Genomic DNA, 72089 nt, shown 5'->3' with positions numbered 1-72089 from the left:
CAACTTTATTTGACAGTAGATAGTAAAAATTTGTGGGTGAAAGTTGAAATAGTCATAGAGTTTCAGAAATAAATTGTAAGATTTTTTTATATATATGTGTAAGTTAGATTTTTTTATATATATGTGTAAGTTAAATATATTCAAAGTATTGAAGTTATTCTTTTAAATGAATGTTGTGACGAATCTTTTTATTTTTTACATCCCGTTTAGACCTAAGATATTGCCTAATCAGTTGAACCCGAGTCCGAGTGACTGCCTAACTAGGAGATTAAAAAAATGATCTTTTGTATTAAATTAGTTCCAATAAATTATGTCATTAAATAAAAAATGAGAATGTTATTATAAAATACTTTCCAGAAAGATTAATATATCCTTTTTTTAAGCTGTTTTAAAATAATAATGTCACATGAAATAAGACATAGGAATAATACATCATGCAAGACCGGCTCCTAAAAGAATATAGTTTGGTGCACAAATTACTCCGTATTTATGCAGGGTCGAAAAAGGTTTGTATCGTAAGAGATGTTATGTAGGCAGTCTAACCTAATGCAAGCATTAGCGGCTACTTCTACGGCTCGAACTCATGACCTGTAGATTATATAGAGACAATTTTACCGTTACTTCACGGTTCGGACCCGTAACTTATAGATCACACGAAAATAATTTTAGTATTTCTACAACTTCAAGACTGGCCCTAATGGGGGAAAATAATAATGAAGAGGTGACTTGCTGTGTTGTAATAAAGCTGAAGAAAGATCAGAAATTGGGATTCATTTTTGAAAATATGTTGCCTTCAAACAGTTTAGTGGGCCCTGAACATATGCACCTTTTCTTTTTGTCTTTTTGAAAGTTAGGATTAGGATAATATCTTTGTTACCCTTGTTTAAATACAATTATAATGTATTGCAATGGAATATATAACTCTGATTAATGTCAAAAATTAGTACAGATTTTGAGCTGAATGACACAGAGCAGATATCCATACTCTTAACTATGTTTATATTAGTTTTTATAAGAAATTTTGGATTTTCATGTACACTTTTGAAATAATAATTAATATGGTAAAAGAAATGTCATCAATAAAAAATGTGAATATTTCAGTTTAGTTGCAAGGTTTGGGATTTTCTTCATTTAGCTTACTAGTATATTCGAAATAGGTTTTCACACAAATAGTCGGACATATTCATTGTTTATTTTTTCGGGTCATATACATAGATTATACATTAATTATACACAATTATATATATATAATACATAAATTATGCATATATTAAATCTTCGCCGGCTATTTTTAGTTTAAGTAGTTGAGTGGACGGCTAATTGGATCAATTCTTCTTAGAAAATTTTAGGTTGTCTAAATTGAAATTAATTCTGAATTTATAGTATGACCGGCTATTATTATGGCCTAGATCCAAGTACTCACTTTATAAGGCCACCACTTTTAACCTTATTTTGAGGACGTTGGGATCTTCTTTAATACTATAATTTCTGAACTATTTAGTTGTTTTGTTTCTCCACTTTGGTAATCAATTTAAGGTTGGTTTTGGTGTTTTTGTAAAAATTCATTTTTCAACAACAATAACAACATATTCTGTGCGGTCCCACAAGTGAGATCTGAAAAGGGTAGCGTATTCGTAGATCTTACCCCTACCTTGTGAATGTAGAGATGTTGTTTTGGATAGACCTAAGAGCGGAGCCAGCCCTTTGATATGGGTTTGGCTGAACCCAGTAACTTTTGTCCGAACTCTATTTCTGTCTAAAAGAATAATTGAATTATGTACAAATTGTTAATTTAGAACTCAGTAACTTAAAAGACTTAGAATACTAAATCCATAAGTTTTAAATTCCGACTTCGCCTCTGAATAGACTCTCAGCTCAAGAAAAGTATGTAATTAATACATTATAGTGTTTGATTCTGAATTTATAGTAATACACATTTTTAAAGTCCAAAAATGTCATTGCAGTCCAATTAATACACTATAGTGTTTATTTTTATTTTTAAAATACAAGTGAAAAAGGGTACTGTTATAATGTCAGTGGTGAATAATATATTTCTCAATGTGGCTACTCCCAAAAGTTCTTTTTATGGGGAGGGGGGTAGAGGGGGGGGTGGAATTTTTGTCTTCATTGGTATCACATGTTTGCCTTTGAAAATGAAGTGAGACCCCCAAGATTTTGATTGAATAGTTTCACTATTATATATACTATTTTCTTTAGTTTTTCTTTTGTAGAAAATTTTCCACTTTCTGTCTTTAGTAATTTTCCAAATATATTTGGGGAATAGGGTTAAATTTGCTCCTCTAGTATTAAAAATTAAATAATTTTGTCCTTCGTTAGATATTTACTCTATATCACTCTCCTCATTAGGAAAGTTATATTTTTGCCCTTGACTCCTAACAAAGTTCAACCCAAGGATATTAAATTATGTAGTAAAAACTTGAGGGATATATTTGGACATTTTTCTCAAAAACAATTATCACGTCGAGTCCTATTATTTCATAAGGATATTAAATTATAGTAAAAAAATTTAGGGATACATTTGGACATTTTTCTCAAAAATAATTATCACATCGAGTCCTATTATTTCATTATAAACCCTCAATAGTGGTAAGGTAAAATACGAGACGATATGCTAAGTGCTAACGGCAATGATGTGAGTGAATCAAAAGTCGTATATAAGATGGAAAACTTAAGCAACTTTAACTTTTTCCCAACATGAAATGAGACCCGGGGATTTTGATTAAACGATTTCATTCTTATATATTTCCCTCCTTCACAAGGCAGTGGTACGATCTGCGTACATACTATTTTCTCTAAATTTCACTTGTGAAATTACACTAGATTTATTGTTGCTGATTTCATTCTTATATACTTACCTTTAGTTCTTTTGTTTAAAATTTTCACCGTTTCTATTTTGGTAATTTTCCAATTTTTCTTTTTGGTTTAAAAATAAGATAAAGTGTACATTGGGTATATGTCATTCTCACCCCAGTTGGCTATTTTGACAACTTATAATAAATTTGATGTGATGTAACATTTTCACCTGAACCAGTCCTATTAACACTATTATATATATAGTGACATTTCCATAAAGTTATCTGCAGCATTGCTGATTTTGTGTATAACATTTGTCTTGGAACATATAGTTGATAAGCTTATACACAACAAGTAGTATAAAATCTGACAGAAATGTCCTTGTTTTAATTCAAACTTTAGACAATTTCTTTTATTGCTTTTGTTTTCTTTTATTTTCCTTCAAAAATTGTTATTTTCTTAGCTTAACTAGGTTAGAAACCAAATGTCTTGTTGATGATTTTGTATAATTGGTTGAATTGGCATAGTGGAATTCGAATTCGTTGACTCAGATGAGTGACTCTTGACTTTGTAAACATACTTGAGTTGTTGGTTTTTCACCGTCATATTAAGCAAAATTTAAGATTAAGAGATAGTAGAATTTAAGCTAACTATATCGCATGCACCATAATTTATGACTATATTACTTGATTTGGTGTAAACACTTAATGCAAAAACAACTGTTTAACCAAATTTAGTGCAAGTCTCAAAAAAACCTCCTATGCAAGTTACCTATGCAAACAAATAAAAAAGTATTATGTACCAAAATAATTATAGGGGAGAAATTTCTGATAATTCTGTCTTTATTATTAATTTTTTTTCTATAGCGTGCAATGAGCTAAAAAGGACAATATACTTTCCGTCAAACAAAAGCAAGTAGCCTGGCTTTTGACCTCTAATAATATTCCCGTTTTTTATGTTCAAATATTACTTTTTGGACTGCAATCTGCCAGAAATTATGCCTCTGGATTTGCATAACTATTTATCTGGGGCAAAAAAAGTCTTTTACTTAAAGAGAAAAAAATGGATTGTTAAAAACTTTTTCTATGAAAAGTAGTATCTGTAATTTTTCTTCTTTTTGGGTGGATTTTGAAGTAGACGGACAACTTAAAACTTGGGTTTCAGTCTTTTTTAAAGCCCATACTCAACAGAAGCCCACTTAAAGGGGATGGTCTTAATTTGTTTTTGAGGAATTTTTAGAAACCACTATTGTTTAGTGGCTATTAATTTTCTATAATTATCATATACATAATTACTTCCTATAATAACTATTTAGTTATTGCGCAACTGTATTCGTTGTATTCGCGCTACTTTATTCATGAATACAGTAGCAAAATTCGCTTAAAAAATAGGGGAGTCCAGTTGTGCGGCTGTATTCGCGCTACTGTATTCATGAATACAGTAACGGAATTCATCTAAAAAAAGGGGGGTCCACATGTTTAATAACGGAAAGAGAATCAATTAGCGTGTATCACTTCTAATTTAACTCAACAAAATCAATTCTACATAAATTCCGCTGCTACACGACTGTATTCGCTATATTCTCGCTACTGTATTCATGAATACATTAGCGAAATTCGCCTGAAAAATAGGTGAGTCCAACCTTTTAATAACGAAAAGAGGATCAATTAGCGTGTATCACTCCTAATTTAACTCAACAAAATTAATTTTACATAAATTTTCGTTGCTACTGTGTTGTATTACATGTATTCGCGCGACTGTATTTATAAATACAGTGAGGTAATCAAGAAATAGGGTGTATACCGTTCTATTCAATTCGACTGTATACATTATGTTCAATTCACAAATATTCATTATTCACTATTATACATTGTATTCAATTCACCGTATTCAATTCGACCATATTCAAACAACAAAAAATCACAAAATACGGTGGTATTCGGTTGTATTAAAAAAATACAGGCCTTCGGAATACATAAATACAAGTATAAAAATAATGTAGTTATGCAAAAATATAATGTATTTGAATGTATTTGTATCATTGTATGTGACAAAAATAGCAGAGAAGAGAAGAAAGCTCGCCGAAGATTGCTTTTTCGGCCAAGCAAAATACTGTATACATTGTATTAAAACTAAAAATGGAGACGAACAAAAATTCGACCCTCAAATCTTCTCTGGCGTAGCCATGGCCAGATCTGTTTGCCTAAGAGGATGAGCCAATAGTGGATTCTGACGATGACGATCAAAATTTAGTGCTTTAGTGGGTATACCTCGTGTAACCCTCTTCGGAGTTGTTGAATCAGCCATCGAAGACGAAATTTGAAGTTTCTTCCTCAAAACCTAACAATGGTGGGGGAAAAAAGCGAAGAGAAGAAGAAGAATGACAGAGTAATTTGGCGTGACCCGGCCAAAAGCTTTACTAATTACCACGAACTTTCGGAGCAAAAATGTTGAGAATCAATTCTGAGAAATTTGTTCCTACAATCTTGTTGTGAGAGAGAGATCGTGGAGAGAGAAAGAAGAATAATCTTGACGTGTGTTAACTGAAAGAAAGAGAGAGAAAAAACACAAATAACGTATTTCACGTCTCAACGATAATGTATACAATAAATACCTATCTTGCTATAAAATATAAAAGGTAGCTATAGATAATAATATTTTAAAATAGTTTTGGTTTATAATAAATAGGGTGTAATAGTTTGCTATAGGGGGTAAAATTTCCTTTTTCATAAACCACTATAGTTTAGAGCCTAATAATGACAATTTGCTTAATTACCATTCGTAGCGACTATTTAATTATTACTAACTTGTATCACTTGTATTCAAACGCACAACGAATACAACATGTGTCAATTGTATTCATCCGCACAACAAATACAACCTGTATAAACTGCATTCGTTCGCGCAATTGTATTCATTCGTGCAACGAATACAATATGTATCAATTGTAACCAAGGCGAAATACAAGGGTGTATACAAAGGATAAAACGTGTATCAACTGTATACAAGGGTATATACAAAGGATACAAACTGTATCGACTGTATTTGTTAGCGCAACGAATACAACTAAGGCGAAATACAGGAAAATAAAATGTTCTTGTTGAAATTCGAACTCAAGACCTTCGCTAGGTAGGTAGGCGCTCTAACCAACTGAGCTATGAGAGCTTGTTGCTCTCTTGTTTCACTTCAAAACAATTAATTTCGTATTTCGTGATTTTGCTATAAAATTCAAATATAGCTACGAATGGTAATTGGTGAAAGTGTAGCTACGAATGATAAATACAGTGTAAATATTTGATGTGTCGCGTAATTTTTCTAAAATTATTTTTTCGGTTGCCACATGGGCAAAAGTTTAAGTTTAACAAGTGTTGCTCCTCACTTGTTCATGAGTTACACTTTTAACTTTTGACCTTAAAATTCTACACACGGGCAAGTGGAGGTCAATCATTAAAGATCACCCCAAAAAAGTCTCATATTTGTGCATTTTTTTACTTTTTTGGGTGGTCTTTAACTTTTAACCACCGTTTGCATATGGAAGAATTTCAAGGTCAAAAGTTAAGTGTTGCCCATGGGGAAAGCAAGGGGCAACACTTGTTAAACTTAAAGCTTTGCCTATAGGGCAAGCAATGAATAAACACTTTAAGGGGTTGTTGGGTACAATGGTGGGATATCCCACAGCCCCGTGGGATAACTAATCCTATCATTTTAGTGTAAAAATTATTCCGGAACTATCTAATACCCCAAACAAAATATGGGATAAAGTTAATTCAAAACTTTTTTTCAGAATTATTATTTTTGTCCCATGTACCAAACGACCCCTAAGGGCTATTTAGGTACTTTACCTCCCTCTCCCAAAATAAGGATTAAATTCAAAAAACTGAATTTTTTAAAAGATAGTATAGATGGGGAATTAATTACATAATTGATGACTATGAGATCTTGGATCCTCACATTAGGGAAAATCTGATTTCTTGTTCACCATATTCTCTCACGAAAACTCAAAGCCTTTTTCTTTTTGCTTCACTAATATATTGCTCTTTCCGTTTTTATATTGTTCTTTGTACTAAAAAATTGGGCACATGTGCCGATCACATGATCACGATTTGCATTTAAAGAAATTAATATACACAGAACAATTCTACTCGGAAAAGTTAATAAATTGAGATCAATAAAATATCCAATATTCTCCTAAAATTTTGAGTGATATGAGAATGTACCAAAAAGTTCCTTGTTGTTTGAGCTTTACTCCATTGCCCGAAGTGATTGCTCGTATCAAAGTTTTAACCCCACGTGTTTTTTTTTTCTCCCTCTTTTATTGTTTATATTTTAATTTCTTTTTTGTGCATTTTATGTTAAAATTTTGTGAGGCAACAACATTATTGGAGAAACAAATTAAGTATAGCATTAACAAATTATTGTTAGTTCCAACGATATGTTGTACTATTGTCACGGCCGAAACTCATAGCATGTATTGTCCCTTGGTCTAATAGATCTTACGGGTTTATATCTTGGCTTACGTTGTTATCGAGTCCAAAAACGTGACCATGTTAACTTGTGATATGCCTTATAAAACTATTCTCTTTCTTTTCTTTATTTGGATGCGGAATTCACCAAAAGGGTCACGTGTGCGCCCCTTTTTAGGAAACTTGTCAACCTAGAAACTTGTCTGTCCTTTTCTTTAACTCACCCTTGTTAGGCCTCCCTGCTAGGGCTGTTTATTTGGATCGGATATCCGAAATCCGAACCGATCCTTTCAATTTCGGATTTCGGATTGTGTTTATTAAAATTTTAGATTTCGGATCGGATTCAGATTGGTATAATTTTAATACGATCCGAAATCCGAAATTATTAGGGCATGTATAAATTCTAAACTTTAATTCGGATAATTAGTACTTCCTTTACATTTTTCTCCAAGTTATTATCTTTATAATTGATGGATTTAGCTCTATTGGCGCCCTAGTACTCTCATAATTGTATAAACATTAATTTTTCTTACTGTACTGCCTCTTTTACAAAGAAAATATACATATGAGTTTGCAACTTTGAGGCATAATAATCCGATCCGAAAATCCGATCCGATCCAAACTTTAAAATCCGATCCAATCCGATATTGATTCGGATCGATTTCGGATTGCATTTTCTAGAATCCGAAAATCCGATCCGAAATGTGCTAAATCCGATCCGATCCATACACAGCCCTAGGAGCCTGCGTCAAGGGCGACACAACTATTTACAGTTGACATTGCACAATGTATAATAGAAATATGATTTTTAATGAAAATATATAGAAAACTTTAACCATATTGTATCTAATTAATATGACAAGTTTCTACTATTTTTTTAAAAATGTAAAAATTTACTTCGAACAAACAATATGGATAATCATAGATATTTGGTTGCTATAATGTTCAAACCAAAATTTGATTGATCAAAGTTGTGGAGGGTGGGTAGGGGACCAACAACAAAAGCATAGCTAGTGCAAGTTCTAGGCCAAAAACTCTTGGGACCAAATAATTCTATGATTTCTTATTTGGTCCATTTACTTACTCATGAATTGACCTAATAAGTTGGACCGTACATTATCATTATCGAAAAATAACATAACATTTAATAGGTCAAGCTTGTCTTGGCAATTGTCTACTTATGCCTTATTTCATACAAAAAGCATAAGAGAACACCACGTATTTTAGATATTTTTGAGATTTTCTATATTCCATCGCAACGAAAAAGAATATCGAACGATCAATTCATCTTAAGGAACATTTATATCAAATCGCAAAATTCTCCATTGTGATGTTCTAAGGCAATAAGAACTTGATGAGCGAAAATTGCTTACAAAAAAAAAAGAGAAAAAGAGAATTATGCATGCCAATTATATTAAATCACGAGGTTCACATTGCTTCAACTACATTTGTTCTAAAGGAAGAAAAAGAACGTATTTATCCCATTATTCAATTGCCCGTCCAAGAGCATTTGGCTTCAGAATATACTCTTTTTATCTTTCCGTGAATGGCGTAAATCTTATCTTTCAGGAAATAATTGAGGTATCATAAGTTGGATCGAACATCATTATTATAAAAAAAAAAATCTAGAAAATTTATAAAAATATAAAAAGGTGAAAACATTAATTATACCTATAAGTAGAGCTAGTAACAAGGTCAAATTCAAAGTAAGAAACAATTAATTGTCGTGAACAATTGTCATGACAGCCATCGTCACATGCATTTCGTTGTTTGGTTATATGTTGTCTAGAATGAGTATTCATTTTTTTTTGTTGCTTTATTATATTATATATATTTAATTAGACAACTTGCCTAACTCTTTGTTTTCATTTATGTAGACAAAAATCAAAATAACGATGCTATACAATTGAAGATATCGAGAAAAAAATTATATATACACAATATACATTGGCCTACACCAATGAAATATCATGTGATTTGCCTTTTTTTTTTTTTTTTTTTGCCTAATTAATATAGAAGAAAATAATAGCTCAATCGGAAAACTGATAAAAATTAAAGTTCACTGAATTCAAACTATTTATCGTAATAATTTATTTTTAAAATTTTGAATACTTTTATTTCTATTTCCTTTTCTTTTTTTAAAGTTACCTACTTACCCCAATAGTTAGGTAGCCGAAAATGACAAAACCCATAGAACAAATAGAAAAGTAAAAAGTATATAGACGAAAAGTTTTAAAACTTTGTAGTCATTTCATTGTCATTTTTTGTACTTTAAAATAGTAATATTCCCTCTCCTCTGGACTAGGAACGAACAACATCAGAATAGTACAGCAGTGAAAAAGGGACAACGATTAATTACCGAGACAAGAAATTAGAAAAAACAAAATAGAATAAGTGAAGCCAACTCTAAAAAACTATCAGTGGTGGAATTGATATGATTCTTTACCTCAAATTAAAAGTTTTAAGTTCGAGTTTTTACAATGAAAAAAAATGTATTAGGGATCACTTTCACCTTTAATGAGCTTTAATAATAACAGAGCCGAAATTGTCACTAAGGGAGTCAACCCACGAAGAAGTCAACAAGTGTTAATATATATATCATTGTTTTAAAATGTATTTTTGGGACTCGCCAGGGGCTCGTCCCTGGGCGAGACACTTGCAAAACGTCTTGGGGCTCATGTATGAAGCTTAGTTCTGTGAGTGTTACGCCCCCAAGTACCCCAAGTTCAGTATAATTCACTAGTGGGGTATGAGGAGGGTAGTGTGCACGCAGACCTTACTCTTACCCCGAGTAGAGATGTTGTTTCCGATAGACACTCGACTCCCTCCCTCCAAGAACTACTCACCTTACTCTTGGAGTGACTCGAACTCACAACCCGTTGATTGGAAGTGAAGGATGCTAACCAGTCCATCAACTCACTTTTGTCTTATTTTTGACCTACCAACCAAATATATAACTTGCTCAAGAAAAAAAAAGAAAAAAAAAAGCAATAGCTGACTCCTATAAAAGTAGCCCCCTACCCATGCTTTTCTCCTTAAGCCTTCCATTCTATTAAACAGTCCAAAAAAAAATTCTATCTTCAAAAAATCAACCAGAAGAAAAAAGCAAGTAAGCTCTGGAGGCTTCAATCTTCATAATAATTTCAGTAAGCTCTCTTTTTTCTTCCATATTTCCATATTTTGTCATTTTTCTGCTAAAAATATACCAAGAAAACAGAGAGTTTTGCTCTGTTTTTTAGTTCTATATATATATCTGAATTTTCATCAATTTTTTTTTAAAAATGTTTTCTTGAAGGAGAAATGCAGAGGATAAAAATGGGATTTTTTATGAGAATTCTAGTGCTCTTTTGTTGGATGATATTAGCAAAAGCAGAGTATATGACATACAAAGATCCAAACAAGCCATTAGGCAGAAGAATCAAGGATTTAATGAGCAGAATGACTTTAGAAGAAAAAATTGGCCAAATGATACAAATTGATCGTACAGTTGCAACTCCTGACGCCATGAAGAAGTATTACATAGGTAAATGCGACTGGTTCAGTTGAATCCACTAACTTTAAATTCTGAATATGACAGTGTATGTGCCCATATTTCAAACTTTTTGTCTAGTAAGTTCACTTGTATACACAGTATATGTCAATGTGGTTTCGTTAGTGACTATATAAAGAACATATCACTGCTTATTCCGGGCTGCTTTTTTTTTTTTTTTTTTGAAGAGGAGCCTGGGAGCAACGGTAAAGTTGCTTTCGAGTGATCTATAGATCACTGGTTCGACTCGTGGAATCAGCTGCGAACACTAACATTAGGGTAGGCTGCCTACATGACACTCCCTTGGGGTACGGTCTTTCCCCGAACCCTGCGTGAATGCCGGATATTTCGTGCACCAAGCTGCCTTTATTTTAAAATTCAGTGCGGATTATAAATCCTGAATCCGCCGCAATGCACATAAGTGTTAAATTTTTCTAACATTTTGTTGTGTGAGTTGTTGTATATGTGTGAACTTAATTTGATTTGTTGGTAATTTTTTATGAGCAGGGAGTGTATTGAGTGGAGGAGGAAGTGTGCCTAAAAAAGAAGCATCAGCAGAAAATTGGATTGATATGATAAATGGTTTTCAAAAGGGCTCATTATCAACTCGTCTTGGGATACCTATGATTTATGGGATTGATGCTGTTCATGGCAACAATAATGTTTATAAAGCTACCATTTTTCCTCACAATGTTGGTCTTGGAGTAACCAGGTAACTTGAGATAATATACTTCATGTCACTTTTTTTTAACCATCTCGTGTTTGGTATTCGTTAGTCCGACTAATTCAAATTATGCGCTGTGTAGGGCCCATTAAAGGGAGAGCGTGCGCTCCCTACCAAGAACTTCTCTTTTTTACGGCTCTGTCCCGAAACCTTTAGGTGAGGACAAGGTGGGTTGCTCTGATGGTAAGCACCCTCCACTTTCAACCAAGAGGTTGTGAGTTCGAGTCACCCCAAGAGCAAGGTGGGGAGTTCTTGGAGGGAAGGATGCCGAGGGTCATTTGGAAACAGCCTCTCTACCCCAGGGTAGAGGTAAGGTCTGCGTACACACTACCCTCCCCAGACACCACTAGTGGGATTATACTGGGTTGTTGTTGTTATTGTTGTTGTTGTCCCGAAATCTTTAGAAGGGGAGTTTTGGAGTAATAGTAAAGTTGTCTCCGTGTGACCTTTATGTCGCAGGTTCAAGCCGTGGAAGCAATCATTAATATTTATATTAGGTTAGATTGTCTACATCATATCCCTTGGGGTGGAGTCCTTCCCCGAATCCTATGTGAACGTGGGATACATTATGCACCGAAATACTTTTTTATCCGGACACCTCTAAGTAGGGGTGGAGAAATTCCATAATGACAATATACTTTATGTCAGTTTTTTTTATGTTTGTAATTAAGCTACCTTTGGAGTTTGGATTAACCTTTCTTGGGAAAGTTCATCACTTTTTTGATTGCTTTTGTTGAGTTTTTCAATCTTGGATATACTTTTTTTTGGTTAATAGGGATCCTCAATTGATCAAGAAGATTGGAGCTGCAACTGCACTAGAAGCTAGAGCAACTGGAATTCCTTATGTTTTTGCACCTTGTCTCGCGGTAATATTTACACTCACTTATAAAATATTGTAAGTAGATTTTTAATAATCAGTATAAAAGGCAGCCCAATGCACGAATCATTCTGCTTTCACGCAAGGTTCGGGAAAGGACCGCACTCCAAGGGGGTGTACTGTTGGCAACCTATACTGATTTAAATATCAATGGCCGATTCCACGGCTTGAACTCGTGACCTATAAGTCACACAGAGACTTCAAGTATTATATTATCAGTGTATATAACGTAAATCTTTTTATATATTAATTTAAATTTTTATCAGATTTGCAGAGATCCAAGATGGGGTAGATGTTATGAGAGCTATAGTGAAGATCCAAACATTGTTAGGGCAATGAGTGAGATGGTTCCTGGTTTACAAGGAGATGTTCCTTCTAATGGTAGATTAGGAGTCCCTTTTGTTGCTAACAAGTAAGTATTTTTCCCTTTTGGACTTAATTTATATCCACTAATAGTATATTGAAACTTTTATATTATTAGTTCAATTTAACATGTCGTAAGTGCATGGAATTAAGTTAAATATTTTTTAGACTATTGACTAGCTATTCTATAGGTTCTTAACATGGCGGAGTGATCCCTTTGGATACGGGTTCGGCTGAATCCAGTAACTTTTGTCCAATCCCCATATTTGTCTAAAAAAATTATTGAATGATGCACAAATCATTAATTTAGAACCCATTAATTGAAAAAAATTAAAATACTGAACTCATAAGTTTTAAATCATGACTCCGACTCTAGTTCTTGATCTATCTTTGTTTAATGTTGAAATTATATGTCATTACGAATCACACAAAAAGAACTAGTTCACTTTTGGTCATGTAGTGTGTACTATTTAATTATTGAGTTTACTTTAGCAACAGAAAAAAAAGTTATTGAGTTTATAAATCATGATGTTTATTTCAGAAAGATATTTTGGCCTAACTCACATGGATTATCATAAGTCATAATCTTGAATTCAATCATATTCTGAAACTCACATGCATATATATTATTAATGGCTAAGACGCGCTTTTTCTTTGACTTGTATGGATTTCTTGTCTTTATTTTTTCTTTAGGGGAAATAGGTGGAGATTTTGATTTGATATTTTTAGGATTTGGCAACATGCAAGAATAACTCTTTTCTTTGCAAAAACCACGACTCCAATTCAGTTCCAAAATAGTTAAAGTTCGCTATATGAATTTTAATTAATCATATTTTTTTATATTTATACCGTGAAGATTTATTATAAATTAACTAGTTTTACGTTAGTTGTAAGTCTACTCAACTCTCCTCGTTTATTCAAATTATGTACTGACAATGTGAGTAGCTGACGGGGGAATTTAAGAATTACCCTTTTCTTTAAGAAAACAATATATTCATTTGGCGATTGTTGTTAAAAGAATAAATTTAATTAGTCGTTCATCTCATTGCTTAAATTAAAAATAATTAATGAATATATAATAAATATATAATTTATGTATAATGATGTATAGTTAGTATGTAATTTATTGATACTAGGTCGAAAAAACAAAAAAAAAAGGTGAATCTGATCTTATTTGTTTAAAGAGAAGTTGGAAAAAAGTGGCATAATTGATTTTTAAGTTGGCATGTGATTTGGAGTTATTTGGCAGGATACAGGATTTTCGTGATCCATGTGATAATGATAAAAAGCCAATAAGAAAAGACAAGAATTGAAATAAAACAAGGTACAGTATTTCATTTTGGTCCCGTTGAGGATAAAGGTTTATCATTTGAATTGAATTATGACACAAAAGCATCTTTCTCGTATGGGATTTTGTAGCATGCCAATGGACCTACTGACATGTACCACCTTTCCGCTTATTAGAAACATGGCCGTGTATAATTTGTTAAATACCGAATTCGAAATCGAAATCGAAATTTTTAGTATTTGGTATACGATATTTTGGTATGCGATAGGTATTTGGTTTAAGTTTTTAAAAAATATGATATTTGGTATTTTAAAATAAAATACCGAAATACTGATACCGTACTGAAATATATATTATATTGCATAAAATACATATTATTAGTTATAACATAAATATAAAAAACTAAAATTTTACTTTCCTTTATTCTGTAAGTTCATCAATTAACTCTAAGCAAGTAAGAAGACATTTCTAATAATCAAATTTATTCCTTTATGTACAGTTTTCTCTCTCTAGGTTGATATTTGCTGGTTTTGGACAAAACTTTTGTCAACAAATATTTTTAGTTTTATACTTTTGAGTACTTTAATTAAGAATATTATAGGACCCGTTTGGCCATAGATTTTGCCAAAATAAACTTGGGTTTTATTTGGCAAACACATGTTTGGCAATAAATTTTGCCTACATTTTGGCCAAATTCCAAATCCCAAGGCCAAAATATCACTATTATATTTTTTAAAAATTGCCCCAAACTTTTGTATTTTATAAAAGAGCCCACCATTTATTATTTTGTAACGATGTTGCTTCGTCTTCTAGGTCATCTGATAGTGTATCATATAGTTCATTATAAAAATGATAATTTTGTATCAAATTTATTTATATTCAGGACTATGGTTTGCGATAATATAACGAATGTTATTGATAATGGTACTGTTGGGTATTTGTGATAGTTTTTAGAACTTGTGGTTATAAGTTATGTTTTATGTTTTTTCAAACCAAACTTCACCCAAAACAGATGTCCAAACACATTTTCATCTTCAAACCAAACTTCACCCAAATCAGATTTTTCAGAATAAATTTGGGAATCTATGGCCAAATGCTAGCATAGTCTATGACTCTATGCTCTTGTTAGTATTCAAACCGATTAAACCAAAGTTACCGAACCGAATAAACCGAAACCGAAAGGAGAAAAATTGAACCATACCGAATTAAATTAGGTACGGTATTGGTATAGCATTTTAAGAAACCGAATATCGAAAATACCGAACCGAAATGTCTAAATACCGTACTGTACCGACCAACGAACACCCCTAATCAGAAACCAACAAAGAAAAACAAAAACAAGGTAAAAATAGAAATTAAATATTCAAGCTTAAACCATTTAATTTGGTGACGTGTTTTATCAAAAGCACAAGGTTTCTACCTAATACATTATTCTTCAATTTTATACATAAATATAATAATTCTTCATGTGGGTGTGGTGTGAGTGTGGTGTTTTTTCAAGTGTTTTTATGACATGACATGTGTTGCAATGTGAACAGAGGCGGATCTATGTGTATCTATGGAGGGTCACTATATCCCGTAAATTTCAGTAGAAATTTTGTATATGTATATATGTATATGAGTAAATTTAACGTATAGATGCTAAACTTTACATGCTTCAAAAGTAAAATCACGACAGTATATTTTGTCACTTTATAGTTATTAAACTTTAACTATTAAAACAGTAAAGTCACAAAAATTTACTCACTATATATAGATATACATTCACTTTGATGGTTTATTTGTAGTACAAGGGATAAAGTCTAATAATTTTACTGTTATAATGGATAAAGTTCAGTTAATTTAACGTGACTGTATAACAGTAAAGTTGATGACTTTATTGTGATAGTAAATAAAATTCAATTACTTTGATGCGACAAGAGATAATCTTATAACTTTTCCTGTATAATGGATAAAGTTCGTTAACAATACGAGAAATTACACACACTTGAGGTAATAGGCCTTCTCCAAAGTTTAGGTGTGTAGTTGAAAAATTCTTAATAACGGTAAAGTTCAGTTACTTTAACATGGCTATTATAACGGTAAAGTTTGATGACTTTATTGTTTTTGTGAATAATTTTGTAGCGTTTCCTGTGTAATGGATAAAGTTCGTTAACCATACGTGAAATTACAAAGATAGGTGGTAATAGACCTTTTCCAAAGTTTAAGCGTGTAGTCGGAAAATTCTGATAGTGTCATGTTGACTCACTACTGGTTTTTGCACAGGCAAAAGGTGGCTGCTTGTGCCAAGCATTATGTAGGTGATGGAGGGACAGTAAAAGGCATAAATGAGAACAATACAATAATTGATAGACATGGTTTGCTAAGTATACATATGGCAGGTTACTATAATTCAATAATCAAAGGTGTGGCTACTGTTATGGTTTCTTATTCAAGTTGGAATGGTGTCAGAATGCACGGTAACAGAGAATTGGTCACTGGTTTTCTTAAAGGCACACTTCGTTTCAGAGTAAATTCCCCAATTCTCTTTTCAAATTTTGGCTTTGTTGTGTTCAATAGATACCATCTATTTTGCTCGAATCCTTCAAAAATATTGTAACACTTTCGTCAAATCCTCCGAAAACATATTTAGTTTGAAGGATTCGACTCGGTGTGATAATATTTTTGGAGGATCTGAGCAACATTGTAGTGCTCAATAGAGGTAGCCTATGTTGCTCGAATCCTCGAAAGATGTTGTCATACTTGTGTCGGATCCTCCAAAAAATTCGGAGAATCTGATATAGGTGCTTTGAAGGATCTGATATGCAACGATATTTTTGAAGGATTCTAGCAACATATGATGCAACGATACGGGGATTTCAAACTAATATTGTGAATGTTATGAAATTTGTTTCAGGGGTTTGTTATTTCAGACTGGGCAGGAATTGACAAGCTTACTTATCCTTGGCATGCAAACTATACATATTCCATTCTTGAAGGTGTCAATGCTGGCATTGACATGGTTAGTAGCTAATTATTTATTTCAAAATTCATTGTCATTTCCCTCTTTTTTCTTAATAATCCGTACACATTGTGGGCGAATCAACCATATACAATTAAATTCTGGATCTGCCTCATACTTTCACACTATTCTAAAACCTCAAGAATGATTTTCGACTCAATTTACATGTCCTATAAAGAGCTAATTCTTGCTCTTTCCTTGTTGTATATTGCAGGTAATGTTGCCTTACAACACTACAGAGTTCATTGATGGTCTAACCTATTTAGTGAAGAACAACTTTGTTCAAATGAGCCGAATCGACGATGCAGTTAAGAGAATTCTTAGAGTGAAGTTCCAAATGGGACTTTTCGAGAGCCCTCTAGCTGATTATAGTATGGTGAAATATCTAGGTAGCGCGGTGAGTTCAACGTTTATAGATAAACGAAATAACAATTTACTATGAAATGGAAAAAAATGATAACTTAATTCATCTTGTTGTGTTGCAATATTGCAGGAGCATAGGGAATTGGCAAGGGAAGCAGTGAGAAGGTCACTTGTTTTGTTAAAGAATGGTGCAAATGCAGATGAACCAGTTTTACCACTTCCAAAGAAGGCATCAAGTATATTAGTTGCAGGAATCCATGCTAACAATATGGGCTACCAATGTGGTGGCTGGACCATTACATGGCAAGGACTTAGTGGAAACACAACAGTTGGTACATTTCTTTATCCCTCAAGTTGTTTCCTTGTCTGCTCAAACACCCACCCTCTCCCAAACCGTTTTCTCAAATTTGACATTTTAGGGTTATAAAACAGGAATTCAGCATAATTTTCGATTTTTCTGTGCTAATGTCTACGCCATCTTCATAAATTCGGGCGACCAGCCCCGAATCACGTAAACTTTTGTATGCCCATCAAAAACAACCTAATGAACTATAGTCATTGTCGACCGTTCCTTGTTTTAACATTTTACGGCCATAAAATAAGAATTTAGTACGATTTCCAATTTTTCATGTGTTGATGTCCACGCATCTTTATAAATTCGAGCGATCGGCTCCGAATCGCCTAAAGAAGGTCGATGCACGAAGCATTTGCGTTTCATGCAGAGTCCGAGAATGGGATGCACGCTAATGAGTTATAATAGAGGTAGCCTACCCTGTTACAAGTATCAGTGGTTGACAGTTCGAACCCGTAACTTATAGTCACACGGTACCCCTACCAAAAAAGAAAGAATGAAAAACTTGGAATGTCAATCTTTTTTAACCATAAGTGTTATATGTCTGAATTTGAGTTGGACAGGTCAGACTACGACCTATTGTTTAACCTATTTTGACACAACCACATTTTTCAAAGTTATAGAAATCAAGTCCATAACTCTATTGTACATTAACCAATTACTCACTTTTTTTGACTAGGTACTACAATCCTTTCAGCCATTGAGAATACAGTTGATCCAGAAACAAAAGTTGTGTTCAAGGAAAATCCAGATGCTGAATTCATCAAGTCCAACAACTTCTCCTACGCCATTGTCGTGGTGGGCGAGACACCATACGCGGAAGGCTCTGGTGACACCCTAAACTTAACAATCCCCGCACCTGGTCCGGACACCATGACCACGGTTTGTGCCACGGTGAAATGCGTGGTCGTGCTCCTCACGGGCCGGCCAGTCGTGATTCAACCATACCTAGCTCAAGTAGATGCACTTGTTGAAGCTTGGTTACCAGGAACAGAAGGGCAAGGTGTAGCTGATGTCTTATTTGGTGACTATGGTTTCACTGGTAAACTTGCTAGGACTTGGTTCAAGACTGTTGATCAACTCCCTATGAATATTGGTGATCCACATTATGACCCTCTTTTCCCTTTTGGATTTGGACTGACCACAGAACCAACCAAGGCCTACTAATGAAACAGCAGTTTTCACACACACACACACACGACAAGAAGTATAACATACACAGACTATACATTACCTCTTTATGATTTGAGTTTAGCAAAGATTACATATGTAACAGAGGCAACGTCAGAAACTTTGACAATTGGAGTCATGGAAATGAAATTTTTTGTTTTGTCTCACGTGTTATCTCCGCAGCTGCTGAAGCTTATTGAGGGCATGACCCTGAATAGGAGGGTGTGGAGGTCGAAGATTAGGGTAGAAGGCTAGTACGTAGTCGAACGGTTTTCTTTTTCTTTCTCAGACGGTAACATTAGTGCTAGTATGGTATCCTTCTTATTCGTATATTGCTATCACTATATATTGTTGCTTGTTATCTTTTGTTTCGATTTTCTTAATATCTTATTGTTATTACTATTTGTTGCCACTGTTTCTATTCATCTTCTCTTTAGCCGGGGTATATTGAAGACAACATCTCTGTCCTCCCAAGGTAGAGATAAGGCATGCGTATACACTACCCTCTCATACTCTACTTGTGTGAATTTACTAGATTTGTCGTTGTTGTTGTCTCAATGTGTTATCAATACAATCAAATTGGGGGAGCTACAGTGGCCAAAGGGCGCTCAGTTGAACACTCCTTACTGGAAAATTATACTATGTATATAGGTCAAATATTACTTTATACGTATGTAGTAAATCTTGAACGCCTTACGCAATAGAGAGAAGTAACCTAGTGGCGAATGGTGTTCAAAGTGACATGAAAGTCGCAGGTTTGATCATCATATCCTACAACAATGTCATTTTTGATTTCATCTCAATGCTGTCTCTTAAATAATACAATCAAATACTGAAGAAGCTGACCAAGAAAACTGAAATGGACAAGAATTGAAGATTTTAGGTTCTCTGTCTTTATGACCGGATATCTTATAACGCATAATTTGTACACACGACCTATATGTTTGCACAGGGGTATGACTGTAAATAATAATAAAGGAGGGTATGACTGTAAATAATAACAAAGGAAGTTGTGGGCCCCATATATGCTGACCTGTTGATAATGTAAAAACAGAAAGAAAACTAATAATTGAACAGTAGGTCGCCTCTTCTACAGGCGACGTATATGTTTGCACAGGGGTATGGCTGTAAGTCATCAAAAAGGACCTAGAGAGTCTTTGAATTGCTTTAAAGTTAGTCAATTAAGTTTTTTTAAGATTTTTTTTAGTGTTTGACAAAGTCAAAAAGTGCTTAAAATAAGTTAAAACTGTTTAAAACAAGCCAAAAGCAATAAGCTAGGCAATCCTAACTTATTGTTTTTTAGCTTAAAAGTTATTTCTGCTGGAAAATTACTTTATTAAACCAATCCAATCAGGCTCTTATACGTTTGCACAGGGAAATGACTATAAATAATCTAAAAAGGGGAGGTATGATTGCAAATAAATGGAACTTGTGGGCCCATCAGTCTATGTTGATGACCTATTGATTACAAGAAAGGATTTAAAAAGAGTAATTTTTAACAACCACTATTATTTAGTGGCTATTAATTTCCTATAACTATCATATACATAATTATTTCATATAACTACTATTTAGTTGTTACGTGATTGTATTCGTTGTATTCGTGCTATTGTATTTATGAATACTGTAGCGAAATTCGCCTAAAAAATATGAGAGTCGAGATGTGCGACAATATTCGCGCTACTGTATTCATGAATACAGTAACGAAATTCGCCTAAAAATAAGGGAGTCTAGCTGTTTAATAACGGAGAAAGGATATCAATTAGTGTGTTCTGTATTACTCCTAATTTAATTCAACAAAATCAATTCTACATAAATTTCGTTGTGATGTATTCCATGTATTCGCACGACTGTATTTATAAATACAGTGAGGTAATCAAGAAATATGGTGTATACCGTTCTTTTCAATTCGACAGTATACATTGTATTCAATTCACAGATTTTCATTATTCACTATTATACACTGTATTTAATTTACCGTATTCAATTCGACTCTATTCAAATAATAAAATATCACAAAACACAGTGATATTCGACTGTATTAAAAAAATACATCCCTTCATAATACATAAATACATGCGAAAAATAATGTAATTTTACAAAAATATAATGTATTTGAGTGTATTTGTACATAATATAATATATTTGTATCATTGTATGTAACTAAATTGCAAAGAAGAGAAAGAAAGTGGAGACGACAGAATCCAAATCGAAATAATAGGGTGTAATAGTTTGCTATAGAAGGTAAATCGTAGCTATAAATAATAATATTTTAAAATTATTTTGATTTATAATAAATAAGGTGTAATAGTTTGCTATAGGAGGTAAAATTTCCTAAAAATAATTAAACCGTAGAATGGCTATTCGACCGACGAATATTTTCGGACGTGGAAAATTAAAAATCCGTGCAAGTATAGGAGTGTCAAGTTATCTATTAACCGAAAATAGTTACTACACTCAACTAATCTTTTCTCCCCCCTTGTGTCCTCTCGAAAATAAAATAAAATAAAAAGGAAAAAAAATCGCTACAATATCTCTATATAACAATCATTCATTATAAAAGTTAATTTTTTTTCGGAATCGATTTTTATGTTATATTATAATATATGTCCTCTACAACAACAACACCAATAAACCCAATATAATTTCACATAGTGGGGTCTGGGGAGGGTAGTGTGTACGCAACCTTACCCCTACCTTGTGGAGATAGAGAGGTTATTTCCAACATACCATCGGCTCAGTGAAGCATAAGCACCACATTAAAGAAGAGAAAAATAAGAATCGCCATGTAAAAGCGGTATAAATAACAACCAAATAATCAGGAAACCGCAATGAAAGAAATGTGAGGTAGTCATACAAATCTAATGCCAAGAGAATACTAAAGTACGTGCTAATACAACTGGTATGATAGGGAGAACACTAAACTAACTACCATACTACCCTAATCTTCGACCTCCACACCTTCCTATCAAGGGTCGTGTCCTCGGCCAGGTGAAGCTGCGCCATATCTTGTTTAATCACCTCACCCCAATTTTTATTTGGTCTACATCTACCTCTCCTTAGGCCTTCCAATAACAACCTCTCATACCTACTTACAGGAGCGTCTGTGCTCCGCCTCCTCACATGTCTAAACCATCTAAGCCTCGCTTCCCGTATCTTGTCCTCAATTGGGGCTACACCCACCTTATCTCGAATAACTTCATTCCTAATCCTATCTAACATTATGTGCCCGCACATCCATCTCAACATCCTCATCTCTGCTACTTTTATCTTCTAGACATGGGAGCTCTTGACTGGCCAACATTCAGCCCCATATAATATAGTCGGCGTGACTACCGCTCTGTAGAACCTACCTTTGAGTTTTGTTGGGACCTTCTTATCACACAGAACACCAGAAGCAAATTTCCATTTCATCCATCCCGCCCCAATACAATATGTGACATCTTCGTTAATCCCTCAATCCCCCTGTATAATAGCCCCAAGATACTTAAAACCTCCTCTCGTAGGGATGACTTATAAATCGAGCCTCACCTCACCTCCCCTTCCACTTCCCGAGTCATCCTACTGAACTTACACTCCAGGTATTCCGACTTAGTCCTATTCAACTTGAAACCTTTAGACTCTAGGGTCTGTTTCCATATCTCTAACCTCGCTTTAATGCCACCTTGCGCCTCATCATCAATACAATGTCATATGCAAATAACATGCATCATGGCACCTCCCCCTGGATGTGGTGCGTCAATACGTCTATCGCCAGGGAAAACAAAAAAGGGTTAAGAACTAACCCTTGGTACAACCCCATCATGACCGGAAAGTGATCCGAGTCCCCTCCTACTGCCCCCACCCTGGTCTTAGCTCCCTCATACATGTCCTTAATTACCCTACATCTAGCCTTCAGACATCTCCACAAGACCTCCCTCAGGACTTTATCATAGGCCTTTTCTAAGTCGATGAAAACCATATGTAAGTCCCTCTTCCTCTCCCTCTCCCTATACTTCTCCAACAATCTCCTAACAAGGTGAATGGCTTCCGTAGTCGAGCGCAACGGCATAAACCCGAATTGGTTCTCGAAAATAGACGCATTCCCTCCTCCCCCGCATCTCCACCACCCTCTCCCAAACTTTTATAGTATGGCTAAGCAGCTTGATACCACGACAGTTGTTGCAATTTTGGATATTACCATTTTTCTTGTACACAGGAACTATCGTACTCCACCTCTATTCATCGGGCATCTTTTTCATCCTAAAAACGATATTAAATAATCTAGTGAAACACTCTAAGCCCTCCCTGCCCACACTCTTCCAAAACTCCACCAGGATTTCATCTGGGCCGACAACGTTTCCCTAGCTCATCTTACACATAGCTCCCTCGACCTCCTCAACTCTTATTTGTCTACAATCTTTAAAGTCACCATGACTCTCGGAGGCTTCCAATTCCCTCAGCACAATGTTCCTGTCCCTCTCCTCGTTCAAGAGACCATGAAAGTAAGTTTGCCACCTCTAACGGATATGCTACTCATCAAACAAAACTTTACCTTCTTCGTCCTTGATGCACTTCACTTGGTCAAAGTCACGAGTCTTCCGTATTCTTACCTTGGCTAGCCTGAACAACCTCTTATCCCCGCCTCTTTCCTCTGCCCTTACGTTCTTCATATAAATGGCCATAAGCTGCAGTCTTAGCCGCCGTAACTACTAACTTTACCTCCTTCTTAGCCGTCTTATAACACTCCATATTTGTCCTCTTCTCTTCCTCGTCTACGCTTTCAACTAGCTTCAGATACGCCGCTTTCTTGGTCTCCACTTTTCCTTGGATCTCACCATTCCACCACCAGTCTCCTTTGTGGCCACCCGAGTAACCCTTCGAGACCCCTAATACCTCTCTAGCAGCTTCCCTAATGCAATATGTCGCCGTAGTTCACATAGCGCTCGCGTCCCCATTATTCCTCTAAGCCCCTCTCGTCAGCAGCTTAAACCCCCCACTCTTGCGCTTTGTTTTCAGTCAAGGCTCCCCACTTGATCTTAGGTTGAACATACCCGACTTTCTTCCTCCTCTTCCTCGCGATCTCAAGATCCATGACTAAGAACCTGTGGGGTGTCACAAGGTTCTCACTTGGGATGTCCTTACAATCCGTGCAGATACCTTTATCGGACTTCCTGTAGAATAGGTAATCAATCTAGGTCTTGGCAACCGAACTCTGGAAGGTGACCAAGTGTTCCACCTTCTTCGGGAAACTGGAGTTAGCTATCACCAAATCAAATGATCTAGCAAAAGCCAGCAGAGAAGTCCCTCCTCCGTTTCTATCTCCAAAATTGAAGCCACCATGTACATCCATAACCCCGAGACGTCGCGCCAATGTGGCCGTTGAAATCTTCTCCGATGAATATATGTCCTCTATAACAATAATTTACTATAATAAAATATCGAAATAAATGAGACTATGAAAAGGTATTTGATTGTATTTGTTAGGTAGTTTAGGGTAGAAGTGATACCACGTAGTCACTCTAAAGGACTGCTATTTAAAGATTTGTCAGTGCGTCCTAACATACCCGCAAATGACTAACATACCTTAATTATGGTGAAGTTAAGATCTTTAGCTGAAAATTTCAGGATAAAAAAAATATTGACTAATCTCCGAATAACATACCCGAAAATGGCTATATGTACACCACCCTCCTCCCCTGCCCCCTCTTCAACCTCCTCCCACCTCCTCCCCCCCCCCCCCAAAAAAAAAAAAGAAAGAAGAAGAGAAAAGTAGCATTGCAATTTTGGACAGACAACGTTGAACTTTTCTCAAACATTCCACCGTTGTCTCTCCAGCTGTCTCCACAGAGGCTCTAAAAGAAACCCCATTTCCAGTTATATCAGATAATCCATAACAATTTATCAAATTTCAAGATTTTGCGCTCCCTTTTTCTTCTTTTGACATAATTTTTTTTTACAATTAAATGGGAACGCCGGCATTCCCAAATCTGGGAAAGCATTGCTCTGTTGAGGATTGCCGGCTGATTGATTTCTTGCCTTTCACCTGCGATTGCTGTCACAAGGTTCCCTCTCCTTTTCTCTCTTTGTCTCTATAAATTTGTGCCATTTTATTTATTTATTATCTTTTTTTGTTAATATTGTGCTGAAAGCTTTATTGTTTTGAAGTTTTTTCATCTGGATTTTGGTCAAATTTTCAATCTTTTCGGTCCACACTAAAACAAGAACCTTTTAGCTAGCTTTTTTTGGGGGTATAATTGTGCCATTTGTCCCATTTTTCTTTTATACATGATTTAACTGTCAATTTTGAGCTGAAATTCTTTTACTTTTTATGTTTTTTCGAGCTGGGTTTTTATTAAAGTTTCAATCTTTCAATCTATACCATTTGTGCCATTTTCCGTTTTATAAATGATTTCGAGATATTTGGGTCAATTTTGTGTTGAAATCTTTGTCCTTTTGAGTTTTTTTGATTTGGGATTTTATCAAAGTTTCAATTTTTTTTTTTTTTTGTTGTTGTTGTTTGGTTGTGGTGGGGTGGGAGAAGAAAAAAATTATAATTTGATATTCTTGGTGAAGATTTGTGTTGTGCGGCGAGATATTGGGTTGAAGGAAATGGGAAGGATTTTCTGTTTAATTTTGAGCATTTTATGCTTTTCCTCCTTCCATTGAAAGCCTAGGAGCCAAGATATGGCACAATCTGATATATTGATGAGGATTTTTGTAGCAATTACAGTTAAAGATAAAACAACCTTTTTCATGATGTAATCCGATATTGAAATTTGAACAGCAGTTAGCACCCTCCACCTCCAACCACAACTCCACCTCCAACCATAAGGTTGAGATTAGAGAAGCAAAGTGGGAAAGGACCATTTTTTTTGGCTCCTGGATAAGAGGGTTCAGGATTGGGGTTTACCATATCAAAATATAAGAAGGAAAGAAAAAAATTAAATCAGTTATTGTATATAAGCTTGTGATCAATTGTTCGTATGATACTACAAACAGAGGACGAGGTTTAGAATATCGAACAGTTGATCTTAGTATTTCCATGGTTACTCTCGTGTAATGTGTATCTTGGAGTACCAGTAGTTGACGTGCTTCAATGGTTGATTAAACTTTTACCTCTGTGTCTGTCTTTATTCTGAATTTTAAAGTGAAGTGTTCCCAAACTTCTAATGTGGCATTGTGGCTTCCGCAATGGAGATTTCAGGTGTTATTCTCTCTACTTTTAGGTGAAAATTGGTCCAGTTGAGTCAATAACTTCTTTTTAGGTGGATTGAATTCTATTATCGTGTTAGGGAAGGCATTTCTTTGATTTCTTCGTAGGGATTGTCTTTATTCTCTTGCCTGATCTGGTTTGATTTCAAGTCTGTATTTAAAAAGTCTAAACTTGAGTAGCCCGTATTGGCTCGACAGGCTAGACAGATGAAGCATAGAACAGAATCTATGTTTCCTTTCATTTTTAAAATTCCCACTTGTATGTACTGGTTTTAAGCTCTATATACTGCTTTTGTTTTAGCAACTCTCTCCTGGGAAGTTATTGCATTATATGGCATATTATGATTCAGCTATACATGCGCATGTCTTAAAATTTAGTTAACCTTATCTTCGTTTTCTCATTCAAGCGTACAATTCCTCCATCCTTATTGGCAGATACTGCTTCATATGCTTGAATTTAGTGGCAGGATAGATTTACCAATATAGTGGATAACAGTAAAAGAAAACATGAAGTTTACTATTTTATTAATTTTATGGTGGATATATCCTGTATCGATGTATGTAATTATGTTCATTGTCAATGCAATTGATGCTTCACTTGCTTTTAGCTTACCAAAAGTGAGAAAATAAGTCCTCACTTCTTCCTAATGTGTAAATATTCTGATTAGAATCATTTAAGAGTTGGTGTTTTTCCCTCTCTGACACCCTTCCTGTTGTACTGGCTTTGAATGAAATTTGTCTATATTGGTGGATTTTGGGTGAGTATCATAAGTTTTAAATCTTTTAGGGGCAAAATTTGCGTAGATGATATTCGGTATGATGGACTCAACTTTGTCTATATGAGGGCCATTTCCGCATCGCAAAAGTATGTGTTGTCCTAAACCTCATCCTATTTTTTCATTTATATCTTTCTTGGGTTTTTATTTATAATCTTTTACGTTACGGAACAAAATATGGACACCCATTTTGAATACAAGTTTGAAAAGAGAACCAACACTGATGGGATCAAAAAATATTTCTCCCTATTTTGGCTTGTAGATTTTGCCTCCGGGTTTCGTTTGACTTATTTCTCTTGTCTTGTCTTGCATAGTTTTCTCAGTTGCTGTTGTATTTTTCTCTTCTTTGTTTTGTTGGTTCATTTGGAACTGTATGACTTTAAAATTTGATCAGTGATTGTAATCTCCAATCTCGGATGCTGAATATATGTTAACATAAAAATAACTCCTTGCAGGTGTTTTGTCTAGAACATCGGAGCTATAATAGACACGACTGTCCAACAGCTAATAAGAATAATGTCACGGTAGTCATTTGCCCGCTCTGTGTAAAAGGCGTACGTCTTATTCCTGATGAAGACCCAAACATAACTTGGGGATCACATGTGAACACCGAGTGTGATCCATCAAACTACGAAAAAGCCACAAAGAAAAAGAAATGTCCTGTACCGCGCTGCAGAGAGCTCTTGACTTTCTCCAACACAATCAAATGTAGGGATTGTACTGTTGATCATTGTTTGAAGCACCGGTTTGGACCTGACCACAGCTGCCCCGGACCTAAGAAACCAGAAGCTGCTTTCCCGTTCATGAACTTTCTGAATGGAAATAAAGAAGAGCCCAAGAAAGCTCAGTCCACGTCGTCCTCAAGATGGACCACGAGCCTATTCAAGGTAGTGTCATCTGTAAAGGAAAAGCTGAGCAGTGAATTTAGTCAAACACAACAGACGGGGCAAAGCGGCCGTATCACCAGCCACAGCGCGAACACCAGCAGTCAAGTAGAGCAATGCCCACAATGTCATCTAAGATTTTCTACGGTCAAAGCTCTCATCGATCACGTTCAGAAAATCCACGAGAAGAATGGTGTCATGAACTTGGCAGTCGATGTGTGCCCGAGGTGTAGTAAAGGTTTTCGAGATCCTGTGGCCCTTGTGGAACATGTTGAAAGGGAACATAAAGGAACTTCTAAGGCTTAAATGGAGGTCCATGTAAAGAAGCAAAAGTACATAATACCTTTTTCTTGTTAATTCTTTTTCATAAACAAGAAGTCCATTTATTCTTAGACTATCTCAATGATTTGAGTCTGGTTGAAGATCAAAATGACTTTAGCCATCTAATTTTTCTTGTGAACATGAGATTGATTTCTTTTACAAAGTGGATGTTCCTTTGGTTTCTCTCTTTCTTTCACCATCTTCTGTTTCATTATACATATCCAATTGATATATAAAGCAAGCAGTTTTTTTTTTTTCAGTTTCAACTTTTTCAGTTTTTAGTAACAAAATAACAACAAAAAACTCAATATAATTTCACAAAGTGAGGTTTGGGGAGGACAGAGTGTATGCAGACCTTACCCTTACCTTACAACGGTAGAGAGACTGTTTCTGATAAACCTCCGGCTCAAGAAAAAAATGAAAAAGAAGCAGAAACAACAAGTAGTAACAATAGCAAGCAAATGTGATAGATTAATCGAAGTGGGAAGAACAACTTATAGTAAAAGAAATCTGCAAGCAAATGTGATAGATTAGTAAAAGAAATCTGCAAGCAAATGTGATAGATTAATCGAAGTGGGAAGAACAACTTATAGTAAAAGAAATCAGCAGATAAGGAGATACGAAAATACGAGACTAATACTAATACTACGGCATGAAAATGAGACATGCGCGCTTAACCACTAATATTTTACCCTAATTTTCAACCTTCATACCCTTGTATCAAGGGTCATGTTTTCAGTGAGCTATAGTAGCATGAAATGCAAATCCAATCCACTCAAAATCTGTTGGAGTTCACAGAAATTGTCTGCTGAAATACTCATTTGAAAATTGTCTTTCATGATAAATGGTAATTATTCCTTTTTATTAATCTAATAACAATTTTACATAGTTACACTCATAGAAGCTTTCAAGTTTAACCAAAGTACATAAATATAGAGTTTTTAGTCGATTCACTTTGATTTTTCTTTTTTCTTGAGTCGAGGGTTTATTGGAAACAAACTTATACCTTCTCAAGATAGGGATAAGATTTGCATACACACTATCCTTTTCAGACACCGTGTGATTACACTGAATTTAAGAAAGCTACAAAAGTTCTTATTTATTTATGTTACAAAAGTCAAAAGTGAATTTACCTTTTGGAGACAACATAATAATGTTTTTGCTAGTCCAACTCCTTCTTACAAGGCAAGTTATCCATTTAGATTCATGATTAGCAATTATCATTATTCATGTGTCATTCTTTCTACTAGTATCATTACATTATAGTTAGTATACTTATACTAAGGGTCCCTTTTTCCTTTACTTTCTCCTTACAAATAATAACTAATGACAGATTCATTATTTAAACACTATTTATACTTATGTTTTACACATATATAAGATTTAACTAAATTTACGAAAATCTTCAAGTTAAAAGAATTAATAAAATAACATACTTATGGGGGTCATTCTATCATAAGTTTGCCAACTAATTAATACTACCAGTTATGATGAAGATTCCGTTTGGACATAAAATTTGGGAGCTTTATTCAAATTTTATTTTCAAATATCTGTTTATTTATAGATTTTAATCATTTTTTGGTAGATTTCAACAAAAAAAAAAAATCTTTAAATCCCAAATACAGCTCTAGATTAATTTTTGAAGTTTTCTACTCACAAAACTACAAATTCCTTTCAAGTAAAATATATGTCCAAACACAATTTTAACTTTCAAAAAATATTTTTCATCTCATATTCAAAAATTTATTTTTTAAGTTTCAATCAAATTTATGTCCAAACGTTAGCTAAGTTTATATGCACGTAGTTGAAGGGTAGAATATTCCAAGATTTCTATGAAATTTGGCCAACTATCAAAACCTTGAGAATATCAAATTAGAAGAAAGGAACGTTAAGAAGACAAAACTAAAAATTAAAAACAAAAACACAATCAATAATATAAGGCATGGGTCAATAATATGTTCCAAATGGAAGAGGACAATATTTTCTTGAAATTTCATTTAAAAAAGCCATTCACTATTTCACTTGATATTTTTTATAACTATGACACCTGCTTAAGTCATAGAAGAGTTGTAAAATTAATGTGAAACAGCCAATAAACGAAAATGAACATAAATGAGTACGATTTTTTTAATAATTTCCTTTTTAAAGCTTAAACAAGAATTAGTAATCAGACCAGAGAAAGAAATAAATGGCTGTAAATATAAAAATTTTCCTTTTTCTAAATATAAGATACTTTAATTGTTTATCTCTTACTGACCAATGTTGAGACACATATTATGACTTGGTTATGAGGAGGAAGTCAACAAAGTAAGAAAAAGTATGTCAAGATTAGAATATTTATTGTGATAGTTAATGGTCACATTTGGTGGCTCAATTTGCAATTTGGCTCGATTTGTAATAAACACCAATCTTGTAACTCAAATGTAATAGAACCCCCACATAATTTAAGTCTGCAAGTTGCAAATTTAACCAAAATTTTAAGAGTTTTTAGTATTAAGCCTTTCAAAGTTCTATGCATATATATTTCCAAATAGTATATTTCCCTTGTCATATTAAATAGCTAAATATTATAAAAATGCTTTACCAAAAAAGTCTAAAGGTAACTCTTCCTAAAAAAGTGAAATTAGATAAATATCTTTATAGTAGTCGAAGGGGAGCCTTGGAGCAACGGTAAAATTGTCTTTGTGTGACATATAGGTCACAAGTTCAAACTATGTAATCAGCCACAGATGCTTGCATCAGGGTATACTGCCTACATTACACCCCCATAGGGTGCGGCCCTTCATCGGACCCTGTGTAAACGCGTGATGCTTTGTGCATTGGACTGTCCTTTTACCTTTACAATAGTCAATAGGTAAAATTTGACCTGACGGTGCAAAATTTTTCAACGACTAAAATTGACCTAATAATTTAAATATAATCTACAATATATAGAAGTGACCTAAGCTTTTTATATTATCATTGTAAATAAGTTAAATTCTAATACACACGATATTCTAAGGGGTCGTTTGGTACGCAGACTAAATTATCCCAGGATTACTAATTTATACCATATGAGAGGTTGGATAGAATAATCACAAGTTTGATGAGATAAAGTGAGATAAGATGAGATATCCTGGATTAAGTATAAGATTAAATTTATACCGTATTTGGTTGGCAGTATAAATTTATCTTATACTGGGATAAATTTATTCTGTCAATCAACACGGTATAAATTTAATCCCACATCTTATCTCACCTTATCGATCGTACCAAACGGTCCCTTAGTAGTATATAAAAAAGATCTAGGGGCTCAAAAGAAAATACGTCCATTTACAAAAAAAAGCCGTTTAACGGTCAACTGTCTTTTCTGAATTCTTCTACAAAATAATAATAATAATAATAATAATAATAATAATAATAATAATAATAATAATAATAATAATAATAATAATAATAATAATAATAATAATAATAATAAATAAACTATTCATCCTTAACTTTCTCAAAAATTGCAAATGGTGAAGCTGTAAAAAATTGCCAAATTGGAAGCATAAGAAAATCCCCATGTCAGTAAGTCAAATATTCCATCATTCCGCGTTTCCATTTCTATAAATATTTATACATTTACTGTGTATGTGTGTGTTAATATTTCCAATTATTAATTAGTGTCCGGCCAGCCCCATTTAAATTTAGAATCATTTAATTTTTTCTAATTTTTCAAGAAAATTTTGTAAATTGTGTGTATAGAGGAGAGAGAAGAGAGGAGAGAGAGAGAGAGAGAGAGTCAAATTATTTGGAGAAAGGGTTGTCGAAGAAAGGGAAGAAATGCAGGAGATCCAGTGCATTGTTGTAAAGCTTTAAGTTTTCATCAGAATTGTACTTTACAGGCATTCATTTGAAGGTATATATATAAAATATATTAATGTACATACATATATATATGACTCCACCTGTATAATTCATATAAATGTCTTATGTATGTATCAGGGTATTTGGTGTTGTACAAATCTTTGATAAGCAGATCATCAAATTCATCTCGAAAATTTTCATCTTTTTTTGAATTTTTATATGCCCTTTTGCTTAATTTGTCCAGTTTTCTAGTTTTCTTGAACCCCATTGTGGTTAAAAAAATTTGATCTTTTTAAATTTTCATATACCCTTTTGCTTAATTGCCTAGTTTTCTTGAACCTCAATTTGGTCTAAAAAGTTTATCTTTTTCAAATTGCCAGACACCCTTTTGCTTAATTTGTTTAGTTTTCTAGTTTTCTTGAACCTCAATTTGGTTTGAAAAGTTGATCTTTTTTCAAATTCCCAGACACCCTTTTGCCTAATTTGTTTAGTTTTCTAGCTTTCTTGAACCTCAATTTGGTTTGAAAAGTTGATCTTTTTCATATTCCCAGATACCATTTTGCTTAATTTGTCTAGTTTTCTAGTTTTCTTGAACCTCAATTTGGTAAGTTGATCCTTTTCAAATTCCCAAACACCCTTTTGCTTAATTTGGCTAGTTTTCTAGAACCCCATAAATGAAAAGGGTGGTTCATGATCTTGATTAGTTGAGAGAATCGAGATACACTTTTGATGAAATTGCTATTATAGATTGTTGATATGTGATGGTTTAATGAGATATTGATGTAAAGTGGTTTTTGAATTCTACATTTGTAGGCTGTAAACCAGGACTAAAGGAGGAGTACCCACAAGCTCCTGAGTTGTTTTCTTTCCCTTTCTGATTTTTGAGGGCGTAGGAATATTGGAGCTATTAGAGGTTAGGGAGGGAAAGAAAGCATTTGCCTTTTGAGAGCTAACTCAATTGGGTAAAAAAAGGACAAATTTGTGATTCAATCTTTAGTAAGAATGAACGGCGTATCTGGTGTGATTTCAAGGCAAGTCTTGCCAGCATGTGGCAATCTTTGTTTCTTCTGCCCTGCGATGCGGACGAGATCAAGGCAGCCTGTTAAGAGGTATAAGAAGTTGATCTCAGACATTTTCACTCGCTCTCAGGTTAGTCAAGGATTGTATAAGTGATATAAGAAACTGTCATCTTCTGTTTGGTTCATTTTTATGTGTTAAATTCCCTAATCAGTTTTTGGAATCTAAATGTAAGTTTCTCTCTGTAGCAATGAAGCACTTCAACTTAATAGGGGTTCTTGAAGTCATCATCTTTTGCTTTAAGTTAGATTTTGATGGCAGTTAGTAGCAGCATTGGTTGTTTTTACTTAATCAACTAGCTGTATCTAACAAAAGGGTGAACAAGTTTGTGCACTCTTCCTGCTGTGTTCCTTAATAACCTGAGCTTTGCTTATGAGTCTGTGAAAGTTCAGTTAAAGATGGCACGGGATTAACTCCCCCACCCTTACATTGTCCATGGGGAGAACTGTATGTAAAAATTCTAGGTTTTCTTAGAGCGGCCACATCCGATTTTGGTCTTGCTGTGTTTTAGGGAAGCCTCACAATAAATGAATTTGGTGGAAGTTGGCTAGGCAATTGGCTACGACGTCACACATGAGCAGATATGCAGAATATGTATGATTGTTCATGCTGATCCAAGAAAGCTGAATCGGGATTTTATTATTTGAACTTCTGCATGATATAACAAATTTCTATACTAATTGATTGTGACGCATCAACTCTATCTGCCATAAGGAATGATAGATTAGATCCAGCTCAAGTTTAACCATACTAACATGTAAAAAACCTGTTCCCGAAATTGTTTTACCTTGCTACTACAATACAGAAGCTTAGCCCGTATAACATTAAAGTGCATTAGATTTGAAGAATTGATGTGCTTAAAATTGATGTCATTTAAAATTGGCAAGCTTATTTTACCTTTAGTTTACACCGTTGACATTAGTTTTTTGAGTTCATATGAGGTACAGAGTAAATCCAGAAACAGTGGTATTTGATTATTTGACAACCGATAAACTTGCTGTCTTTCTGTGCTACAAACACACGTATATGACATTTGTCCATTCTTTGCAGGAAGAAGAACCAAATGATAGGAAGATTGGAAAACTTTGTGAATATGCTGCAAAAAATCCTTTTCGCATTCCCAAGGTATATTCGTTTGCGGTGTTCATGAAAATTATGATCCCTCTGAAACAATCCATGAAAAACCTCCTGAAAGTTTGTAAAATATTACTTTGTTTTCTCATCTTCAGGATAACTTTATTTAGCTCTGCAGTTTCTTTGTCCGTTAATGAAATTCATATTTTGGTAAACTGGAAAAAGCTAGGAAACTACCTCATTCATATTTCCTATTAGGGGGTGGCAATTTGAGCCCAAATCCATTCAACCCGCCCAACCCGCCTAAGGTTGGGTTGGTCATTGCCCCCCCCCCCCCCATTTGTTACCCAGCCCATTTGTTGAACTCAAGACGTCTTGACCCAGCCCATCTCTCAACCCTTCTAAAGTTGGGCGTTAAAATATCTTTAAAATAATTCTTTTTTATTTGATATGTTATAAGAAAAAAAATCTTATTTGGCAACTAAATAATTCATCAGAAAATAACACACATTAATTAAAGCTTGGTAAGAGTTGGGTGGATTGGACTATGATCCAAATTTTAACCCACCCAGCCCATCTCAGCCCAAGTAACTTTTTGACCTGCCCATTTATTGACTCAGCCCATTTTGACCCCCCAAAATCAGCGCAACCCGCCCATTTGACACCCCTATTCCCTATGTAGAAGAGATCTTTTTTGTTTCATGCTTAAAGTCAGTATTTTCTATTACATTTTTATCATTAGCCTTTCTTGGATCTGCTGAACAGATAACAAAGTCACTTGAAGAGAGGTGTTATAAGGAATTGAGAAATGAGAATTTTCGGTCAGCAAAGGTTGTTATGTGTATATACAAAAAGTTGGTTGTTTCATGCAAGGAACACATGTAAGTTTCTGTTGCTTAAAAAAGTATAAATTGGTCTTTTTCAGCTTCTTTCATTTTTTTTTAATTTTTTTTTGTGTTGGCCACAAACTGATGCATTTCTAATTTTCATTTCATCATTTTATCTGTCAGGCCACTTTTTGCAAATAGTCTGCTCAGCATCATACAAACTCTCCTAGATCAGTCGCGGGAGAATGACATGCTAATTGTCGGATGTGAAGCACTATTTGATTTTGTAAATAATCAGGTTGGTTCTTTGGGGTTGTCCTCAACTTTAGACTGGGTCGTTCAGACTATAGGGTGTTATTTATTGTTCATCTTTATGCACCAGTGATACCTTATAAATTTGCAATATCTTATACCTTCTTGACTTTATTGTTTTATGCAGAAAGATGGTACTTACATGTTTCATTTAGATGGTTTTATCCCAAAACTGTGTCAATTGGCACAGCAAATAGGAGAGGAGGAAAGTGCAAAACATCTCCACACAGTTGGCCTGAAAGCACTTTCTGCAATGGTACAGAGTTCATGTGGATTTTGCCTACTATTTAGTCTATTCACTGTGTGCTTTTGATACAAACTGTGGAGGCAATTGTTTTCCGTTAAATACAAACGATATAAAAGTTCGTTTTTCATCAGTTCCAAAAGAAAAATAAGTCAAAATTATATCATCAACAAATACAGAAGTCAAAATGTAGACTAGGACATTACAGAATTCTGAAGACTCTAATGGACTTCTCTTCTTGTTTGCTTCTTAGCATTTTCTGCTAAAGACATTGTTGTACTGTTTAATGGTTATTACCATGAATAGGCTGCAGCATCTTGTTTGAAAAGCATTGCTGAAGTCACCAAAATTAATTATAGCATGGAAATTTAAATAATTAAATCAAAGAATAGGTAGAATCCTACATTGGTAAGTGTATGGCTTGTATTCTCCTCAAAGTCCTGATTTCGTTTTCCATTGAATTCTATACCAGTAACTTCTATGATTAATGGTATAATACCATGACTAATTGATACCTGCAATCGAATGTTGATCCTGGAGTTGTTAAATTAATATTCTTACAAGAACTTAACTGTGTCGCAGGTTTGGTTCATGGGTGAATATTCCCATGTTTCAGCCGAGTTTGACAATGTAAGCAGATTCTTTCCACCTTATTTTCTTATTGTCAGATCTAAAAATTGTTAGCTTAAATCTTTTGATCTCTGGAATATGTTCCGATGTCTGAACTTGTATCGCTTGCGGGATATTACCTTGAAATAGATCTTTTGTATTTCTCAGTAGTGTACTTTGGCACTACTTTATTGCAGTAGCTTAAACTCTGAGTCCATCTTACTTTCCAGATGTCTCTATTACTTCTATTAATATATTTATCCTTTCTATTAGATTGTTTCAGTAGTGTTGGAAAATTATCCAAGGCCAAGAAAGGAAACTCAAGACTCAAATCAGAACAGGTGGGTGGAAGAAGTGCGCAAAGTTGAGGGCCACGTTTCTCCTTCCCCAGATGTCATTGCGAAGGTTCCCTCGTGGAGAATCATTGTGAATGAGAAAGGGGAACTAAATATTTCAAAGTTAATATTTTACACTGAACGTCAGGTGGATTTTTTCTTTTTCTGTATGTGGTGTCCTAAAGTGCATATTAATTTCCCTCGTGACAGGGAGGATGCAGAAAACCCATCATTTTGGTCCAGGATTTGCCTGCATAACATTGCCAAACTAGGTAAGGAGGCTACAACCACACGGAGAGTTTTGGAATCTTTATTCTGCTACTTTGATGACGACAATTTATGGCCTACTGAAACTGGAATTGCTTTACCTATTCTAAAGGATATGCAGTACACGATGGATGCTTCAGGTTTGTAGTTACTCCCTTTACCTATCAAAAGAGAAAAAAGAAAGGGAGAAGTTAGTCCTTTATTTTATCTTCTTTTTATTCTTTGGCACTCTTATTTGCTCTTTGTTATCTTTCATTTAAAAAATATTTCATTACTTTTGGTTCTACTCTTACTAGTATTATATTTTCCTTGTAGATAACATTCATAATGCCTTTTTTCTCACTTTTTTAATTTCTCATTCCCCTATTCAATTGTGCAGGAGAGAATGCACATCTTCTGCTGTCAATATTAGTCAAGCACCTAGATCACAAAAATGTTCTTAAACAACCTGAAATGCAGCTTGACATTGTTCAGGTTGTGACTTCGCTTGCTCAAACCACAAAGATTCATCATTCCATGGCTCTAGTCAGTGCAGTGACCGATATCATGAGGCACTTACGGAAAAGTATACATTATACGCTTGACGATGCAAAGCTGGGAGCCGAGTTAATAAAGTGGAACCGAAGTTTCCAGGAAGCTGTGGATGAATGCCTTGTGGAGTTATCAAATAAGGTGCAGTAAATCTGTCATTGGATTTGAATATCAAATAAGTTGCATTCTACGTAAATTCGTCAGAGCTGTCTTAACCAAACTTGTTGTTATTGATGGGTATTCGGAAGTCATGATTCTTTGTTTCCTTGACTGTTAGGTTGGAGATGCAGGACCTATTCTTGATGTGATGGCAGTAATGTTAGAGAACATCTCAAGTATCAAAGTGATAGCAAGAACTACTATTGCTGCTGCTTACCGTGCTTCTCAAATCATAGCTTCTATGCCAAATTTGTCATATCAAAACAAAGTAAGGCTGATTAACATTTGAATTTGTTAGACTGTTATTTGCTTTCATAGATTTTCCCGACGGATATTGAGTTAAGAATCTGACTTCTCTTTATATATTTAGGCATTCCCAGAGGCTTTATTTCATCAGTTACTCCCTGCTATGGTCCACCCTGATCATGAAACACGAGTTGGAGCTCATCGAATCTTTTCTGTTGTCCTTGTTCCATCTTCTGTTTCTCCTCAGAAGATACCGGAGGACACCCACCAAAGGAAGGCAACAGATTTTTCAAGGGCACTCTCTAGAACTGTTTCCGTCTTCTCTTCTTCAGCTGCTCTTTTTGGAAAGCTGAGAGACCAGAGGTCTTCTTCGGCGGAGAATATTACCCTTGAGACGGAACAGAAAGATAACAACAGCGGGATGCTCAACAGAATAAAATCAACATATAGCGGTGTATATAACACGATAGGCTCTCCTGCACCTGTTGGAGAGTGTACAAACAAATCAAGTAAGGAAGCGGCAGGTTCTGTAACCATCTTCACCATCTTAGTATTATACACTTTGTTACTCTTAGATTCCTTGGCATGACCACTCTGTTGGCTTTACATCATGGGACTTAGTATCTGCTATTCTTTACTACTCAAGCTTTTACCCTCTCTTTACATACTTGACAATTAAATTACTTGCACGGTTTGACGGCTGACTTGCTTAATCTGTGACAATAGCTTATTTTGCTGCACACTCTTGAACATCCTCTGCTGAAAATGATTGGAAGCTTGCTTACAATAATAGGGACAAACAACAACCACAATGCCTCAACCCAAACCAAGTTGGGGTTGGCTATATAAATACTCAATATCCTGTCCATTCTATTTGGATCCATTTCATTCCAATACTGAGTAGTTTGTCTTATTTAAGACATACTAGGATTTCTCTAAAAATCACACACTTATCCTACACTAACATGCAAGTCTACGACAAACTAAAAGGACTCCTGGCAAAACATTGGACCTGATGTACATGTACCAACACGACAAAGCCTTAATCCTAATTAGTTCGTATATTTTTATGTGAATCTTGCTTTTATCAGATTATGTATTTTGTTTAGTATCGAGAAATCCATGGTCTTTTGAGACAATTTTTATGTATTCCCCTCGTTTCAATTTATGTCCTATTTGACCATGCACGGAGTTTAAGAAAGGAAGGAAGACTTTTGAAACTCGTGGTCCTAATCATACTATAACATTTGTGTAGCTATTAGATTTCTGAAATTTGTGATCCTAAACATGCCTTAACATTTGTATTGCTATAGAAGCTTATCATTAAGGGTAAAATAAGAAGTCAAATTGTTTCCAAGTGTAGAAAGGGGTCATTCTTTCCGAAACTGACAAGGAAGGAAATAGGTTCACATAAACTGGGATGGAGGAGTATATGATTTTAGGTCTGTCTCCTCACCTTGTAACACCTTTTATCATTGTAGTATCTCACCAACATATCGTTGTATTTGGAGGTCTCCGTAGTGCTACTTGTACCTTCTATCAAATGTAATAATTTGTAATCTTTTCTAATTATGCATTCATCATAATAGCTGTATATTACGACACTCATATAGTGTATATGTTGGGCATTAGAGTTCAAACATTCATTCGCATTACACGAAAAAGTTTCTAATCTTTTCTAATCGTGTATCCATCTTAACATCCGTATATTCAGAACACTCATATAGTGGATATGTTGGACATTGGACTTAGCAATTCACTCTGATATCGCATTGCTGATATAACTGTTATATAAAACATGTCTTTAAATTTGGGATTGAAAGCTATACAATGTAGTAGCGTTATTTGATTCTGTTTCATTTGACTTCACCAAGTAGTGAAAATTAATTTCCTCATGATCCTCAGGGTCCTAAATCTCTAAGACTCAGCAGCCACCAAATCGTACTCCTGCTCTCCTCACTATGGGTACAATCCATTTCTCCTGCCAATATGCCTGAGAATTATGAAGCCATTGCTCACACATTTAGCCTGGTCTTGCTATTTTCTAGAGCAAAGGTAATTGGATGAGGCAATTTTCTATGTTATGTTAAATCGGTAAAGGAACTTAAGCGTGAACAAACATGTGTTGGTACGTATCCGTATATCCTTTCCTATATTCTCTTAAATTTAAATTATCTTCATGTACTTGTGCAGCACTCATACCGTGAAGCTCTAGTGCAAAGTTTTCAGCTTGCATTTTCGTTAAGAAATGTCGCACTCGTTGAAGGAGGTAAAACTGCCACATCATATATGCTCTCTGTGGTGCGAAACTGCTTAAGATTTTTCTTTCCCTTTAATTCCTTCCTCCATTATATTCTGAGAGGGGGTGGTAAGTAATTGTCTCATTGGAGCTCTAGGAACATGAGAACAAATATCACTTGCCACATTTCTTATGTCCCTAGTATCTTTCAAGTTAACGTGATCCATTTTTAATTGATTGAAGGTTTTTGGACTTACATTTCAATGTTGACTGAAAATTTCTCATTTGGATATCCTAGTAGACTAATCCCACTCTCTGCAAATTATCTATCTTACTAAGTTTCTCTTACCTTTGAGTTTATAACATTTTCATCAAAGAGATTACTATTAACAAGATGAGAGAACCAAACACCTGAAAATAGGAAAGCGCTTAGTTCATACCAATTAAAGAGTTCATGTTGTCGTTGGTGTTTGATAGCAATGCTTAGACGCATGTTACACACAGTGGCGAAGCCAGAAATTTCTCCAAGGGTATTCAAACTTGAAAGAAGTAAAAACAATTTCCCGACAAAGGGTATTCAATATATGTTATATACATCTAAATCTAATATTTTACTTATATACAATTGACCACCCTTAGCAAAAGGTGGCTTCGCCCCTGGCTGCACAGAGCTTCATTCGCTTTTACCTTTAAGGCAAAGACTTGTCAATGATGCAGTTTTCTTTTATGAGGCAAGAACTACTCAATTACTGAAACTCTTGGCAATAACTCATGTGAGAATTCTCAAACACTATGATCCTTCCTTACTGGGAAAATGGTTCAGCTTATCTCTTTTGAGTTTTTGATATCCCTCCTGCATGCTCCCTTGTACATTTTTTTTATTTCAAGGATCTTTAGATCAAAGTTCTTATGATTTTTTTTTCAGGGTCACTACCACCATCACGTAAAAGATCTCTGTTTGTGTTGGCGACATCAATGATTCTTTTCTCATCAAAGGCATATAATATACCTTCTCTCATTCCGTGTGTCAAGGCTACACTTTCAGATAAAACGGTTGGTAACCAATTCTTCACAAGCTTTATATGCATTTGTTCGCCTCTGTGGTCTTTGTTCTTTCTATTGCATGTCAACCTGGTTTCTACTAGCAGCTGAACTGATGAAAAACTACTTTTTGGTGTAATATATTGTTCCTTTTCAGTATTATTATATTAATTTCTATTCGGGTCATAATACATGGGAATCCTTCATTGCATTTTTCAGGTTGATCCATTTTTACATTTGGTTGAAGATAGCAAACTACAAGCTGCTGATTCAAGTTCTGGTTATGGAAAAGTTATATATGGATCCAAAGAAGATGATAGTTCCGCTCAGAAATGTCTCTCGCAAATAAATATCACTGAAGAACAGTCAACAGAATCCTTGGTTTCTTTAATCCTGAAGAGCTTATCTAATCTACCAGATGTAAATATTTCGCTGCTAATTTTTACAACTATATAGTGGTTCCCTGGTTAAGCATTGATCCCTAATATAACTTATTTTGGCACCTAGTTTGAAGTGTCAGCTACAAGGGAAGAGTTGCTTAAGGAATTTTCACCAGATGATTCGGATTCCTTGGGGTCTCAGTTTTTAGCTGATGCTCAACATAGAGTTCAGCAGTCTAATTCAGTTGATGTAAGCATCTGGAGGGCGAAATTTATTTCGGGATACACTTCTATCCTCATTTTCTTTATTTGATCATTCTTTCTACTGTTGTGCAGCTGTCCTCAATATTAGATGATGATGGTCCCGATTTGTCTCAAAGCAGTTCCAAACAGAATGAACAATCCGCCATGGAAATTCCCAATCTGTTGAGTGTCAATCAACTTTTAGAATCTGTAAGTGGCTTTCGAATATAATGTTTATTTAACCTATTATTTATACAAAAACAACTATGTCTCAGTCCCAAGCAAGCAAGGGATATATCCTCTCTGTCCATGCCGCTCCATTTAATCTCATCTTAGAACCATATTATACAATAATATTACTCCCTGCGTTTTAATTTACGACAAAGGGCCAAATATACCCCTGTACTTTCGAAAATGGTCTAAAAATACCCCTCGTTATACTATTGGGCTATATATACCCTTCCCGTCATACTTTGGAACAAATATATCCTTATTTTGGATGGAGTGCCACGTGGCAACACCAGATGAAAACGACCCATTTTTTTTTTTACCCGGTCCGTTTTAAAAAACCCACCACCCGACCCATTTTAAAATTCAGTTTTTTCAAAGCATATATTTTGTAAAAACTAAAAAAAAAAAAAAAATTTGCAAAGTATATATTTTTAAGTCTTTTCAGTTTTTTTTAAAGTATTTTTTTTGTAAAAACTGGAAAAAAAAAAGACTCTCCTAAAGCAGTGGACTACATATGCATTAGTTTTAAAAAAAAAATTCAATTTTTACAAAAAAAATACTTTAAAAAACTGAAAAAACTAAAATATATATATTTTGAAAATTCCTTTTTTTTTTCAGTTTTACAAAAAAATATTTTTTAAAAAAATGCTTTAAAACTGAAAAATACATATTTTGTAAAAACTGAAAAAAAAAGGAATTTGCAAAATATATATTTTTCAGTTTTTTAAAGTATTATTTTTGTAAAAACTGAAAAAAAAAAATTTGCAAAATATTTTCATTTTTTAAAAATTAATGCATATGTAGTCCACTGCTTTAGGAGAGTCTTTTTTTTCCAGTTTTTACAAAAAGAATACTTTAAAAAAACTGCAAAGACTTAAAAATATATATTTTGCAAATTCCTTTTTTTTTTTCCAGTTTTTACAAAAACAAAATCCAGTTTTTACAAAATATATGTTTTAAAAAAACTGAATTTTAAAACGGGTCGGGTGGTGGGTTTTTTAAAACGGGTCGGGTAAAAAAAGAAATGGGTCGTTTTCATCTGGTGCTGCCACGTGACACTCCATCCAAAATAAGGGTATATTTATTCCAAAGTATGACGGAAAGGGTATATATAGCCCAATAATATAACGAGGGGTATTTTTAGACCATTTTCGAAAGTACAGGGGTATATTTGGCCCTTTGCCGTTTAATTTATGGACATAGTTTGTCTCAACACGGAGTTTAAGGAAAAAAAGAGACTTTTAAAACTTGTGGTCTTTTAAAAGCTTAAAGGGTAAAAGCTTTCGGGGGCTATACTTTTGTGTGTTTATAAAAGCTTTCTCATTAAGGGTAAAATGAAAAGTTTAAGGTTAAATTGTTTCCAAATATAGAAATATATCATTCTTTTTTAGACGGACTAATAAGAAAAGTGTATCTGAAACGGAAGGAGTAATAACAATTTGTCTAACCTATTGCTTCTGCACTATGATCTCTGACAAAAAGCTTTACATCTAGCTGTACTCGTGAAATGTTGCTATTACTCCTTCCGTTTCTGATACACTTTTCTTTGTGTGCATGTTGCTATTCTGCATTTCTCACCTCTAGCGAACTTGCATATTCTCATGCCTCCTTTCTGTGCTTATGAGAAAAACCAACCTCATCTGATGGCTCTTTAGTTTGTCTTGTCTTGACAAATATTTGTGGAGTACCACTTAATCCTTTGGCCGATATTTTTTAGTTTTCTATTTTGATCTGATCATCTAAAATTAACTTTGTCTGCTCCAAATGAAGGTTTTGGAGACGGCACATCAAGTAGGGAGAATATCTTTGAGCAATGAACCTGATTTTTCTTACAAAGAAATGACTCATCATTGTGAGACACTTTTAACGGGAAAACAACAAAGGATGTACAATTTGATGAATAGCCAACATCGACAAGATAGTGCACTGATCAGAATATCACAGAATTCCAGTGAACAGGACAAAGAAAGCTCTTCCCATAACCAGGTTGAGAATCAGGTCTCAGCAGTAGTTTTTCTTTTTTCTTTTTGGTTTTCTTTGAGTTCTATAAACTAACCATTTCTTTTTTCTCCTTTTTCCCCATTCTCTTATTCATTTGCTTTTCCATTTCTGTCCTACTTTGGCAAAACGGATAGCTGGGTTATATCTTTTATGGAAAACGAACTTACAGTAAATGCAGCGCTACAATTTTCCTGCTTTACATGATAACTCCAGCAGTTCAACTCTTGCATGACCATTCTGAAATGAGTTTCATTTATTGTTGATATTTAGGACTGTTTTTACAAGTTAACTTATACTCTTTAACAGTTAGAACTCCTCTTACTTTGCATTTCTAGACTTGTTTACATGCTGTAATCTCCTTTATAAGGTTCAAGTTATACTCCGATAACTTGTACAGTATCACATTTAATCCACGTTGATCTTAAACTTACTCTTCACTACTTTATAGGGGCAGGTTAAAAACCAACTCGTAGATCAGAAAGCGGCCAATGTTTCTCAAAAACCATCACCCGGAACTGTCGACTGGCATTGTGGAGCTCAATGTCAAAGTAATCCGGAGACGTTCAGACTACCAGCATCAAGTCCGTATGACAATTTTTTGAAAGCTGCAGGATGGTAGATAGCAATAGGAGTCATACCGAACAGAAAAGGTTGAGATAACTCCCCTCCTGAATCCTGATGGCGGGGTGACTTTGTACGGCTAAAGCCTTATACAGAGCGCTTTCTGCTACTGAGAATCAGAAGATCCTCGTGCAACTCCCGGCACAGAAAGGAAGTCAGCGCCAGGGCTGTAGATAACATAGTTTGTAACTCATACACATCAAAGTTGTTCATTCTTTTGTTCTTTATTCTTTTATGAGGTGATATATTACTATATTGGAGGCGGAGAGGAGACGCATATTGCAGATATTCCTCTCTGAAGATTTGAAGAGTTTTGGCAAAGATGTTAGGTTTTGCTGTCCTAACCAATGCCATTTACTGTGTATAAGATCGAATGTAGCTTTTCCTCTTCTCTTTTTAGTGATTTCAGATGGAGATATGCTCCCCTCTCTGGTATGCAGACACTGCTATTTGAAATGAAAATAACACTTTGGTTTATTTAATTTTTCTTTTATTTATGTTATCTACTCTTATTTTATTTTGGTTATATGAGTTTGAGTTTAAAGAAAAAAGTGAGGATTCATATTGTCTACCAACTTTGTTTGGGACTGAGTCATAGTAGTTGTTGTTTTATAGTATAATATGAACTGTTATAGTGTACTTTTGAACATTACAACCCCGTGGGCGTGGGTTCGAGTCACCAAATGAGCATTAGCTCCAACAAAGAGGAATCAAAAAAAAGAAAGTGTACTTCTGTACATCTGATATTTACATCAATCCAATAAATAAATGACACGTGTCTCCATAAACTAAACACCGAGTTGGAGTAAAATCCACCAACCATGTATACTCATCAATGAGCTGCAATCATGAATTGACATTACAACCCATGATTGGAAATTCTTTTCATGCTTTAATTCGTCACTCCGCTAACTTGATTTATTTGTCTTAATTTAATTAGACGCGGAGTTTAAGAATCTTTGTGCTTTTAAAGACTTAAACTAAGAGGTGTATAACATATTAACAATACCATTAAATTTTGTGATCTTAAACATATCATGCCATTCATACAAAAGGAGTTAAAATAGGAATGTTGGAATTAAAAGCTACTACTAAATATAGAAAGGACGCTTTTTAAAATTAGACGCATAAACTGAAAAAAGTCAAAATAAACAAGAAATTAAGAAAATAAAATCTGGGCCTAGGCCCAAAACCTGATCTCCAAATCCATTTCGTACATGGTTGATCCATCCTAAAACGACAGCGCCGCCACGATCAAAACGACGTGACATTACAAAATAAACGTCAAAACGCTGTCGTTTTTAACCTCCAAAAACCCTTCTCAAAAGTACAACTCCATAACATTTCAGCGTAGAAGAAATTTTTCATACCTGTCCAGTCTCCTCGATTCCTTCATCACTTCACGGTAAGCACCCACCCACCCCCACTCCCTTAGCATCCTCATTCCTTTTTTTTTTTTTCTTCTCTCTAATACGTGTAGATTTATTGAAACTCTTGTGCCACCATGTTTGTTACTGCTTGAGATGAATTTTGCATTTAGGTTATTTGATTTAATACTTATTAGAGACAAAATAACATTTTTACGTGCGGTTATACGGTTTAGATTAATGGGTTTATTCTTGTTTTCTTCATATCGAAGCCACGGTTGAATGATTGAATTGATTAATTTTTAACCAATTATTTGTGTGATTTGAAGGGTTTGGCTTAATGGGTCAACTTTTGTTTGGTTTGTATCGTAGCCAAGCTTGATTCTTAGCATGGATATTGTATGCAGAGGGGGATCTAATGAATAAGCTACAGGTTCATATGAATCCAGCAGCTTTAGCTTAGAATGTGATACAAGTTATAGGAGTATAACTTGAACCTTATAAAGGAGATTAAAATCTAAGTGTAAACAGTAGATTTTGAACCCACTAAATTAGATGGGATGTGGTAGAATTCCGAAGTCGAACCCATAAATTCAAATCTTTGATCCGCCTCTGATTTTATGGTATAGTTTAATGCATCCTGAAGGGCTCTGTTTGATTTTATTAGTTTTAACCAGTGTTTTTTGCGCAAAAAAGCGACAGGGGCTCGCCTCGCTTCAAAAGCGAAGCGCACACTTTGCTGAAGTGAAGCGCAATTCTTAAAAAACATAATGTAAACCTTGCAAAGACACAATATAAATAATCAAAAAGTTCAATTTAAAAACTTAAAAGTAGGTACCACAAAATCCTCCATAAACCATACAATAAGCAAAATCAAAACCACTAAATTACTAGAATCAACATCTTATTCATATAAAATTAATCAAATAAACTGAAAATATAACATATATAATAATTAATTTTATAAACTGAAATACACATTAAAAAATTCAAATAAACTGAAAATATAACATATATATATATAATAATTAATTTTATAAACTAAAATACATATTAAAATTAATAAATAAGAAGAATAAAAGGGGGGAAAAAACGAGCGCCTGCCCTAGCTGTGCGCAAGAGGAGAAAAACTGAAAAAGAGAAGAAAGAAGGGAAGAATAAAATAAGAAAAATTACCTGGAGGTTGAAACCCTAGCTGGATGTTGTTGCTAACGTTGGGAAGGAGAAAGAATAACGTTTGGGTCTGTTTTGTATAATAAAAACAAAGACCCAAACTTTTTTTTAAAAAATGACTCCTCTGAACAGAAGCGAGCGCTTCTCGCTTCTGGGTCGCTTCGCGCTTTCTTGGCTGAAGCGATCACTTCTGCTGGTCGGGTCGCCTCAGTTAGAAAAAAGCGACAGCTTCTCGCTTCGCCTCGCTTCGCTTAAAGCGACGAAGCGCTCGCTTTTCAAAATACTGGTTTTAACGATATCTGTGGGATTTGATTAGTTAGGATTAATGGGTCATCGTTCCTTTTGTTCCCGTATCAATTGATTGATGTACACGTGGATAAAAAAGAAATGCATCAAATGATGTGTATAGGGAAGATTGGATTAATGGGTAATTGCCTTTTTTCATACCAAAGCGATTTCATGAACGGAATATTATGGAAGTGATTGTCTCCTTGATTTGAGGAAATGGAATAGTACTAATAGAAGCTAGTTGCTTCTTTTTCTTATCTCTTTGTGATTTGGTGTAGATATTTGTGTTATTCATAAAGAAGCTTCACCATTACATGTTCGAATTAGCCAAAATTCGTAGCACCCTTTTTTCCTATCATATCTTGAATAGTATATTTTGTTTGTAGAACATATACAGTCAAACCTCTCTATAACAACATCTCTATGTAACAGTCATCCACTATAAGAGCCAAGTTTTTTCGGAACCGTTTTTTATGTTATGTTATAATATATGCCCTTCCTCTATAATAGCACTTTAATCCTATCATATCTTGAATAGTATATTTTGTTTGCAGAACATATATTTATAGGAGCATTTGCAGAATTTTAAGATGGATTAAGATATTGATTTGGAAGGAACTGTTGATCTAGTTGTGTCGCGTGTATAGGCGTAAACACTCAGATTTGATATTGAAAATGAACCTTATAACAAAAACAAAACGATATAAAGCCTCCCAAAGAATGGTCGAATTCTGTTGATGGTGGTATATCTTGAAATACTATATGAAGAGCTATGAACTCCTGAAAGTTCTTGCAGCATATCATTGGTGTATTTGGGGAAAAATGTGAAGACACTTTGGTCTGTGCATATGTTTCTTATCTTATTATCTTCTTTATCCTTTTTTCTTTTTCCCCTCTTTCATGTGGTACTCCAGTTGGTTGCTAATGGCTTGCAGGCGAGAACTAATTTAGTGTTGGTGATGAGTTCCGTTCTTTATTCTAAAATTGATTTATGATATGTTTTAGTGGAAAGAAGAGGGTTAATAGGCGGTACACAATGTCCCTCTACCTTTCAGGAACTAAAATGGGAAAGATACACAACATACTCGTGTTAATATTTTCAGCCCATCCCAAAGGTCTGGTAGAAAGAGGAAATAGATGTCTTCTTTCCTTTCACTTGTACCGAGTATCATGAACCGAAGGATATATATTCTTTTTCTAAGGCATGTAATTCAACAGCTTATTTTCCTTCACGCTACCCCTCAGTGTTATCAAAGGCGCTAAAGCCCTGAAGCGAAGCTCAAAACATGTTGAGCGCTTCGCCTCGCTTAGCGTGCGCTGAGCCTTGTTATCAAGGGTCTAAGGCATACTTTTCCTTGCCAACGAGCGTAATCCCGAAGAGGCGACACTAAACAATTGATATTTTACTTTATTGTAAATTTTCTTCCATTTCCTTCAATTTCCTTGTCCATATATTTGGTATTCATGCTTATAGATATTAATCTTGGACTACACATGCATATTTGTAGTTTTTCTCCATTTGCGGCTTTCTTCATTTTAGCTCACGCTTTATTTGTGCTTTGCACTTAAAGTCCCAATAGACCTTAGAGCTTTTTTGTGCTTTTCGCCTTTGATAACACTGACTACCCTTTGCCTTGCATTTCTGAACAAACATTTTGTTAGAGTAAGACCAAATAAAATAGTTTCAGTTTGAAGGTTTGAAGTTTGTAGCTGTATGTGCGTGTCTTTATAGATTTAAATGGTACATCATACGGTGGGCTACTGAATCACGTAGAAGTGCTCAATATTATTCATATGTACCTTGAGAAAATCTGTACGTTATACTTCATTGCCTCGGAAATCACATGATGGTTGCAGAAAGATTAAAGAAATGCTGTATCTTGAGATACTAATTTTTATATCTGGAGATAATCTCTAAATTATACATCTTTGCTTCCGAAGCCTCATGATGGTTTTAGAAAGATCATATACGAGCTGTCTTGAGATGCTATTTATATAACTGAATGCCTTTATGTTTTTACAGATAAAAATTGGTTCTCTTACTTGGTGGTTTTAGGTTATCTTCCAGTTTTAGGTGCTCGAAGATGTCTACCAAGTACATTGTTGGTTCTATTGTTGCATCCTTTGCAGTTGCATATGTTTGTGATACTGTTATTTCTGACGGGAAATTGTTTGGAGGCAAGTTCTGGTTCCTTTTGTTAGTTCTTTGATCATGAAATTGCCTGTGCTGTGCTGACAGTCGCTTGTTGTATAGGTACTACTCCAAGCACCGTTGCCAACAATGACTGGTCGAAAGAAACAGACAAGAAATTCCAGGCATGGCCTCGCACTGCTGGTCCCCCAATCGTCATGAATCCCATCAGCCGACAGAATTATATTGTTAAGTCTTGATTGAGGAAGTTCAGTTATGTTGTTTTTTGTTTCTGTTAGAAAAGAACTCATTTGAAATTGAACCATTTTTTTGTTTGAGCAAAGGATTTGCTCTGATACTGTATTCAGACAATTCCAAATCATTTATCTCACTTTCCCTATAAGAAGGATTGACATGTTATAATAAGTTCTTTTGTTCAGTTTGCGCGCCCATGTGTATTCCTGGCGCGTATTCCTTTTTCATATAATGGATTTGCTCGTGAGGGATATATGATAAACTCTGCTCAATTGAGCTGCTTTCTGCTATGGCAATTGTATGTCAGTTCTTGGCTTTTTTGCATTACTTTGTTTGATCATATATGTAAGTGTTTACTTTCTTGATTTGCTGAAGTACCTCACAGCTGCAAACTTCTGTTTTATGTTATAGCTGCTGCACTTAACATAAAACAGAGTGAAAGTATTTCGTGGAAACAATCTTTTCCAGATAAGGTTGATGGTCCGGTCCGAGCTTAGTGCACTGGACTGTCTTTTTTTTTTTCTTTTTTTTTTTAAATTAATGAAAATTTAAATCAAAGAAAAGAAAATATTAGTGGAGTTTGAAATGGTAATAGAGAATTGAAAAAAGGACTAAATTTCTTAGTTATTCATTGAATAGACATTGTTTAACATGTGAAATGCATAATTATTGTTATATTAAAATTAATAATATATCTTGTATGCTTTTATATATGACCTCTATTCAGAGTTTGAAATACATGAAAAGACCAACTTAAACCCTCCATCGTTTTCATTATTGAATGCATAATTGGGTTATAGTCCAAAATTGACTATTAAAATCTGTCATATCTGTCCATTTTTTTCTCTCCAGAATTTAGCAAAAACCAAAAGGTAGTTTTCTACCTTTACTTTATTACACTCAAGTTATTAAACTCTTTTCTACATTGAAAAAGTCACTTTAACTCTGTTTAAGTATAACATATAAGTCACTCAACTTTACTTAAATCTCAGTAAAAATCACTAAACTATTACCTTCATTTATTTTCTTCAAGTGTCTTTGATATAAATAGAGTTTTCTTTTGCAAAAAATAATTTAGCGATTTTGATACAGTAAAGTGAAAGTTGAATAACCCATGAAATTAATACCACCTCAAATCAAGAATCTAAATATCCATGAAAATAACAATGACCCGATAAAGAAAATGAAAAAGAGAGAAACAACAAAAGTTTGGACCATTTTATCAACAGTATTCTTTTACAAATAAAGAGAACCACAACATGTACTTCTCCAACAAAGGCTTCTTCTAAAATGAATGACTTTAACTCATCCACGTTCCTTTTTTGGTTTCCACTCAGGTGTCCAATACCATATTGGGGTCCGATTAAATTTGGTGTCCAATATCCATATCGGGACCCGATTAAATCAGAATTCGCACCGAAAAGTCCTACATTGGGGGTAAAGTACTCCCTAACAAAGGCGACTCTATACCCAGAGGCTCGAACCCGAGACTTCTGATTAAGGATAAAGAAGTACTTACCACTCCACCACAACCTTTGTTGGGAACTCATTCACATTATTTACACTATCAATTTATTTAAAACAAGTAACCATTCATGAAATATATATATATATATATATATTTATTTATATTTAATTGTTTACACTTTCTGTACAATGTAGTTTATCATAGCAAGTTACTATCATTTATTTTAGGTTATCAATCAATGTTATTAATGCAAATTACCTAGGGGTACCTTTAAAATTACCTGGTTTTGTAAATAATTTTACACCGTTAATACATAATACATAGAACTTAAACTCTTCGTAAAAAATGAGATTAAAAAATTATACAACATGTTAAAATATACTCATAATACAAAATTTTGTTACACTGTCATTAAATGCAACATATAAATGACCAAACAAAAGCCATTTGGCTTTAAGTTGTACAAAGTGATAATTATGCAATGAAACCAAACACGTGGCTATAAATTTGGTCTTGCCAAAAAAAGAAAGAAAGCAGAATAAGAATCTAGAAATGGAGGAGAACAATAATAGAAATTCAACGCTGGTTTGTGTTACAGGTGGTGCAGGATATATTGCTTCTTTTCTGGTGAAGAAACTTTTGGCAAAAGGGTACACAGTTTATGCCACACTCAGAAACTTGGGTATGTAATCTTCATTTTGCATTTTTATCCCTGAATTATACTCTTGGTGGAATGGACGAGATCCTGGAATTTTAACCAGAGGCCTCGAGTTTGATTCCAAAGCCGAGGGTCTATCGGAAACAACTTCTCTATCTCACACAAGGTAGAGGCACGGTACGTGTACACCCAACCTTCCCAGCCTCCACCTGTGAAAATACAATGAGTATGTTGTTGTTGTTCTTATTGTATCGAGTTCGATTCTTGCGAATGGAAAATTTTCTCCTCCCCGACCCCACCTATGGGTTCACACGGGATATGTTGTTGTTGTTGTTGTTGTTGAATTGAACTCGGTTTATCGAAAATAGTCTCTCTACCTCACACAAGGTAGGGGTAAGGTATGCGTACACCCTATCCTCCCCAGACTACACCCGTGGGAACACAATGAGTGTTGTTATTGTTGTTGTATCGAGTTTGATTCTTGCGAATGGAAAAATTTCTCCTCCCCCCACCCCACCTATAGGTTCACACTAGATATGTTGTTGTCGTTGTTGTATCGAGTACGATTCTTGCTGATGGAAAAAATTCTAGCAAGAAAAGTTTCTCCCCTTTAACGTGCCTATTAGGCGCGAATCTACATTAAACATGGTTAATCTTGAAATTGAAAAAAAGAATAACAAAATTTTGATGATTTTGCAGAGGATAAATCAAAAGTAGGTTTGTTAAAGAGCTTCCCCAATGCAGAGGAAAGATTGAAGTTATTTCAAGCTGATGTCTATAGACCAGAAGAGTTTGAGCAAGCAATTCAAGGCTGTGAATTTGTTTTCCATGTTGCCACTCCCTTGTTACACTCTGAGGGATTTCAGGTACCCATTTCATTTTCTTTTTGATAATGGTGTTGTTCGAGTCAACTTGTACGATTTCCCGATAACTTTACCAAGTTCTTATTACTTTCCATCAGTGTATATATGTATTTTTATTTTCTATTCTATTAGTGGTGTTCGAATCAATTTACATGCACCTCAACTATTTTACTTCATACTTGTTACCGTTCACTAGCACATAAACGTTTTATATTTTTTTTGAAACAATAGAGTTAGGCTGTGGTGAAGTCAGGAATTTCGCTAAAGATGTTCAAGAACTAATATATATGTATAAGAAGGAATTTTTTATTTATATATGCAACATAGTTTTTTTTTACATATGTCACACTTCCTCCGTTCCAGTTTATGTGAACCTATTTCCTTTTTTGGTCCGTTCCAAAAAGAATGACCCCTTTCTAAATTTGGAAATAATTTAGCTTAAATTTCCAATTCTACCCTTAATGAGAAGCTTTTATAACACACAAATACTCTGGAACCCTTTTTGACATGTTTAGGATCACAAATTTCAAAAGTCTTTCATTTTTTCTTAAATTCCGTACCCGATCAAATATGTTCACATAAATTGGAACAAAGGGGGTATCATTTTTCGATGAAGGGTGTTCAACCGACCATCCTTTATTGTATGTGGCCACTGGAGTTAGGTTAAGCTTGCCGAGTACCCGATCCCCTATGGTTCTCACCTATTACATTGATTGTTAGGCTCCACCCTTAGTGCTCGTCGGAGCTATATTCGACGAAGGGTGATCAACTTAACATCCCTAACCAAAAATTTATATTGTATATATAGTTTAATATTATTTTTTATACATATGTAGTGAAATCTTGAATTTGAGTGAGTTATTTATTTTTGTGGATTTGAATGTAACAGTATAAGAATAAGGTAGAAGCAACAGTTGCTTCAGTGAAGAATATTGGAAAGGCTTGTATAAAGAGTGGGACAGTGAGAAGGCTTATTTATACAGGAACTGTGCTTTCTGCTTCACCATTGAAGGATGATAGCAATGGTTTCAAGGAATTGATGGATGAAACATGTTGGACACCTCTCAATATCCACTTTGCTTTTAGTGATGATTATGTTAGGGTAAATATTTCTTTCTCATTATCTTTCTTTTCAATTGCAATCAAAGATAACACTAAAAAAACATGTTTAAAAAATGAACAAGTTTTGTTTACTATATAAAAGGAGTTTTGGAGCAACGGTATGTTAGGTCACGAGTTCGAGCCGTGAAAACAACCACTAATGTTTGCATTATAATAGGCTGTCTACGTCACATTCCTTAGGGTGGTGCGACTCTTTCTCGGACCCTACGTGAACGCGAGATACTCTGTACACTAGACTGTCCATAAAATTATTAAAAATGGCAAACGAGATAGGGTGGGGCGGGTGAAGCTTACTCTTCAAAGTTTTAACCTGCATTGTCCCGTCTCGTTTGCCTAGATTTATATTTTTTTTTAAAATTAACCTAAATAGCGGCTCATAATTTTGTTATAATACCGAAGTTCTATAGCACGATAGATATGTTCTTCTATTTTGTTTTGTTTTGTTTGTCTTATTTGGTTTGGTGATGGATGAAGGATTTAGTGAGATTCAATAATGAATCTAATACACCCATCCACCCAAATTTTAAAAATTCAACAATGAATTTAATACTCCAATCCACCCAAAATTAAACAAAAATAAGAAAAGTAGATGATACTCTTTTCGATCAACAATAAGTGATTTTTTAATTTTTCTTTATAAATTTAATTTTAAATGACTTGATCTTTTAAGCACCAAGGTCTTAAGTTTTTTCTCCCCAAAGTTATCCTTGTCTAATGGGTTCTTATTCTAATAAATGTAGAGAGAGATTAATGTGGTGAAAGAAAGAGTAATATCAAAGAATAATTTAATCAAATTATCTTATTAATTAATATATTCTTAAGGGGTGTGAGAGACAAACGTGACAATTAAAAAGGATTGGTGGGGTATTCCTTACAGTTATGTGGACAGTACACACACACACACACACACTAAGGCTTTGAATATTTTGGATCCCCGCTGATTTCTATCATTTTTATTTTTGAGGATTTTTTGCAAATTCAATTTTTCGGATTCCCAGGTGCATATTTGTTTGTATAGATATTGCTCACTCATCCTAGAGTTTACCCCTTTTGTTCTTTGCCCATCAAAATTTAGACAATATGAAAAGAAATCACCTAATTTTTTTATCTCTGCTTAGGAATTGAATCGCACTCACTTCATTCAACACAAGGGTATACCCTTGCGTGGCTAACTTTTGAGATAATATAATTAGGTAATTAAAAGCGTACTCTTTTTAAGAGTTAAACTTTTAAATGAGATGGTCATACACTTGAACAATAATATCATAGCAGGTAAGAAGTCATGAGTTCAAATCTCACTGCCATCCAAAAGTAAAAAAAATACGTGTTTGGCCCATGAAAAAGAATCAAGACTCACACGTGAAAATAACATTTTCTTTTTGAATGGTATAGGAGTATGTGGAAGCAAAGACAATGGCTGAGAAAGAAATCTTGAACTTTGGCAAAAATGGTTTTGAGGTTGTGAGCTTAGGTTGTGGTCTTGTGGGTGGAGATACACTCTTGTCAAATATTTCAACAAGTATGGCTGCTATATTATCAGCTGTAACTGGTAATGAAATTTCTTACCAACAACTCAAGTTCATAGAAGAAGTTGATGGAAAAGTTCCAATTGTACACATTGAAGATGTTTGTGAAGCTCATATTTTTGGTATGGAAACTGCATCTATAAATGGTCGTTTCTTGTGTGCTAGCTCCTTTGTTTCTTCTGCAGAAATTGCCAGTTATTACAAAGAAAAATTCCCAGAGTTTCATATCAACCAAAGGTAATTAGAACTCTTTTCTTTCATTTGAACTTTCTTTCATTTGATGTAGTAGTTTTATTGTTGCTACTGTCTGTTTATTGCTTCATTTTCACTTCTCTTGAGCCGAGCGTCTTTCGGAACCAGCTTCTCTATCGTCATAAGGTAGGGGTAAGGTCTGCGTATACTTTACCCTCCCCATACTCCACTTGTGGGATTTCACTGGGTTTGTTGTTGTTGTAGTTCTTGAATTTTATTTGTGCAACAACAACAAACCTAGTGTAATCCCACAATGTGGGGTCTGGGGAAAGAGTGTACGCAGGCCTTACCCTTACCTTGAGAAGGTAGAGAGGTTGTTTCCGATAGACCCTCGACTCAAGGTAAAAGAGAAAAGAAGCAAACACAACAAGTAGTAACAATAACGAGATAATGTGATAAGGTGACAAAGTGATAGAATAATCGAGGCGAAAGAACCGACATATAGTAGAAGAAATCTACGGATAATAAGGTATGAAAATATGAGACTAGTACTAATGCTACCGACATGTAAAGAAGACTTGAATATTCTTTGTGCATGCTTGGTATTTGAAGGCTATAGAGTAGAACAAGAGTTTAACTAATATGCATTCATAATGTAAAAAGTTTTTACACTATCAGGTCAGTTAAAAGTCAGTGACAAGTTAACTTTTATATAGCGAACATGGAATGGTAACCTACTTTAACATAGCAAACTTTATAGCTCCAACCTAGTCAACAGCCTTCGACGCCCTTTGTATAGGTTAGGTTGCTGGATACGAGATCCTCGTAGTAGGCTGGACTAAGATCCAGGGCCTCTTCCTATCCGCTAACTTCTTCATCTTGTATGGTGCCTTCTCTAAGTATGAGTGAGCGGTGTCGGTATTATTCTTCCCAAGCTTTTGCCAAGCAATAAGACGATTCCTCTTTATATACTCAATTATGTAAGAGTCTAGCTAGCTTGTCTCCGGCAGTATAGGCCTTGTTGCTATAGTCGGAAACTACACTGATAGTGTAAACTTTCTTTACACTATTGGTGTGTATATAAGTTTGTAAAAGTAGACTAAAGTGCTCAGTTTTATATAATTTGAAGGATCATTTCTACTACTAGTGATTATTTGATAAATTATTTCATATTTTCCCATTAAACAGGTATTTGGATGATCCAAAGAGAGCAGTGAAGTGGGGATCAAAGAAGCTTATGGATAAGGGTTTTGTGTATAAAAAAGATATGAAGAATATATTGGATGATAATATTAGCCGTGCTAAGGAAATTGGAGTTCTCAACTTGTCATCATCTGCTTAATGGGAACTTTAACTTCCATATATGTAAATCACTTACTCGTAACCAGCGTTTGTACTAAATCATATCAACTTATCATGGTTTGTACACTGTTGTATTCTGTGCACATTATGTTCTAAGTACACATTGAAGAAGGGCTAGAAAAATGACTTGTTTTCTTTTGGTAACCCATTTCGAAACTTGGTGAATAATGGGTCCGCTCCTCTATCCTTCTCCATTTAAATACCAAGCTTTTGTGTGGGCCAGAGTTCGAACCCGTGACATGCGTATAACTCACACATCATGCGTCGGGCTCTTACCTGCTAGATTACTTGCGCAAACTCTTTGCCCACAAAGGCCAAATCTAGCTTCTTGGATTGGGAAGTGGCAGTATTTTGGCCTTATCCTAGAACTTGAACCAACAGATACATCAAACAACAAACAACAACTACGTCTCAGTAAACAAAGTTGGGGTCGGCGATATGAATCCTCACTTCTTTCTCTAAGCTCTAACTCATATCATCCTCGTGCCAAAATAAAATAGTAGATAGTGAAAATAAGTTAAACTTGCACTAAACAGATGTTTTGCTAAAATAAAGAACAAACTAGCGTTCTTTCTTTTATAACGTGGTGTAAGGGCCCGTTTGCCTGCACCTCAACTATTCCACCGAGTACCTACTACCTCCCACCAACACAGGTACCGGATAATTCTGTCAGCCAAGGATTAGGCAGATAAGAAGAAATCAACTAGTGTTTTTTGTTTCTGCTAGGAGATGAAGAACAAACTAGTGTCCTCGTAGGCGTAACATATCAGCTAGAAACAAAAGCAATTAAAGGCCTTATATGGTGAGTTACTTATCTCTTAATATTACAAGAACAACAACAACAACAAACCAGTATAATCTCACTAGTGGGGTCTGGGGATGGTAGTGTGTACGCAGACATTACCCCTACCCTGGGGTAGAGAGGCTGTTTCCAATAGACCCTCGGCATCCTTCCTTCCAAGAACTCCCACCTTGCTCTTGGGGTGACTCAAACTCACAACCTCTTGATTAGAAGTGGAGGGCGTTTACCATCAGAGCAACACACCTTGTCTCTTAATATTAAAGGAACAAAATAGAAAGTGAGTCGCATGTTGAATAGACGCTTTAACTATGATTGAATCTATACTAAATTTGGAAGAGAGGATAGGAAAAGGAAAGCTAAATGCTATTTGCAAACATATCATCCTAGTGAGATATCGATCTGTTTCACCAACATTTACATGTTTTGGAGAAAAAGAACTCTTGAACATATGATTGAAGCCCCAGTAGAAAACAGTACGACCATCAGTAAACCAGCTATCAGCGACCAGTATATAGAGTTCGACCATTTTGTCCCCTCGACTAAGTATGTCATACACTAGCATTTTCACGGAAGCATTCATATGAAGGAACGAAATCAAGACATACATTGATGATGCAAACTTCATTTAGCTTTCTGTGATTTCTTGCAGCATTTCTACCACCTTCTTCATCTTTGGTCGTTTTGCTGGTGTCACGTCAGTGCACAGCAAGGCAATCTTTAACGCTGCTAACATTTCCTTTCTCCAAGAAAAGGAAATGGTGCTGAGCCTTGCATCGAGTATCTGCTCCGGTGTTTCCCCCCTCGCAGGTGCACCATGTACCCATTTAACCAAATCTATTCCTTCACCAAAATCTTCATCAACAGGTAATCGGGTGGTAAGGATCTCGAGCAAAACAACCCCATAACTATAAACGTTTCCAGGAGCTGTTACTTGCATTGTATATGCATACTCTGTTCAGAGAGAGAAAACTAGTCAATACCAAAGATACAATCTCTATAAACGAAAAAAAGGAGAACGATAAGTATGTGTTTGAATAATAGAATACCTGGGGGAATATATCCAAATGAGCCGGCAACAGCACTGATACTTGCAGTCCCTCTAGATGGATCTAGAAGCCTAGATATTTCCACTTCACTAACCAAAGGCCTGAAATTAGAATCGAGAAGCACGTTCCCCGAAGAAATGTCAAGATGGATGATGGCCACATGATGGAGGAATGCCAATCCTTCTGCAACTCCAACGGCAATGGCAAGTCTTGTTGGCCAGTCCGGTTTATATTCAGGTTCCTGGCTAGAGGTATGAAGATATTGAGCCAACGTCCCGTTGGCATAATATTGATGCAACAGAAGGACGACGTCTTCATAGATTCCAAACCCGACAGGCCTAGCTAAATTATCATGAACGAGCTTACTAAGCTTTTCGAGCTCTCTGATCATCTTACTCTGGTGATGAATTATAGTTCTGTCCATAGACTTTAGTTTCTTAACCGACAAAATCATCCCGGAAGGCATGTCTGCTCTATAGACAGTGCTGAAGGTACCAACACTAGTCTTATTAGAGTCTTTCATGACTGCTTTTACAACTGCATCAAAATCAATCGCTTGCTTTAGATTGTCAACAAAGACATTTCCAGCTAGTATCACTGGTTTGCTAGAAGTTTCCTCAATGGCAATTCCAGCTTCCTTGGCAGCTGCTTTCTCTTGATTCTCCCTCATCATGAACAGCAAAACAACCACTGTAACAGATACAAAAACTGCCAAACCAGAACCAATAACAGCCAAAACAATTCGGTAAGAAACCTTGTGACCGTAAATGCGGTGGTTATAACCATTTAGATCTCCACAACCACCACTCAAGGGATCACCACAGAGCCCTTTGTTTCCAAGAAAGCTTGAATTAGGACTTTTCTGAAATGGTGCAAAAGTAGGTATTGGTCCAGTGAATCGATTGCTTGAAAAATTAACCTCTATCAAACTCTGCATGCCTTTCAACGCCGACGGAATATTCCCAGATAGCTGATTATCAGAGACATCCAAAGAAACCAACTTGTCAAGTTTTCCTAAATCCTGAGGCAATTGACCATGGAGATGATTATGACTCAAATTCAGTGAAATCTGCAAGTTCTTCATATGACCAATCTCAGAAGGGATACTTCCAATAAGTTCATTATTCCCCATTTGCAACTCAAGCAATTTTACACAGTTCCCTATCTCATGAGGTATCTCCCCTCTAATTGAGTTCTCCCCCAACAGCAAATATTGCAATCTTGAGGTATTGCATATATCCGCCGGTATCGTGCCGTTGAACTTGTTGTTGCTCAAGTCAAGCTTATTGAGATTCTTGCACTTAAGAACTGAAGTTGGAATCTCACCATAGAGGTTATTACCAGAAACAATCAGTTCCTGAAGATTGTTGAGCTCACCAAACTCAGGAGGAATAGTTCCGGAAAACTCATTAGAAGCTAAATTAAGCAGAGTGAGATTAGAGCACTTGGCAAACTCTGCCACAATTTCACCAGATAAACTGTTACTATCTGCTTCAAAATAAGTAAGACTACTGATATTCCCAACTGCTTTAGGGACGCCACCGATCAAATTGTTATTCCCAATCCTAATACTTGAAAGTCCTTTACAATTCCCAATAGACTCAGGAATAGTTCCATTCAACTTATTCTGAGTCAAAACCAGGAATTTAAGATTCCCATTAGCACAAATGCTCTCAGGAATAGTACCTTGAAGCTGATTTGAATGCAAGTTCAACAAAGAAAGCTCAGAGTTTAAGCCTAAGTTAAATGGAATATCACCACTAAACTCATTCTCATAAGCTGCAAGAACCTTAAGATTGGTCAAATTACCAACCCAAAATGGAATAGTGCCATATAAACTGTTGGTAGAAATTTGAAAATCTTGCAAATTTTCCAACCCCTTAAGCTCATTTGGTACAACTCCAGTAAGCCAATTGTTTGAAAGGTTCAATGCCTTAAGGTTTTTAAGCTTACCTAATTCACTGGGAATTGAGTTTCCAAACTTATTAAAAGACAAATCAAGATACTGAAGCATAGACAAATTCCCAAATGATAGTGGAATTGAACCTTGGAAATTATTATGAGAAAGGTCTAGCCATTTAAGTGCTTTGAGCTCAGATATTAGAGTCACATTACCTTGTAATCTAAAACCAGAAAGATCAAGTCTTTCTACCATTGAATTGTTTGAGCTGCAACTAATGCCAGCCCAAGAGCAAAAATCAGTTGTGTTCACACCCCACCCTGGTATTAATAGCTCTTTCCTAATTGCTTCCACTACATTCTGATCATTAAAAACTAACTGGAAATTCCCAAGTTGAAATCTTGATAATACCAACACTACAAACATTGTTGTTAACAAGCTCAAAAGTGCCATTTTTGGTTTTTTTTTTCCTTCAAGAAACCACCCTTTCTTCAACTTCTTATTTTTTCTCTCTAAAACAACCAAATGATGAATAAGCAAGAAGCCATTAATGAAGAAAATGGGGCTTTAGAGACAAAAAGATTGAGTCTTGAAACGCACAATAAAGCTCAAAATTGCCTTTTTGGGTTTTTTAATTTAAGAAAACACTCTTTCTTCAATTTCTCTATTCTGTTTTTTCTTCCTTTGCCCTCTAAAACAACAATCAAGAAGCCATTAATGAAGAAAAAGGGGCTTTAGAGACAAAAAAAAATTGAGTCTTGAAATGCACAAGAAAGCTCAAAATTGACATTTTGGGGTTTTTTTATATATAAGAAAACACCCTTTCTTCAATTTCTGTTCTTTTTATTTTCCCTTAGCCCTCCAAAGCAACAATCAAGAAGCCATTAACGAAGAAAAAGGGGCTTTAGAGACAAAAAGATTGAGTCTTGAAATGCTCAAGAAATGTGACTATTTGTATTTGGAGCTAGTTTTACCATTTGAGGAATCTTGAAAATGGAAAATAACCAAAAATTCTGGAAAGCCCTGAAATTTAGAAAATAAAATGTACCAACTAAGAATAACCCATGTCAGAAATGAAGAAAACAGTGTGTGTGTGTAGAAGAAGAAAACAAACAAACTGTCAAACACTAAAAAACAAAGGGACACAGAAAACCTGGGACTAAGCTAGAGTAGCTGAGCTGCAAACAATATTTAAGAGTATAAAAGAAACAAGTGACTAATTGTTAGTGTAGTACTAAGTTGCAGAAAAACAAAATTTGGAGTAGATTAAGGTTGCAGAGAAAAAAAAATGGATTTTCAAAGGACAAACATGGAGCTAGACTGTGAGGAGGGTGGGGAGGGGTGGGGAATGGGTACAACGTTGATTATGTAACTGATTTTCACGGGGCCAGGTGTTTTTGTATGTGTGTGTGTGTGTGTTTTATGTCTGTTGTGTTTTTTGCTCTGTATAGAGAAAAAGAGGGAAAGTGTGTGAGGAATTTCTTAAAAAAGGTTAAAAGAGAAATCTGTGAGTAATACTAACAGAGGCATCAACTCAAGGAAGGGTAGTATATTTTACAATCATCCCATTTTGAAAGTCCACAAAAAAAAGTTAGTTCGGTGCACGAAACATACTATGTTACTCAGGATTCATGGTTAGGAGGAAAATCATACCCCAAGAGATTGTGACGTAGGCAACTTATCTTAATACAAGCATCAGTAGTTGATTTTATGTCTCAAACACGTAACTTATACCAGGTGCGAAGTTACACTCTAGTAATAGAAATTGACCACTCTTTGTCGGAAAATTACATTATATATATAGGTAAGTAATAAAAGTAATAACATATATTGAACATCCTTCGTAGAAGATTTTTTTTACTTCTTTCAAATTTAAACATCTTTGGAGAAATTTCTGACTTCGCCACTGTCTATAAGTTACACGGAGATAACTTTACCGTTATTTAAAACTCTTTTTAATATTGAAATCCAATGATTCTATTAATTTGAATTCGTGCTAGATAAGTCAATTACAGGGTAAAACTTTGCATCTTAAGAGATTCTTTCAAAAAAATTCAATTCAAATTCGAGACAAAAGAAATTTAACCATTCCACCTATGAGTGGTAGCTGACAAAAGTAGTAAAAACTCAAGGGAAGTGTCATAAGAAATGAGGAGTCATGAGTCAATGAAACTGTTTTAAGTCTACTGTAACTGTTACACATTTTTCTTCTTTTTCCAGTTAGGACAATAGTGTGCTGAGTTGTTCTTGTTTGAAATTGAGGATAAAGATGCTCAATCCTTATAACGGAATTGTAATGGTTCTGTATTATATATGGCCAAATTCATAGACAGTCCTCAACATGTACTCTTCATTATTGTTCTACTATTTAAACCTGCTGAAAATCATTTTTCTTGAGTCGAGTGTCTTTCGAAAATAACTTTTTTACTTCCACAAGATAGGGACAAGGTCCGCATAAATTTTTTCCTCCCCATATGCCATAATATGGGATTACAACGGGTATAATGTGTTGTGTTGTAAATACATAGGCAGCCCCTCAAACATAACAAGAAATTTTATTTTGGCACTTTAACTTAGTTAATAGCCTGTTTGGTCAATTTTCTCCAATCCTAGAAGCAAAAAATATATTTTTTTTTCAAAGTTGAAGTGTTTGGCCAAGCTTTTGGAAGAAAAAAAAATGATTTTGAGGAGAAGCAGAAATAGTTTTGGAGAAACATAAAAAAAATAGTTTCTCCTCAAAAATCACTTTTTGAAAAATACTTTTGAGAGAAATAAACCTAGAAATTTTTTTAAAAAATTTGACCAAACACTAATTGTTGCTCAGAGGTGCTTTTCAAATGAATTAGTCAAACATAAATTATTTCTCGCAAAAAGTACTTTTGAAAAAAGAAAAAAAATCTCTAACATAAGCTGCTTTTTTTTCAGCTTGACCAAACAATCTATAAATTCAATTTGAACACTTTATGTACACTTATAATGTGTCTTTTAAACTTTTTTATAGTAATCCATAAAAAGATTAGTACGCGAGAACTTTAAACGCATAAAGTCTATGTATTTGGCCTAGATTTCATTTCATTAATGTGGACGAATTTCATTATTTGTATTTCATTCTCTAGTGGAAGTGTCTATGGGAACACTTTATATATTGCATCAGGTAAGGTGCATACATTATTTCGGGTGAACGCGAAATATTTTGTGTATTGTACTGACCATCGCCCATTTATTCTCGGTGTATGAAAAAGTTAGACCAAACCAACTTGCTATGGGTACACACATTTTTTACAAAAAACATATGCTAGTATTACTATAGACTATAGTACTTTTATATAGCCTGTTTGGGCAAGTTTCAAAATTATTATTTTTTTTGTTCAAAAGTGATTTTTTTTAAAATTAAAGTATTTGGCCAAACTTTTAAAAAATAAAAAAAAAAGTGCTTTTGAGGAGAAGCAGAATTAATTTTGAAAAAACCGAAAAAAATAATCTCTCAAAATTACTTTTTTGAAAAGTACATTTGAGAAATATATACTTAGAAACAGTTTTTCAAAACTTGGTCAAACACTAATTATTGTTCAGAAGTACTTTTTAAATTAATTAGTCAAACACAAACTGTTTCTCACCAAAAATAATTTTGAGAAAATCACTTTTGAGAAAAACCATTTTTCAAAAGAAACTGATTTTTACGGGCCAAACACGTTATTAGATTCAATATTTCCGAGGGGTAGGGGGCCTGGGTTGGAGTGGTGGGGGAAGAGTTTGTGAAAGGGAAATTCTAATTGACACTTTGCCAGTGTGTCAGAATAGAGCAGAGACAGTACAATAATTCTTGAAGCAGATACACCTAAAGTTGATGTTGGTAATTGATAGTCCAATGCAAGCCCAGAACCCATTTGTGGTTCTTGTGTACAAGTATGACGAAAATGTGTGTTTAAAAAAAAGATTAATATTTTTATATATAGCACTCTTTTAAAGAACGCTATGTTTAAACGGAGTTTTGGCCGTTAAAGTATATATATATAACGCTCTTTTCAATCGCGCTATACCTATTTTGTGGGCCCACCAATAAGTCTCCTACGTTTAACTGATATAACAATAATTCAAATGGGTATAACGCTCTTTAAAATAGCGTTATACCTAAAACAAATCAGCCCACCCAGCTAGGCATTGCCTTATTTAAAGACGTTAGGATTTTACAAAAATCCATTCAAAAATATTCCTGACACTCGTTCAAATTTTTCTTCTTGTTATATTCTCAAGTATTTTTTCATAATGTCTGAAGAGCGAAAAGTAAGGTTTCATTATATTGGGAGGTAAGGTTGTGGTGGCGAATAACTCTATGAGCTATAGTTTATCTCCACAGTGTCATGTTAAGTTGCCACTTACAATGGAGTACGATAGATTGGTATCATTGTTATGTAATAAAATGAGTGTGAGGAAACGTTCGGTGAACCTTAAAGTAACCGAAAGATATCTGTATTCCGTCACTCCGCAAGGGATTGCTTGTTACGCTGAGTTTAACATCGACGATGATGAAACTTTGAGGGATTTTTTGAGGATTTTGGATGAATACCGAGAATTTCTTGTGATAAAAAAATTGGAAATGTACGTCAAGGTCGAATACGTTCGCAATAATGAGGTTGCGCATAGTATGGATAACCCTCGGTCATCGGGAGGTTATTCTGGAGCAGTTTTTGCCGGACAGGTTCCGGATGAAAGAGTTTGCCCTGATTTAAACTTATCACCACAGGCGAATGAGGAGCGAGAAAATAATTTCTCTCCTTCTTTACATAATCTACAAGACGAGTGGTAAACTTTAATTTTTCTTAGTGTTACGATGTATATTTTTGTTGTATTGAATTTGTATTAACACTCATATATTTCACAGAGGGTACCGGCCAGATATGACTTTTACAAGTTATGAACCCACACCTAGTTGAAATATGCATAGTTCTGGTGTGTTGGATCATGGTGGTCCATCCAGGAATCATCACCAACATGATAATGTCCATCAAGGAATGTCAACATGTTACGACTTGTAAGTGAAGTGATACAGCTATATGGAAAGTATTTATTAATTTCAGTAGCTTATTATTTTGATGTTTCTGCAGTGAAAACGAGCAAGTTGAACCACTTGTCCTCACTAAATTGCCTGAAGACGACATATTAAATCGGGATCTGGCAGATGCACAAAGTGAGGAAGAGAACATTGAATATGACAACAATGCCGATGATTCCGGAGACGACACACCCTTCCCTCGTGAGGATGGTGATGAGGAGGAAGAGAATGAAAGACCCGATTTGACGAGAGAGTATGCTCCACCCCTCGTTAGACCAAGAGTGTACGAGTCCCAAGTGTCGTTTCATTCAAGGAAGATTCCTTACCTTGATAACTTGCCAAGTATGCCGGATGTGGATGCTCTCACAAAGAATTTTGATAAAATTTGGACAGCAATGTGGGATGATTCTAGACCAACGGTGCTGACAAAAGGCATGCTTTTTCCTGATAAAGTGCGCCTAAGTAGGGAGGCGAAAATATACAGCGTAAAAGAGTGTCGTGAGATGACGGTATGGGAGTCAAGTCCGGATGTATACAAGGTTGTTTGTCGCATATGGTTTACGGTTTGTCATTAGATGCTGCGTGCGAGCAAGAAGAACACAGGTCTATGGAACGTACCGACCGCCAGCTTGATGAATGGGATTTCCGACAAAAAGTCGGGTAACGCGGCGGTACCAGGGAATATAGAGCTGAATAGTCTCCGTATGGATCTGTGAAGGGGGGGCGGAATTAGGTCAGCTCGGCCGTCCCAAGTATGGACCTGCGCCTTTAGCCATGCTACATATGCGTCGTCCACCCTGGAACGATCATCACGTTGATAAATGTGTGGCCTCTCATGTTGGCCTAGGTATATATTGCGGACGACCAAACTGGCAAAGTACCCGCTCCGTGGCATGATGCTCCACAATATCGAGGCACATGAGAGGGACGAAAATGCTCAAAATCAGTCGGTCGGTCGAGCAATAATCGGGCAGGCCACCTATCAAGTCGTCGATGTATGGCGTCCAGATGAACTGTCAAATAACAACAGAAAACGTGAGTATGCGCAACACATGTGAAGCTATACCAAGTAAGTTTAAGTACACATTTACCTGTGCGCCCTCCAGCATATCCAACACATCCCTGCAAAGGGGGAGATTATGCCAAGCCTCGTAATCTCGTGCACATCAACGCCGGAGAACCCACCTTCTAGCTAGATGGAGAAACATAGGTGGTACATCCGGGGTAATGGGGGTAGAGGTGGCTGTAACTGGAGGAACCGCTCCCAGGCCCAAACCTAACATACAAAGTTGACGTAAAGTTTAAGAAAAAAATTGACTAGATAGAATTGGAAGGAATGAACAGAGTATTCGAATATGTTGTCACCTGTAGAAGCGGAAAAAATCCACATACGTCATGTTGGGTGCCCATGCTCGCCCGACACAGATGCCTGTACAAGTAGACGAGAATAGCAACCCCCCAGTTGTACTGGGGTAAATCATCTAGCAGTTGAATATGATGAAGAAATCGCAAGCTGACTAGGTTCCCCGAAGTGTTCGGGAACAAGACCCCCCTCCCAAACAGAAGGAGCAACAGCAACCTCGTGTACCAGTAAATATGCAGATCATCTATCTCCCCGATGATGTTGGGGTGCAATATCTCCAAATGTTGTCGAATAGCTGTCAAACTCATGCGACTGGCCTCTTAGTGTGCAGTCTCATCCTGTGGCCATAAATCAGTGAGCTGCAGCAGCATGTCCAAATACTGCCCACGCGCCATCTCTCTCATGGCCTGAGGCAGTGCAATGGGCAGTCCATCAACAAGCATCCCATATAAAACCTCCACGTCCTGCAGCGTGATGGTGGCCTCGCCAATGGGCAGGTGGAAAGTGTGCATCCTCGGTCGCCACCGCTCTATCAGGGTCGTGATCAAAGACCAGTTGAGCTGCAGCCGCCCGATCTCCAAAATCCTGTAGAAGCCCGTATCCCGCAGGCGCTGGACTACACGGGGATGGAGATCTCTGTCCTTCATAAAATTCCACATGTCGTCCACTCTCCTGGCGCGGAGAGTCTGGGCCAGTAACTCTCCCCCCCATACGTAGGCGGACCTATGATCGCCCTGTAACACTAATAGCTCATCGTAGACAGGTGCGGGATGCATAGGCGGCACGTCCATGTCGTATACTGTAAATTAAACAGCATTAATTGTATGTTTAATCTGTAAATTAAATAATTATTTTTTATAATTATACAATATTTAATTGGTTAATTGGTCCGGGATCCAGGCTCGATATTTGATGCCCAGTAGGACCAAGCTATCCCGAGTTCTTGTGTGTGTGTCAATTTTATTATTTTTTCGTAACTTTGTATGTTTGTTTTGTAAATTAAATAATTAGTTTTTATTATATTTAATTGGACAAAATATATACCTATGGGTTCTAGGCTCGATATTTGAGGTCCAATAGCACCAAGCTATCCCGAATTCTTGTGTGTGTCAATTTTGATATTTTTATAATTTTGTATGTTTATTTTATAAATTAAATAATTAATTTTTATCATATTTAATTAGACAGAGTATATATCTATGGGTTCCAGACTCGATATTTGAGGGCCAGTAGAACCAAGCTATCCTGAATTCTTGTGTGTGTTAATTTTAATATTTAAAAAATTGCTTTAGAAAAAACTGAAAAATATTTTCTAAAACAATATTTTTGAAAAAAAATAAAAAAACAAAAGCTGAAAATCAATTTTCTAAAGCAATTTTATTTGAAAAAACTGAATTTTTTTTACTAAAAACTGAAAAAAATGAAAATATTTTTTTTCCAGTTTTTACAAAAAAACTGCTTTAAAAAAAGCTAAAAAATATTTTCTAAAATAATATTTTTGTAAAAACTGAAAAAAAACTGAAAAGCAATTTTCTAAAGCAATATTTTTGTAAAAGCTGAAAAAAAATATTTCCTATTCTTCTTCCTTCCTTGTTTGTCCATATGCTTTCTGAGTTTTTTTTCAGTTTTTAATTGCTTTAGAAAATTACTTTTCAGTTTTTCTTTTCAATTTTTACAAAAATATTGTTTTAGAAAATAGTTTTCAGTTTTTTTAAAGTAGTTTTTTGTAAAAAGTGGAAAAAAAATTCGTTTTTTAAATTTTTAGTAAAAATGTTTTTTAGTTTTTTTTCAGTTTTTACAAAAAAAAAATATTTTCGGGTATGGATAATGGGTCTTTTTAATTAATTAGGAGATATTTCGAATTGACCAACAAGACGATGACACGTGTCCCTCCGTTTAAATGAGGGGTATATTTGAACTCAAAGTATGACTGCAGGGTATAAATAACCCGATAGTATAACGAAAGGTATTCTTAGACTAGTTTCGAAAGTAGAGGGGTATATTTGGCCCTTTACTTTAGAGGTAAATGTTCTTTATTAAAGACGATTTTATACCAAAGACTCGAACCTCTGACAGTTGGTCAAGGATAAAAGATTATTAATCGCTCCACCACAACTTTTGGAGGTAAAAAACTTTTGATAATCACATAATTTTCTTGCTGATGTTATTGTTTCTTGGCTTCTTCACTGTCGTTTTTCTTTTTCATGACTTTGTACATGTATGATTGAAGGACTGAATTTCCATTCACACATTTGAATTTGAAGGGAACTGAATTATTTCACAATGTGTATGGACCTACAAATTAGGAAAAAGAGGTTTGTGGGACACATAAATAATATTCTCACAGACATGTAGGGTCTTAACATGTCTCTATGATATTAGGGGTAACCCCTCTCACAAAAAATATATATAAATGAAGTAAAATAAACACCATATATTCTTCTACACTTAATTAAAAGTTTCCCGGTATAGATTTGAAATTAAAAAACATATAAATACAATGTAGTTCCTCCTTTAATAAGTTTTATACAATACGAATTTGAATTAATCAATCCGTCCCGGGCGTACTAAACTCTGAATGGTGTCACATTTGTTTTTCAACTTTTTTATAATCATGAGGTTTGGAAAAAAAAAAAAAAAAAAAGAATTTCACATACATTCAGCAGAATATTTGCAGAAATCATGGAATTGGCACTTTGCATATGACAATAATGATATCTCTTTTATCATTGTCAACAGACTTTAATCATTTCATTACAGCTTTTGTAGCATATCCCTTTGCAAATTAATTAATTAATTAATTAAAATAATTAAATACTATATACATTTTCCTTATATATAAGTATACATAACTTAGAAAAAAATTACTAATCATTCAGCTTTTAAACGCCGGAACTTTTGATTAATTAGCCCCTCCTGTTAGGTTAAAGATCAGCACCAATATGCTAATCCAATTTTACAAGTTTCCTAAGATATTAAGTAATTATTAGATTAGTGTGTGGATTAATTTTTTATAATTAAATTACAACTGTACTTTAATCAGAAGAGCAGCAATTCGAAGGTTATGGATTTAAGCTCATGCAACCAAACGAATTCATGAGTATGTCAATTCATCTTTTCATTTCGGGCATATTATCAATTTTAGGCCGCGTCAGAAATTATTTACATTCGATAGCCAAAAAAATATATAAAATTTGTATATATATATATATATATATATATATATATATATATATATATACACACACACACAAAAAATATACAAATTTTATATATTTTTTCGATTATTATTTTTACATCGACTATACAGTGTCATTTTTTAAAGAGAAAAATATCAAATTTATTCGAAATTGCTTAATTTTACCTGTCATTAAATTTTTGGTAAAATAAAATTTTAATTTTGCGCTTGTCCCCTTAAACTATAATCAAATGTTGAAGGATAAATTTAAACTTAAAACTTGTTTGCTATGTCTGTACTACATAGACTAGAACAACCAAATCCCATGTTCTAAGTTTTTACTGTACTTTTTCAAAGACAAAAAGGACTAAAGACATGACTCCACTCTCAATTCTTCCCACCAATAACATGTGCAGTAGTCATGCTATATGTGGCCACTTTTGTCCTTCTCTTAATAATAATAATAATAATAATAATAATAATAATAATAATAATAATGATATTCGGGTCAACTTAGCATATTTTGACTATTTTATCGGATATTTATTATCTCCCACTAATAGAAGTATCAGGTAATTTGATCCACTAAAACTTAAACAAATGAAAAGAAATTATTTAGTATCTTTTATTTTTGCTCGGATTTGGAAATTGACCTTTTATTATATTAACCGACTTCATTGACCAATAGATCATTCGCTTCGATTTTTTAGTACTGTGCATTGTTTCTGCTTGTTGCTATTACTATTGCTATTGCTATTGCTATTGTTTTCTTCCATCGGTTTTTCAGATTCATTCATTGTTGATATCATTTTCATGGCGTTGTTGATATTTACTTGTTTCTATTCTTGCTCTCGAGTCGATGGTCTTTCGAAAACAATTTCTATATTTTCAGGATAGGGGTAATGTCTGCGTAATGTCTGCGTACACATTACCCTCGCTAGATCCCACTTGTAAAATTCTACTGGATTGTTGTTGTTGTATTGACATACTAGCCCCCACCCCCATCCCCACCCCATCCATTCTCACCCACACACACCAAAAAAGGAGAAACACAAAACAAAAAATTAAAAACTTTTCTCATAAAGCAAAAGGGATTTGACTGTGGGATCTAATATTGATTGAGATTGGGCTCTCTTTATTAGACATGAATCATAACTCTTATATCATGCACTGTCTTACTATCTAGCAAATCTTTCTAGGGTCCCCACCCCTAAAAATCAAAAGGAGAAGAACAAAAAATCCCCCTCTTTTTTCTCTATGTTCTATTTGGTTTCTACCTTTTTTCTCTTTTGGCACTATAATAGAATGACATATATAGTTGAAATTTCCCACAAATGGGTTTTGCTTTTTCTAAGTGAATTTAAAATTGGTAAATTTTACATTTGAGAACATAGCTAGGTTTTTGATTTGCTAAGCTCATTCATTAATATAAACAATTAAATTCTTTGTGGGTTGCCGGGTGTTTTACTCAAGAAACTTTAAAGTCTAGCATTATTTCCAAATAGAGAAGAATATCCTAGATTTTTTTTATTGTTTTTATTGCTATATGTTTACTAGTAAATGGATTCACTAAATGAACAAAAAAGGAAAAAAGAAAAATGAAAAGGATCAAATTAAATATGGGAACAACATTCTTGAAAGTATATTGCATCAAAAATGGGATCTTTACACAAATACACGGCGATATTTATTGTTTACTTTTTCTAGCCATATACATAGATTATACAATGATTATATATAATTATACACATATAATACATAAATTATGTGTATATTCTACCTCAACCGGCTATTTTTAGTTTAAGTAATTGAGTGTGCAGTTAATTGGGTAGAGGCCATTTATGTACAAGATTTGACTAATTTTGAGCCAAAAACAATGTCTTGGGCCAAGAAAGGCCCATCAACAAAAAACTGTAAGCCCATCAACTTTCTATTATAAGAAGATGACACAAATG

The 72089-nt window shown here is 34.8% G+C and overlaps 5 protein-coding genes across 5 annotated transcripts; 4 read left to right on the top strand and 1 right to left on the bottom strand.

Moving 5' to 3' along the window:
• The first annotated feature begins 10319 nt into the window (after positions 1 to 10319).
• LOC107774577 (uncharacterized) lies at positions 10320 to 19274 on the top strand. The gene is made up of 10 exons (XM_016594153.2): positions 10320 to 10423; positions 10573 to 10800; positions 11314 to 11518; positions 12306 to 12396; positions 12674 to 12819; positions 16324 to 16567; positions 16955 to 17059; positions 17274 to 17456; positions 17553 to 17754; positions 18454 to 19274. The coding sequence occupies exons 2-10, from the start codon at positions 10578 to 10580 to the stop codon at positions 18939 to 18941; spliced, it is 1887 nt and encodes a 628-aa protein (XP_016449639.1). The 5' UTR covers positions 10320 to 10423; positions 10573 to 10577; the 3' UTR covers positions 18942 to 19274.
• Positions 19275 to 24697: 5423 nt separating this feature from the next.
• On the top strand, positions 24698 to 28282 carry LOC107774578 (zinc finger AN1 and C2H2 domain-containing stress-associated protein 13). The gene is made up of 2 exons (XM_016594154.2): positions 24698 to 24988; positions 27370 to 28282. The coding sequence occupies exons 1-2, from the start codon at positions 24890 to 24892 to the stop codon at positions 28102 to 28104; spliced, it is 834 nt and encodes a 277-aa protein (XP_016449640.1). The 5' UTR covers positions 24698 to 24889; the 3' UTR covers positions 28105 to 28282.
• A 3522-nt stretch (positions 28283 to 31804) lies between these two features.
• Positions 31805 to 44864, top strand: LOC107774580 (protein SEMI-ROLLED LEAF 2). The gene is made up of 20 exons (XM_016594155.2): positions 31805 to 32002; positions 32764 to 33099; positions 34078 to 34152; positions 34867 to 34982; positions 35112 to 35226; positions 35368 to 35496; positions 36067 to 36114; positions 36367 to 36551; positions 36639 to 36835; positions 37075 to 37367; positions 37504 to 37653; positions 37756 to 38151; positions 39537 to 39686; positions 39825 to 39900; positions 40796 to 40923; positions 41131 to 41331; positions 41419 to 41541; positions 41628 to 41744; positions 43536 to 43763; positions 44215 to 44864. Exons 2-20 carry the CDS (start codon positions 32953 to 32955, stop codon positions 44383 to 44385), a joined length of 3045 nt encoding a protein of 1014 aa, XP_016449641.1. The 5' UTR covers positions 31805 to 32002; positions 32764 to 32952; the 3' UTR covers positions 44386 to 44864.
• Positions 44865 to 51517: 6653 nt separating this feature from the next.
• Positions 51518 to 56915, top strand: LOC107774583 (NADPH HC-toxin reductase 1). The gene is made up of 5 exons (XM_016594165.2): positions 51518 to 51751; positions 52427 to 52593; positions 53480 to 53692; positions 55105 to 55475; positions 56619 to 56915. Exons 1-5 carry the CDS (start codon positions 51622 to 51624, stop codon positions 56770 to 56772), a joined length of 1035 nt encoding a protein of 344 aa, XP_016449651.1. The 5' UTR covers positions 51518 to 51621; the 3' UTR covers positions 56773 to 56915.
• Positions 56916 to 57936: 1021 nt separating this feature from the next.
• On the bottom strand, positions 57937 to 62068 carry LOC107774584 (leucine-rich repeat receptor-like tyrosine-protein kinase PXC3). Its single transcript, XM_016594166.2, has 2 exons — positions 58641 to 62068; positions 57937 to 58545 (listed from the first exon to the last, which is right to left on the bottom strand). The coding sequence occupies exons 1-2, from the start codon at positions 60991 to 60993 to the stop codon at positions 58220 to 58222; spliced, it is 2679 nt and encodes an 892-aa protein (XP_016449652.2). The 5' UTR covers positions 60994 to 62068; the 3' UTR covers positions 57937 to 58219.
• Positions 62069 to 72089: the final 10021 nt, after the last annotated feature.

The sequence above is a fragment of the Nicotiana tabacum genome, chromosome 23, assembly GCF_000715075.1.
Source record: "Nicotiana tabacum cultivar K326 chromosome 23, ASM71507v2, whole genome shotgun sequence".
Taxonomy (NCBI): domain Eukaryota; kingdom Viridiplantae; phylum Streptophyta; class Magnoliopsida; order Solanales; family Solanaceae; genus Nicotiana; species Nicotiana tabacum.
The sequence above is the reverse complement of the archived record's forward strand: the minus strand, read 5'-3'. Positions and strand labels throughout refer to the sequence as shown.

Coding starts and splice junctions, on each gene's coding strand:
- LOC107774583 (XM_016594165.2), top strand. CDS start 51,622: ATGGAGGAGAACAATAATAGAAATTCAACGCTGGTTTGTGTTACAGGT. Junction 51,752..52,426: donor TGCCACACTCAGAAACTTGG/GTATGTAATCTT, acceptor ATGATTTTGCAG/AGGATAAATCAAAAGTAGGT. Junction 52,594..53,479: donor TACACTCTGAGGGATTTCAG/GTACCCATTTCA, acceptor TGAATGTAACAG/TATAAGAATAAGGTAGAAGC.
- LOC107774577 (XM_016594153.2), top strand. CDS start 10,578: ATGCAGAGGATAAAAATGGGATTTTTTATGAGAATTCTAGTGCTCTTT. Junction 11,519..12,305: donor GTTGGTCTTGGAGTAACCAG/GTAACTTGAGAT, acceptor TTTGGTTAATAG/GGATCCTCAATTGATCAAGA. Junction 17,755..18,453: donor TAGTGGAAACACAACAGTTG/GTACATTTCTTT, acceptor TTTTTTGACTAG/GTACTACAATCCTTTCAGCC.
- LOC107774578 (XM_016594154.2), top strand. CDS start 24,890: ATGGGAACGCCGGCATTCCCAAATCTGGGAAAGCATTGCTCTGTTGAG. Junction 24,989..27,369: donor CCTGCGATTGCTGTCACAAG/GTTCCCTCTCCT, acceptor AACTCCTTGCAG/GTGTTTTGTCTAGAACATCG.
- LOC107774584 (XM_016594166.2), bottom strand. CDS start 60,993: ATGGCACTTTTGAGCTTGTTAACAACAATGTTTGTAGTGTTGGTATTA. Junction 58,546..58,640: donor ATTTGGATATATTCCCCCAG/GTATTCTATTAT, acceptor CTCTCTGAACAG/AGTATGCATATACAATGCAA.
- LOC107774580 (XM_016594155.2), top strand. CDS start 32,953: ATGAACGGCGTATCTGGTGTGATTTCAAGGCAAGTCTTGCCAGCATGT. Junction 34,153..34,866: donor ATCCTTTTCGCATTCCCAAG/GTATATTCGTTT, acceptor TCTGCTGAACAG/ATAACAAAGTCACTTGAAGA. Junction 35,497..36,066: donor TGAAAGCACTTTCTGCAATG/GTACAGAGTTCA, acceptor ACTGTGTCGCAG/GTTTGGTTCATGGGTGAATA.